This window comes from Podarcis cretensis (genome assembly GCF_951804945.1).
Source record: "Podarcis cretensis genome assembly, chromosome: 6".
NCBI lineage: Eukaryota > Metazoa > Chordata > Lepidosauria > Squamata > Lacertidae > Podarcis > Podarcis cretensis.
The window spans coordinates 78,471,183-78,524,717 of record NC_137175.1 but is presented as its reverse complement, the minus strand read 5'-3'; the positions used below and the strand labels follow the sequence as shown (position 1 = coordinate 78,524,717).

Genomic DNA, 53,535 nt, shown 5'->3' with positions numbered 1-53,535 from the left:
AAAGCTAAGAATTAACAGAAACCATAACCTTTGTAATATCTCCTTGCACACGTTCCCTGCTCTGCCTTATGGTTCTTTGCCTTCAAAAATGGACTTGAACCAGACTACCAATCAGAGGACTTCTCTAAACAGAGCACTGTCTGTTATCGCTCTCATGGAATCACAGGTTTTTAGAGTTGGAAGGGAACACAAGGGTTATCTAGTCAACCCGCTGCAATGCAGGAATCTTTTGTCCAATGTCAGGCTCGAACCCACGACCGAGACTAAGAGTCTCATGTTCGACCAAGTGCGCTATCCCAGTCTCTGTCCTCTAACAGCTCTTTAAATGAAGGATTCTCCTCTGCCGAGAAAAACACATGGCCATGCCAGCCTAGACATCAAGGTTGGGGAACCTTTGGCACTCCAGGTTTTGTTGAACTACAACTCCCATCAGCCAAGGCTATTGACTATGCTGACTGAGGTTGATGGGAGATGTAGTTCTGTAACATCTGGAAGACTGAAGGTTCCCCATCCCAGGTATATACTATTTAACTTCTGTGTGTGTGTGTGTGTGTGTGTGTGTGCGCGCACACACACACACACACACACGCACACGCACACGCACACACATCGGTATGCACCTTACAAGCCATTAGTCAATCATTTTGATGAATTCTCTTCAAACCCATATTAGCTGCAAACATATACAGTGGTACCTTGGGTTAAGAACTTAATTTGTTCTGGAGGTCTGTTCTTAACCTGGAACTGTTCTTAAGCTGAAGCACCACTTTAGCTAATGGGGCCTCCTGCTGCCGCTGCGCCGCCGGAGCACAATTTCTGTTCTCATCCTGTAGCAAATTTCTTAACCCAAGGTAATATTTCTGGGTTAGAGGAGTCTGTAACCTGAAGCATATGTAACCAGAGGTACCACTGTAATATTTACCATGGGGTGGGGTTACTAAAGAAGCAAAAGTGGGAGGGTATGGACACTACAAGAAACCATCCTTCTTTCACACCAACTCTTTGAAGAAAAAGTATAACACATTTCCAATGCTGAGTATTAACCATTCGCCTCTTTGGGAGTTTTGAATGACACCAGGAAGCTGAAAAGATTATTGGGCAGGATTCAACTAAGTCAGTGTTGGGTCTCCAGCTGTTTTTGGAGTACAGTTCCCATCATCCCTGCCCACTGATCCTGATAGCTAGGGATGATGGGAGTTGTGGTCCAAAATCAGCTTGGGAAACACTGAACTATGTTGTTCAAATGGAACGAGGTCCGCCCAAGCAAGGAGACGTTTCCCTTCTCTTCTCCCCACAGGTATGTGCCCCTATATCGGCTCTGGGGAGTTGGAGGAAACCCCAGAACAAGTTATGGGGACGCAGTGGCAGGAGAGGTGGGAGAAGTCCTGCGGTCCTCATTCTGCTCACACATACCCCAATTTAAACGCTCTAATTCCACCCATTGAATTAAATACATTGCAGACGTCACTGACAGCACAATACAGCATTGTATTTCGGTCCCCAGTGTCATCAGCATCATCACCAAAGGAGGTGTTGAAAGGAGGTGTTGGGAGACTGATGGTGCAAGCCTATTTGCTGTGACATCCATGAGACAGCTGGGCGAGGCTTTGGGCATTTAAGGTCTCATGGCTATGTCAGCACCCCTGCGTTGAATACTTCAGTCACTGCAGCCTCTTTCTTTCCCTTTGCTTGACTCAGAGGAACTTATTATTAACTACTATTATACGTTTTATTGCATTAGCTCCTAAGGCCCACATCCTTTTCCACTGGCTGCTGTACATATCAGAGCAATTAGACCGTCCCTGCCCTGCAGAATGGCCGAGCTGGTATGTCACTGCTGTTAGAAGGATGGCCTTTCTTTGAATTCTGATTGTGTATCCTTAGTTGCAGGCCAGCATTCTACAGGCTCCTCTGTGGTCTCAATCCAGTCAAAATTAAAAGTCTTGTTTATTTAAATAGTAGAGGGACAACGACAACTGGCCTTCGGCTGAGAGGTTTTCGCTTTTCCCTTAGTGCACGGGTAGGCAAACTAAGGCCCAGGGGCTGGATCAGGCCCAATCGCCTTCTCAATCCGGCCCGCGGATGGTCCAGGAACCAGCGTGTTTTTACATGAGTAGAATGTGTCCTATTTATTTAAAATGCATCTCTGGGTTATTTCTGGGGCCTGCCTGGTGTTTTTACATGAGGAGAATGTGTGCTTTTATTTAAAATGCATCTCTGGGTTATTTGTGGGGCATAGGAATTCGTTCGTTTCCCCCCCCAAAAAAAAAATAGTCTGGCCTCCCACAAGGTCTGAGGGACAGTGGACCGGCACCCAGCTGGAAAGGTTTGCTGGACCCTGCCTTAGTGGATAGCAGGGGATGGTTAGGCTACTTTATATCTGTTGCAACTTCGTAGCAATGGCACCTGGTAGGATCTAAACATAACGGGGGTCCTCATAAGGCATCTTGAGGAGAAATTCCAGTTCCCAATCTGAGCCTGGCACCACCAGTTTCAGGTTTCCAATGGGATACTGGACACCTTCCACGGCATTTCCCAGCAGGCATGCTAGGGTGGTATGTCTACTGCAGATATTAATAATGTGCAGCATGAAGAAGCTGGATGCATAAAAGCTGGCTCCTTTTGGAATAAAAATTGTCCAGACCCATAATTATTATTTAGAACTTTACTTGCACAACTTTCTTCTCAAAGCAGAACAAAAAAGATCAAAGATACTGCCAAATAATTCTATACATGTAATATCTTGTGCATGTGTAGCACAAGCTCAGCATCTGATAAGAAGAAAAATATCATTTCATTCAAGTACAGTGGTGCCTCGCAAGACGAAAAGAATCTGTTCCGCGAGTCTCTTCGTCTAGCGGTTTTTCATCTTGAGAAGCAAGCCCATTGATGGCTTAGCGGATTAGCACTATTAGCGGTTTAGCAGCTTTTAGCGGCTTTTAGCGGCTTAGCGGATAAGCGGATAAGCGGCTTAGCGGCTTAGGAAAAGGGGGGGAAAGGGGAAAAAACCCGCAGGAACTCGCAAGACATTTTCGTCTTGCGAAGCAAGCCCATAGGAAATTCGTTTTGCAAAGCACCCCCAAAACGGAAAACTCTTTCGTCTAGCGAGTTTTCCGTCTTGCGAGGCATTCGTTTTGCGGGGCACCACTGTAATTCAGTTTGACTTGTAATAATTTGGAAAATTAATTTAAAAAGGGGGGGGGGGATAAAAGATCATTCCAAACAGACCTAGAAGCAAAGGTCTCTCTTCCTACAGTTTCTATTGTTTTTTAGTCGTTTAGTCGTGTTCGACTCTTTGTGACCCCATGGACCAGGGCATGCGAGGCACTCCTGTCTTCCCCTGCCTCCCACAGTTTGGTCAAACTCATGCTGGTAGCTTCGAGAACACTGTCCAACCATCTCGTCCTCTGCCGTCCCCTTCTCCTTGTGCCCTCCATCTTTCCCAACATCAGGGTCTTTTCCAGGGAGTCTTCTCTTCTCATGAGGTGGCCAAGTATTGGAGCCTCAGCTTCAGGATCTGTCCTTCCAGTGAGCTCTCAGGGCTGATTTCCTTAAGAATGGGTAGGTTTGATCTTCTTGCAGTCCATGGGACTCTCAAGAGTCTCCTCCAGCACCATAATTCAAAAGCATCAGTTCTTCGGTGATCAGCAGGAACCAGCAAGCCACTCCAGTATTTCTGCCAAGAAAACTCCATGGACAAAGACAACAGTTTCTATTAGTCTGGAGCTTTTTTCTCTCACTTCAGGAGATTCATTTACACCTCCCTTGGTCTCTCTGTGGCGTTCAGAGAAATACTAACTCACCACAAAATGGAGACCCACAGATTAACATAAGCTTAGAGTGTAATCCTATATCTTTCATGTGATCTAAGTCAGGCACATGACAGAGCAGAGAGCAACAACAGTTAATTGTCAACCCATCCAAGTGCTTAGAGAGCTGTTTTTTTAGCTTCAGTGGAATCTTCCAGTTAAACCCTTTCAGCAAAACACGCAGGCATTCTCCGTTTCAGAGTAAATTAAACAATTAACGGTGTTGGCCTTCAGATCGGAAGCCTTAAAGGTTCGCAGATCTTGACTGGCAACCCCACTAACTTCACCTGTGGAAAACAAACTAACCTGAAGTACAACAACTGTTCTAAGTACTGTGAAAGGAACTCTTGTGATACCTGTTACTCTCGATAGTAGATCAGATGAGATCAACTGAATGCATGCAAGTAAAATTTGAGCAAGGTTTTGGTGACAATTCCATCATCCTGCAACACAGTTCCTTACAGCAGACATAGCAAATATAAGTTGGAGGGATATTATATTACAGATGGCAACTTACCTAAAATGGTACAGATGGAAGTACATGGAGAAAAAAGGATTCTAAAAAAGTAAATACAACAAACTGCATATCACATTAATGACAGTGGCGCAGCTGAACCCCTGTGGGCTGTGGGAACTGAATGTAAGGTGATCTGAACTTTTGAAAATGGATTCAGAACCACATTGAATAAGAACACTTAGCCCAACACATAAGTGCTTATAGTTTTTCCTTTATTTATTCAGTAATGTACTAGTAATGTGGGAGGGATCATTATCCCCTGTAAGGGACCAAACCCACACATTCTGAAACAATATGTGAACCATAACACTTCAAAATCCCCACTTATCTGAATTTTGCGATACAGTTTTGCAACAAATGTTTACAAAAATGCATCTGAATATCTTACTGAAAATAATGTAAAAATGCATTTCTTGGGGGGGAATTGCTTGCAAAAATGTGCGCATTAGTCAAAACCGCATACGAAAATGTGTTTATTAGGAGAAATTCATACTAAAAGGCTGACGAATTTGTATGAGGATTAAAATATATAGCAGGAGATCATTAGGCAGAAATGTGGAGAGCTGAATTTAAGACTGCAAAAATGAAAAACTAAGAGAACCAAGGCTGGCAGATCCATCACTATTCTCAGTTTACTAACACTGAACTGGAACGGAAACTCGAGCTTTCTTACATTCCAAGAAAAGTGTTTCTTACCACATGCCCATCCTTCCTATCTGATAACGATAATGATAGTAATCATCTCTGTGTTGTCAACAGTAAACTAATTGCCTCAGTGTCAAAACAATCTCATGTTCGCATTATTATTATTATTATTATTATTATTATTATTATTGGTCTACTTGCCCTCTCAGGTGGGCACCATTGTGGGCTGGAATTCCCCCAAGCGCCAGCATCTGACGTGGGAGGTCCCAGGGATTGTTTCCTAGGCAGCAAAGGAGGCCTCTGGGCTGAGCTTGCTGCCTGGGTAATTGGTCCCGCCCACTCACCTAATCAGCGAATCGCGAGCCAGCATGGGCCATCAGGGTGAGGGCTTAGCCCACCCCTCCAGTATATGACATAGACATGTGGCTTGCTCTGCAGCCACTTTTTGTTGGATTTCCCGCCATCCCACCCTTTATATCAGGCTTCCTCGGCCCTCCAGATGTTTTGAGGCTACAGTTCCCATCATCCCTGACCACTGGTCCTGCTAGCTAGGAATTATGGGAGTTGTAGGCCAAAAACATGTGGAGGGCCAAGGTTGAGGAAGCCTGCTTTATATATTGCTGTTGCATGTTGTTCTCCCCGCCCTTGCTATGGCGTAGCCGGTCGCCAAATTCGGGCCCAGGCTGGAATATTCCCAGCTGGCAATTTGGCTCCAGCCCTCTGGTTTTCACCTTCCTCATAACAATTGTGACAACTTTGCTGGTTTAGGCATTGAATAGGCATAGTCTTGGTTGGAGGGGAGGTTGTAGCCTCTGCCTGGCCCCTCCAAAAATGGGGTATCCTATTAAAAGGACCTGGGGGAGATGTTAAGAACTTTTGAATGGACGCGTGTTGTGCTGTGTCTGTAGCAGATGAGTTTTTTATGCATGCCTCCTTCTTTATTACAGGAAGAGAACAGTTGGGTTAAATCAAGGTATGAACTGCTGATTGGTGTGAAATGGATGGAAATATGCTCACAGAGTGGAATCGTAGGGGAAACAAGCCTTATTCACTGACATGGAAACACCTATGATTCACAATTCAGTCTTCCATTAGCAGAAGCCCTAAAGGGAAAAGGATATGGCGGATTTAAAATCTTCAGTCACTGCTAGCTAACATCCAATCAATGAGGCACGTTCCAGGGTGTGACTCCCCCCACCAATGGTGTGACACTTGTTCTTCCACCACCACTGCCTTACTAATACTTCCAGACTTCTTTCAGCCTTGGTCCTTTAATCCCCAATTCTCACAACACCCTTTTGAAACCGGAAAGTGACTATTAGTTGTGTTTTACATGTGTGGAAATGTAGCATGTTAGCTATTAGGTGCTCTTGCTATAAACAGATGCAGAAAAGGGCAAGACGGAGCAGGTTTAATTGCTGATTTAAAGGGAACGAGCCAAAAGAGCAATTAGCAGCTAGACATGGATATGTATACCTTTATTTATTCACAATGTAAACACACACTGCATACAAAGCTGGCTAGTATCTGTGTACAATGGCTTTACCACAACTTTATTAGACAATCAGAATTATACTAGGACAAAATTTCATTGTGACCTTCTCCCAGGATGGGAAGAGAATGAGGCAGAAGCAAACATTCCCTGCTTTGTGTTTTTTTGTGACAACCATACTTTTTATGAGATGCATTTTTAAAAAATAAATGCATAAGTAGATAGTTGGCACAAGGGACGCGGGTGGCGCTGTGGGTTAAACCACAGAGCCTAGGACTTGCCGATCAGAAGGTTGGCAGTTCGAATCCCCGCGATGGGGTGAACTCCTGTTGCTCGGTCCCTGCTCCTGCCAACCTAGCAGTTCGAAAGCATGTCAAAGTGCAAGTAGATAAATAGGAACCACTCCGGCGGGAAGGTAAATAGTGTTTCTGTGCGCTGCTTTGGTTCACTAGAAGCAGCTTAGTCATGCTGGCCACATGACCTGGAAGCTGTACGCCAGCTCCCTCAGCCAATAAAGCGAGATGAGCGCCGCAACCCCAGAGTCGGTCACAACTGGACCTAATGGCCAGGGGTCCCTTTACCCTTTACCTAGATAGATGGCACACTTCAGAAGAGGGGTGCTCTGAATTATATGTTCAAGGTATCCTCTCTGTACACAGATTGTGTTTATAACACTACTTCCCATCAGCAGGGAAAGGCATTTTGCACACATTCAAACAATAAGGTCTAAACCATGGAGCTTCCTGGGCTTGCTGATCAGAAGGTTGGCGGTTCGAATCCCACGACAGTGTGAGCTCCTGTTGCTCTGTCCCAGCTTCTGTCAACCTAGCAGTTCAAAAGTACACCAGTGCAAGTAGATAAATAGGTGCTCCTGCAGCAGGAAGGTAAACAGTGTTTCCGTGCTCTCTGGCTTCTGCACGGTGTCCCCTTGCACCAGAAGCTGGCCACATGACCTGGAAAGCTGTCTGTGGTCAAACGCCGGCTCCCTCAGCCTGAAAAGTGAGATGAGTGCTGTACTCCATAGACGTCTTTGACTGGACTTCACCATCCAGGGGTCCTTTACCTTTACCTTTTTTTTACACATTCAAAGCCTGAGGTACCATAATTTTAGAACAAAATTCTGACGACCCTATTTTATCACAATTTAATGATGTGATTATAATTGACGGCTTACTGGCCTTACATGTCACCAGTTGCAATTGTGGTTCACATATACAGTGGTACCTCGGGTTACATACGCTTCAGGTTACATACACTTCAGGTTACAGACTCCGCTAACCCAGAAATAGTGCTTCGGGTTAAGAACTTTGCTTCAGGATGAGAATGGAAATCGTGCTCTGGCGGCGCGGCGGCAGCAGGAGGCCCCATTAGTTAAAGTGGTGCTTCAGGTTAAGAACAGTTTCAGGTTAAGTACAGACCTCCGGAATGAATTAAGTACTTAACCCGATGCCAGGGAACTGCCATCGGAGCCAAGGGTGGTGGTAAGGCTCCCCAATGACGCTGGAGAGGGAACCAGCAAGGAGAGAGGGGGAGCTTCCGCTGGGGAAGGAAATAGACGTGACGCCAGGGAGGAAGGGGAGGCTGAGGGAGCTTCAGAGGGAAGGCTCCGGGACTGTTCCAGTGAGACCAGCGGGGAGAGCACAGGACCTCCCCTTGGGATGCCCACTCTGCGCAGAAAGCTTCCGCGCAGGGAAGCTAGGCGGCGACTTGGTGTCAAAGAACTTTTATGTTGGAGGAAATTCAGGAAACGCCCACTGACGGATTCTGCCAGTGATTGAGACAGTCACGGAATACTGACTGTCCAGCCAGGGGAAAGTTTTAACCAAACTACTCAGCTTGGAGCAGTTTGCGCCTTACGCACAAGCAATCCCAAACCCCATTACACCTGAGGTACCACTGTATAGTTTTAATAGTGCTTGGACATTCATCCCCAATTTTACCACCACCTGAAAGGAAGGAATGTGCTTTGCAATGTATCCAGAATCGGTGTCATTATTTCCCTCTGGCTGTGTGCACACTTGCACATTAGAATTTTCTCCTCTTCTCTTGTCTCCTGCAGTCTCCTATTCACCCTCAAGATCTGCTACAGAGAGTTGGGGGACCCTGCGGAGCAGTTTTCTGGGCCATACAAGGAAAGGAGTGCACAAATGGAACTCTGCTCACACAGCACTGAATACAATCCTTAATTAAAACAACATCAGCCAGGTGGTTGTACATATCCCAAGCTATGATGTATACAATCTGCCATTTTTTGGCAATTTTTGCTTGAATTCACTCTGTAATGCCGAGGAAGAAACATAATATGTGTGTAAATTTTCTATAATCTCTGTTGAACTATCATAAAAAATATGGTTATGCAGAGAAGTGATTGGGGCTGCTATAGTGAAAAATTAAGGGAAAGGGGAAAAAAGAACATGCAGTGGGTTAGAATCCAAACCATTTAAGATTATTGAAGGTATTGTTGTTAAAATACAAGAGATTACATGTGAGTTAACAGGAGTTTCCTCTCATAAACTGAGAATAGACTTTTATGTATGCCTCAGAGGTATTGAGGACGCCTTGTTAATATTTGTGAAATGGGTTGCAGATGGTGCTGCGTAGTCATCAAATGATTATTATTTTGGTTTTGTAGGCTGCCGTGGAGACTTGATGACAGCATCAACCAATTAGCATTGGAAGGCATTGTTTAAAACATCAGTTGCAGGTACAGGTGCTGTGAAGCCATGGGTGGCAGACTGAGGCACGGTGAACTGCAATAAATACAGGGCAGCCAAATGGGATATAAACAGAGCACAACTTTACTGGTTACAGATACTGGCAATGTTTTGGCACAGGCATTGGGTGTGTCTCCTGAATCAACCAACCTGTCAGTTGGGGGATTATTTGGTAGGGTTAACCAAGGTTAAAGACCTATGACCAGCTGAGCTATCTTCCATGACAAGATTGCCCTATGACATACATTAGATCGGGTGGCCCACTGAGATCACCATTTGGGAGGGTATTATGTCCCACTAGCCCCCATCTGGCCACGTGGACAGCACCTCCCATTGGATCCCATTAATGGGATACCCTGATTTCTTGGACTGGAGGGGGCTCTCAATCCCTCCCACCGCCCACCAACCTAATGCCTTATCAGCCACTTGAGTTGACCACCCCCTGCTCACCCACCACCAAACCAGTCACATCTGCAACCAATCTCTAATGCTAATGCTGGTGAAATATTCACCCTATCAGGTCTGTTGTCAAATCTGATACCTGGGTGCTGAATCACCCGGCCCCCGAGTGCCAGCTTTTGGTTCGATTGTCAAAGTGCTCTCACCACCAATGAGATTCTTTTAATGTTCCACTAAAATCTAACCTCCTCTAGGTTAAGTCAATAAGACTGAGCTGTGTCCTCTGGGGCAAGACAAGACTCCCTTCTTCTGCATGACAACCTTTGGCCTGTCCTGGCCCCACATCATCCCTCTTTGTTCTCTTTTCCAAGTTAAACATACCCAGCTCTTTCAACCCAGCACTTAGCCTCAAACAAGGAAGTTGACTTGTTCAAGCGCTGTAACGATGATGCACTACAGGTTAGGTTTCTTGGAATCTTACCAGTCTATCAAATTGATTGCATACTGCAGCAGTTTTGGGATCTCACTTGATCATTAACATTGTTGACTCTTCCCCCACAGTACATTATTATAATTCCCTGTTTCCAGATGCGGCGTAACAATTCAACTTTGCAGACAAATTGCAGCAGCATTTGCCCTTGTCGCTTCTGCATAAACATTCATTGCTGCCGTTTGGTCTATGGGCTCATTACAAACAAAGGAGATGTTAACAGTTTGATTATCAGACGAGTCACACCTTAATGAGGGGCTGGTCCAGATTTGCTGCTGATACAGGTCTAAATGACATCCTTTCCAAAGCAAAACAAAGCCATCGTGAAGCGAAGTGGTTGTTTTTGATCTGCGTTCTTCCGGGGAACCCTGGCCATCAGTAGCACATGATGTGGGGGATGGAATGGCAAGTACTCATGGGCGGTAGTAGATAAATTCAATATGAATTCAATAAGTAAGGCAGTAGTAAGGTTGATGTGGTGCAAATAAACAGGTGGAGCCAGTCCTGGACTCCCACTGGTGTGTTTGCACCATGCCAACCTTGCCGCCACCTTTCCCCTTCCCCTCTACTTCCTGGTAAGCAGCAGCGACACAGCAAACCAGAGGTCCTGTGAACAACGATGCATGATGCCGGGACTTCCTGGAAGTGTCTCAAAGATTCTTCCATGAGAAGATCAGTAATGGTGGTGGAGAAGCTTTCCTAAAATACGTCTTTCCTGCTGCCGCAGAGTATATTCTCCAACGTTTCACAGATGAAAATGGAGACACTCTTGCGTTAGGGCCTCTTGAACTATGGCAGTGCCGATGTCAAGGGCAAGATTCACATTTGTGAATCTTTCCTGGCATTCTAGACCAGGGGTCAGTAAACTTTTTCAGCAGGGGGCCGGTCCACTGTCCCTCAGACCTTGTGGGGGGCCGGACTATGTTTTTTTGGGGGAAATGAACAAATTCCTGTGCCCCACAAATAACCCAGAGATGCATTGTAAATAAAAGGACATGTTCTACTCATGTAAAAACACGCTGATTCCTGGACCGTCCACAGGCCAGATTTAGAAGGCGATTGGGCCAGATCCAGCCCCTGGGCCTTAGTTTGCCTACCCATTTTCTAGACCCATTCAGGGAAACCTACAAGTGTCTAGGAGTTGCCAGCCATTGTGAAAAGAGAGAAAGAATACAAAATCTTGCGAGGAATGGGCCTATATGAGGCTCCATGTCACATAGCTCAGACTCAGTTCAGCCAGCCAGGCAGCAGAACATGTCTCACTACATCTCATCATCTGGAAATGGACACACCTTTGTGCACTTCTAACATCTCTATCATCACATCAACTTGTATTACGGTTTGAAAAACCTCCACCCCTTCACCACAGATCATTAAAGGCTCTTCACGGCCTGCTATATTAATTTGCTTGGAACAGCCTTCTTCAATAGTTTGACTAGCATGGTGTGTTAGTAAACAGACTCTCTGACTCTCTCTCTCTCTCTCTCTCTCTCTCTCTGTGTGTGTGTGTGTGTGTGTGTAAAATGTTTAACCAAAGGAACAATGAATTGTGAGCCCATGTGCTAACCCCCCGCCCCGGGAGCCAGCCTGAAATAAGGAGACACAACAACCATGTTATGGTAGTGATGGCCAAACTTGGCCCTCCAGCAGTTTTGGGACTACAATTCCCATCATCCCTGACCACCGGTCCTGTTAGCTAGGGATGATGGGAGTTGTAGTCCCAAAACTGCTGGAGGGCCAAGTTTGGCCATCACTGATGTATGGGATAAAATTAGGCCACAACTTTGTCGATTTCAGATGTAGGAAACCTTGGCTTAGGCATTGGACGGCAACCCTCTCAGCCCCGGTTGGGTCTGAGGATGCGCAGGGCAGACAGGTGTTGTGAGGGGGACTGTAAAATGAGAATTTACACAGCTTCCCCCCCACACTTCACCTGAAGTAGGGAGTTTGACATTACGCTGCCGCTCAGGGCCAGTGACTCCCACAATCAACCCTTTTATGGGCCCTGCAAACGCCGCCTCATGGGGGCACATAATAATGCTACCCCCAAGACTATAGGAGACAGTTCAAGACCTAAAACCTCCAAAGTTGTGACAATTGCTACAGGGAAGGCAAAACCTGTAGAAAACCTGGGAAACAGCAACCACCATGGACTGTAGCAACACCTGTGAACCTGGGAAGGAAAAGATAACCTGAAAGAAAACCATGTTAAAGTTAGAGGGTGGGGTGGTTGGGTGACGCTCCGAAGACTGACTGGAGAGACGGTCAGCTGGAACCCACAGTACCTGACCCTCACTCCGCCCCCCAACCAGCAGTCGATTGGTTAACTGGGGAGGGGGCAGAGCAATCGCCAGCAAGCGAGGGGGTGTCACCCAGGAACAGGAAACCCATGCCGGGTTGCAAACCCTGCCCACCACTTTTTCTGGGTGAGGGGTAATTGTGTGCTTGCTCAGAAGTGTGACATATGCATAGCTTTTCCTAAAACAGGAGACTAAGTGGTCCTTCAGCTTCAAATGAGTTGTCGTGTTCCTGCTGTGTCTAAGACATTGCGTTTGTTCTTAGCACCATTTCTGCTTTGCCTCATCCGGTAAGTGGGTACTGAGATTGCAATTGATGACACTTTAGGAAAGCTCGAAACTCTGCACTGATCTAAAACCGCAGACCAATGAATGTCTGCTTGCACACTCGCACAGACAACTCACCAATGCAATTGCCATGATTTGCCCTTCAAATGTTGTTGGAGTCAGACCACCACCATCCCAGCCATCAGGGATGGTGAGAGTTGTAGTCCAACAACAGCTAAAATGCTGCATTTTTTTCCTACACCTGACCTATGGTATACCCAGAGTAATCTTCACGTTGTGAGTCAAGGGGTGTTAAAACTCCCCTGGTTTACTGCAAGAGAACACTGCATTTTTTACCACCCTTGTTTCTTATACCTTTTTCACTTCCATCAGCACTAAGAGTAGATGGCCATTTTCAGCCTGTGTCTTCTATTTTAAATATGGGCTGCCATAATCCATATTAGCTAAATTACATTGTGTGTAGACTAAGGAGTTGTAATCCAAACAGAAAGGGAAATTAGTTTATTCTTTTCCAGTCGTTGTGTAATGTAGTGAAAAGACATGACAACAACGCAACCACAGAAATGCTAAAAGCAATAAACAACGCTATCATTTCCTCCTCCTTCCACAGGTTAGAACCAGAAATGGAAGACAAAGTTTATTGCAAGACATGCATTAGGGTGATTAAAGATACACACACAGAGAGAGAGAGAGAGAGAGAGAGAGAGAGAGAGACAGACAGACAGACAGACAGACAGACAGACAGACAGACAGACAGATATATAATGTAGAGAAGGAGCAATTTGCAGAGGGGTAGCCATGATGATGATGATGATTCACCATAAGGTTGCAGGGCATGTTCAAAGCAATATTAAAAACAATCAAAACAATCAAGAGAATAGCATGGATCCTAAAAACATATATCTCAGGTATCAAACGCAGGGTGAAGAGGTGTGTCTTCAGCATATGACAGAAGATATACAATGAAAATGTCAGAGGAACCTCTGCCAAAATCAAGGCCAAAGAGAGAAACAACAGTTTGGCTCATGGAAGAGACTGAGACCCAGGAGAAGGCCAGAAGGAGGAGGGAGATTATTTTTGCTGACTTCCCTTTTGCCCTGCACCACTTCTCACACTATTCCAGAAGCGCCCCCCCCCCCCACATTCTGGAACAGCTTTTTAGGGGCACAGGGGATGCAGGGAGAAGGTTGGATCCAGGAATATCCCTCCTTCCTGCAAGAACCTCCCCAGAGAACTCCTGGGAACCCCTTGATCCAAGCCAACATGCCATATCTGAAATACAGCCATTGCATCTCCTTCGCCTGGGAAGACACAGGAATACATCTACAAACATGGTCTTTTTAGAAGCAGCTGTAAAGGACCCCTGACCATTAGGTCCAGTCATGGCCGACTCTGGGGTTGCAACGCTCATCTCTCTTTACTGGCCGAGGGAGCCGGCTTACAGCTTCCGGGTCATGTGGCCAGCATGACTAAGCCGCTTCTGGCGAACCAGAGCAGCGCACGGAAATGCCGTTTACCTTCCCGCCGGAGTGGTACCTATTTATCTACTTGCACTTTGACATGCTTTCGAACTGCTAGGTTGGCAGGAGCAGGGACCGAGCAACGGGAGCTCAGCCCCTTGCGGGGATTCTAACCACCGACCTTCTGATCGGCAAGTCCTAGGCTCTGTGGTTTAACCCACAGTGCCACCCGTGTCCCTTAGAAGCAGCTGTAGACAACCTCAATCGGTCTTCTAAAAGGAAAGTTCAACTTTCCATGGGCTTGAAAGGTACCAGACACTTGCAAGGGTTCTACCCACACCAACCCACACAGATTAACACAAAATGCTGACAGCTGGAGAGCTGCACACAGGCAAGCAGTGGAGTGAAGACTGTGTGTTTCAACATATCCTGTTTTGCATTGATTCATTATCAACGCCCTGCAATTATTTATAGGAGTAGATCTCCTGTTCCCTGAAGGGCATTCGCTCCTCCTTGTACTTCACAGATGGTGACACTGTTTTGAGTCAAAAAGGAAGTTTGGCCTTTCTTCGGGCTACCCAGCCAGCCGAAGAGTTCAGGGAGTTGCATTCCAATCCTACAGTGTGTAAGATTCTCCCAAACATTCAGAGAAATCCTCCGCCTTGTACCTCTACTCCAAAAATATGAGCAACTCTGGAGGTACTTTCCATTCAGAAACACACACACACACACACACACACACACACACACACACACTGCATTTGCTTGTAAAATATGCACTTCTCTGATGAAGAATGAGGTTTCTTTTAACTGAAAAGTGGACTAATTTAAATCTTCATTACTGATAAGTAAAGCTAGGCAATAACTGGGGAAAAACATAATTAGGTGAATTGATATGGATGGAAGTGGCACAAAACTCTAAATGTTTTTTCAAAACCACCTTGGCAATGAATGAGGACTGTTCCAAAAATTACTTAGAAATGGGTATGACTATGAATTACAATTAAGGTTCTCATTTTTTTGGTGTATTGTCATTAATGTCATACCAATTTTAGTGCTGAAATGTGGGTTCAGCCACTGATTTCCCTCTAACTTGCATCGTGGAGAGGGGAAAGGACTATGAAATTGACAGGATGTTAAATTGACAGGTTCCGTTATGAGATCTGGGTGACTAAAAAGTAGCTGTTTGATTCTGAACTGACCCTGATTGAGCTCAGGTGCATTTGTGACGCTTTCTGCCTAAAACTACAACGAATGATTCCCCGCCTTCACCTCCAGAACCTTCCAGATGTTGCCAGACTCTGGTTCTCATCTGTGTGGCTAATGAATGGAGAGGGATGAATTGCAGCCATGGAGGAAAGCACAGTGGGTCCCCCTGATGGAGAAAAACATCATTGCCAACTTTAGCCCAGTTGCAAATAATGTCTGTGTTTGGAACCATTTATAACCGCATGGCTAAAAATGGAACCGGGGAGCCCAAAATGTCAACAGCTTTAACCCAGCTAAGCCAACAATTAGATGATTGCTCTGAATATCTAAGTATTTTTCAACTGACGCGTCGTGAGATGCATGTGAGACACCCAATGACGGAGCAATATTGCTGAGGCATCTGTATCCGCACTCACAAAGGCGAGGAAATAAACACATAGCCTACCAATTATTTTACTGACACTTGTACCATAATCACACCTCAAGTAGAATCAGGACAATTGCTTCAAAGGCTGCATACGCACAGTATTATTTCCAAGTACATCCTTCCTCCAAAGGAATTATGGACATGGTAGCTTATCCCACACAGAGTTACAAACTACAGTGCCCAGAAAAATGTGCTTCGATGTGCTTTAAAAGTATAGTGATATACAGCCAAAGTGGCTAACAATCTCCTTTCCCTTCCTCCCCAACAACAAACACTCTGTGAGGTGAGTGAGGCTGAGAGACTTCAGAGAAGTGTGACTAGCCCCAGGTCACCCAGCAGCTGCATGTGGAGAAGCAGAGACGCGAACCCGGTTCCCCAGATTACGAGTCTATCGCTCTTAACCACTACACCACACTGGCTTATTCCCAAGCAAATGTGTTGAGAATCGCAGCAACAGAAGCAAGCCACATTTTTTTCTTTTAAGCATAATAGTGGTGCTATGATTTAGGTGAGCTTACAGTGCGAAACAGCATGCGCTCAGGCTATTTCTGCTTTTTTAAAGAAGAAAAGAAATTCAGGGCTGTCAAACTGGATCATATTTGTTTGTTGCTCTAATGTATCAGCAGTGTAGCAGCAGCTGTCATTCATGGAGTGGTGGGGGACAGAAGATAACTGAGCTCCACAAAGGAGGACAACCTATCCCAAGCTGTAGGATTATTAAGTACTAAGTCTAAAAATTGTCTGGCTGCACCACTCTGTTCTGCTTTTTAGGGAAGCTCTCTTTCACATCTTCAGAAGAAACCGTGACTGAGAAAGGACAGTGAGTGTTGAAAAATCTGTCCCAGGGAGGTGGTTTCAGCGAATGAGATACCTATGACACAGGTAGGGATGGGCTAATATGTCAAATTCGGTTTCTCATTTTCCCAGTCTTGAGTTCAGTTCTCCACAATTCTACCTCAGTCAGTGATTTTTTTACATTAAAAAAATCCTCAAGAAAATTAATCGGTGTTTCTTCCTTATACATGCAATTCTGTGTGTAATTTTTCCAAACATACCTATTGTTGCAAAGCCGTATCCACTAATATAATGCTTTTATATGTCATTTTCAGAAAGATGTGCATTTATATCCTCTGCGTTTGGGGACAATTACTTGGCTGGAGAAGCCCCTTGCAAAATTCGGAGAAGCACAAATTTGAAAGGATGGCTGTGTCTCAGGGGGCATATTGTTGCAGAAAGCACGACTTCGGTAATTTCAGCATTAAATGGGAACTGGGTGGAATTTGTCCCCCATCCCTAGAGGCAGGTATCAAATCTGGTTGTGATATGCAAGCCTGAGAGTTAAACAGAACTTTTCCTCAGGCTGGCTGGACAAAAGTGGCTGCTTGTCATGTATAACAAGAATGCAGTTGGTTGCAAGCACCGTAAAGCTTTACCTTTTGCTTTCATCCAGACTGGCAGGATTGGTTCACGAGCGTTTTCAGACATTATTTACTGCATTGGCACGCAGGTGATTATAGCTTATAGCTGTGGCCCAGGGAGGACCCAAAGACTTGGAGGACTCTGGCACGACATCACAATTCGCTGCCAAGTATAGAATGTGTGTTGGCAAGCTCTGCTATAAAGATTTATTGCCACGAGGCTGAGAAAGCTGGGGAACCAACAAGTGGAGAAAGCCATTTGAAGGTTATGCTCCTCTCCCAAAATATGCCTTAGATGCTGTCTGCCACAACCACACAAAATGCTAGTGGAAAGGGCCTTCGGGTGTTAGGAATTCAGTTTGAAGGAGAAGACCAAACTGGTTTGGATTTTGAAATTTGGAACTACTACGTGCCTAGAAACCTCATTTTATGGACTCCTTGGCAGGTTTTGAATAAACATTCATAAACTTTTTATTGATAATAACCAGCTAAATAGTTTGAGGATCTATACAACTTTGTAACATGCAGAAAACAGCATTCTTAGAGAAACCAAAGACTGGAACTGAGGGAAGTCAGGGGGTGGGTGGGTTTTGTGTGGGAGGAGGGGAGGGAGGAAAAATGGGGGGGGGGACAAGGATGATATGTTTTTGGATAATATGTCTTGTTATAAAAATAAAAAATAAAATAATAAAAATAAAAAAGAAACCTCATTTTAGGCATCAAACAGGGGAAACTGCTGCTGCATTCATAGATACCATAGAATCATAGAGTTGGATGGGACCCTGAGGATCATCTAGTCCAACCCCCTGCTAAGCAGGAATATGCAGCTGTCCCATACGGGGATCGAACCAGCAACCTTGGCATTATCAGCATCATGCTCTAACAAACCGAACTATCCAGGCTATAAGTTCCTGCTTGTTAGTAACGTGACTTAAATAATGCAGAGTCAGGGGTGTCTTACCCATAGAGGCTAGTGGCATGGGGTGCCAGGGCGCCAAGTTCTGGAGGGCACCAGGGAAGAGAGGGAGGTCTCCCAGCATCAGCTCACCGCCCGGAGCCTCCGTCAGCCATGGCCATCACGGCACAAAGTGGCCAGCTGAGCCAGGAGGTGCCACGTCTAGCTTCCACCCCTTCCCCGCCAGAGAAGCCACCCTCCAGCTGCTGCCCGCCTCCTCCAGCCCTGCCGGCAGCGCCATCCTCCCTAAAAAAAGATGGACAACACTGGGAAATGGGGGAGGTGTTTGGCGTTGGAGGGACCTTTGCGCCATGGTCCTGTGTGGAGTCCAGAGAGAAAAGCCTTGATAATGCTTGATAATGCTTAACTGAGGAAAATAGATATAAGCAGTGCAATTCTGAGGAGAAAGGAAGAGGAAATATTTGCCTTTCTTTACTTCTGACCTTGTATGTGGAAGGTGGGCATTCAACGAAACATACGGAATAAAAACTCTCTCAGACTTACACAGCCAGTCAAGGCACATGCAATGTCTGTCAACATCATGCTATTCTGTCTAGTTGCTAAGGAGCACCTCCACCCACCCATCCCTTCTTCACTAACAGAGTTAACCCTTGAGTTGCAAAGATAATGATCTCTGCTGTGCAGTTCTGGCACTGCTTGCAAGCTTCCCATAGGCATCTGGTTGGCCCCTGTGAGAACAGGATTCTGGGCTAGAAGAGCCATTGGCCTGATCCATATGTTCTTAGTGGTGAAATCAATGAAGGCAGAAAGGGAATGACAAATCATTCCTGACCTTGGGGTTCTTCCACGTGCAGAGCAATCATGAAGGCAAACTAGAAGGGAATCAGAAGTGGGTGGAGAAGGAAGAGAGATATTGCTAGATACAGAGGCCTGGGTGGAGTGCAGAGACAGGGAGGAATAGACGATCAAATTAGGTCACTCTGTAGGCAGGGTGGCGGTACACCTCTGCTTAAAAGCAAGGACTAGCTTCACTTAAGCGTGCCTTCCAAATCTCTAATGCCTATATTTTATTCCTCTTCTTGTAAAGCCCCAAGCCTTCATCCTGGTACCATGGCAACTTTAACCAACTCTTGACGATGCCAGTTGGTTTACTATCTCAAGTTGTAATTGTAGTGGATGCATCAGTTTAATTGTTACTTTGTGGGCATCGTGTGTGATTGTATACAATGGAAAGAGAGAGACATGCCTCCAGAGAAGCCTCGTTCCCAGGCTGCTCTCCATCTCGGGTAGTGATGTGTTGTTGTTTTTTTAAAGTTGCAATTTGAACATCCCCATCATCTCAGAATAGCTTCGTTGTGCTTCTATAGGCCTGGTTCACACACAACATTAAAAACAGACAGTGCTTTAATACACACGAGCATAGTGCTGATACACATAATTATTTCTATCTGTGGTTTAATACAATGCTTGAACTTTGAGGGGTTAACATCCACTTTCAAATAACTCCATCTCCTTGTTCTGCTGCCCATTATTGCAGTCATTTATGTGCCTCCATCCAGGAAGTTATTTTCTTTAGGATGTTGCTTGCTTGTGGACTGCAGGGCATACAGTTATGTGACTGACAGGATGTGACTGAGGTGTGCTTCCAGTGATAATATAAATAAGGCCCCAGAGCAGGGGTGGGAAACTGGATCCAGTCAGCAGGCCCGGATCCTAATTTCCCCATGCCTCATGGGCCAAGTTAACCCACCTGCCAGTCACTTGATGGCACACTGGTGCTAGGTGACTTGTTTTAATCTTCTGGAGTGTGCAGCACTTTGAAACATCAGCAAACAGCTGGTGGTCTGCAAGGACTGGTTGTTGGGGCTGCACAAGGCACTATGGGGAGGCCTTTCCAGGTGCCCCTTTTTGGCCTAGTCATGTTTTTACCTGTCCCACCCCTGGTTGCTCCCGAGGGCCCCACCACTGTCCTAAAGTTTTAAGATTCGTGACAACTACATGCACTTAGTACAAGCACTAAGTACAGTGGTACCTCAGGTTAAGAACTTAATTCGTTCAGGAGGTCCGTTCTTAACCTGAAATTGTTCGTAACCTAAGGTACCACTTTAGCTAATGGAGCCTCCCACTGCTGCCATGCCGCCACCGCGCAATTTCTGTTCTCATCCTGAAGCAAAGTTCTTAACCCGAGGTACTATTTCTGGGTTAGCGGAGTCTGTAACCTGAACCTATAACCCAAGGTACCACTGTATATTATTCAGAATCAATTCATGTCTGGTCTTCTTTCTAAATAATGTATTGGAGACTGCATTCATTGTGGGAAGAAGGCTCAACGATGGCTGGGAACAGGTGCCAGTCTTTGCCTCAGGCCCTTCTTCCTGGACATATTTTGGCTAACATAGATGTCTGCAAGGAGAAGGCCAATGTATGGACCAATGGACCATTTCAAATGATGTTCATCAGTCATTGCGGCTGAGCTGCCATACCTGCAGAGGACAAAAGCACCGTAGGGGTGGGGCTTAAAGCTTACTGGGAGGGAGAAGGGCGAGGTTGATTTGGTGCAAAGGCACCAGCAGAACCAACCCGACACACCCAAGAGTGTGTTTGCACGGCACAGATTTCTCTGCCACCTCTCCCTCCAGGTAAGTCATGGAGGTGCCACCGCCTTGCTGACCACTAGTAGGAGGAAAGCTGCCACTGAGCAATAGCAGCTTAAAAACAAACAAACTTAAGTTTTTTAAAAGTCTTCTTAGCTGCTGTGGCTGACCACAGCAGTGGGGGTGAAGGTGGCTGTGCTGCTGCTGCTGCTGCAGCAAAGTGTCTGGGAAATTGCAGTCAAATCTAGCTATGCATGAAGGGGTTAAGATTCCTAGACTCAACTAGGTCATGCCCCCCTCTTTTCTGATGAGGGAGTGAAGCCTTCTCTTCCTGTTCCCTCTCTCCCCATGCCACATACCACACCAGGGAGGACATGTCTAAGCAAGCTCCAAGCTCAGAGCACGTTTTTCGAAGCGATTTCTCTGTATTTTCTACCAAAGAGTATTCTGCCTGTGTGCTCTTTGCTGCTGCTTCGATAAATGCACAAATCAGACCTTTGGGGCATTTTGTAAGTAAAGTATTTTAAACTTACTTAGCAGCAGTGCTTTTTTTCTAGGGGGGACACAGGGGTATGCATACCCATAAACATTTTGTGAATCTAAGTTTGGCCTCATTGAGGGGCAGTATTTCAATTTGAGTAGGAAAATGAGAGTACCCCTTAAGATTTTTTTAGAAAAAAAGCACTGCTGAGCAGTGTGTGGTCTGTTCATTGAGGGGGGTGTTAAAAGAGGGGAGCGCTGGATGCAACTAAACAGGACAAAAGGGTCTAACAACCTATATTCCTAAAGCTATACTGCTGTTTGACTGGGGGCTCTCTCCTGCTGGAGGGCTAGTTTATCTTGTGTTTTGAACCCAGGCACCCAGATGATTCTCATGTTATTTACCCCATACATGTGTGTCACAGGGACTCATATTTCCCTTCCACAAAGCGAAGGCTTGGCAGTGGGGGGCCTATCTGCCAGACTATGCCAAGTCTGGCACCGGCCCTTTGCTTCTGTTCCTGGAGAGAATTCTTAACCATTAGTTCTTGGTTCTTCTCTTTGCCTTTTCTGTTCTGCGATTAGTAGGATTCCCCCAACATACGTAGGTAGGCCAAGACAGTTCCTACACACCATGACATCAAGCGTTACTCTAGCACTTAGCCAATAGCCCTTAAATTTCTATGGCTGGTACCCAGAAAATGCTATGTTCCAAAATGCTAACTCAGCCATACTTTCTTGGCACATGTAGTCACTTCGGTTGTCAATGCAATTCCACTGGTCTCTCCTCCTAAGAATTCTCTTGCCACAACCATCAACACCATGTTTGGAAAGGGTATGAGCTTTAGAGTGCAATGGGGTTATATTATACTTGCAGCTGCAAAGCCCAGCTTGCTGCGGTGACGCTGGTCAGGGACTATTGGCACCGCCAATGGGGAGCAGTGTCCTCTAGTGTCCCTGATCTGCAACTGCAGGCACACAGCTCAGGGAAGGAAGAGAAGAGATGTCTTCATAATCAACCCCACACCCCTTTTGCTTTGAAGAAGGAAACCTGCTCCTTCTTCCAATGCAATTGGGGCAGTTCTGTTTGGACACGTTGAACGGCTGTTCCCTGCAACCCTCAGGTTTGGTTTGCAGTTAAGGTTGCCAGCTCTGCGGGTAAAATATTCTCACTGGGGTGAAGGAGGACAGCAGAGAAACCAGGGAGTGGTGGACTAGCTTATCAGGATGTGCAGATTCTGCAAGGCTTCTGTGCAAAATGAGGGGAAGATACTCCCTGGAGCTCCTTTGAGAGGAGGCATGGATAGAAATGTAATCAATAAAAATAAAGACTTGAGCATTTTAAGGAAAAAGTTGTTTTTATTTCACTTCACGACTCCTGATTTTGACTTGTGAAAACACGAACATTTCTGTTCTGCAGCGTGAGGTGTCAGGGAGGTGTCTTGCAGACGGGTAATTTTGCAATGTATTTGAACTTTGAGAAATTCCAGTTGCTCTCGTGACTATTGAATTATATCCTTCCTCTCCAGACCGGTTTTCTGTTTCAACACTTTATTGCTAAAACACATAAATACAACCATGTCATTCTGTAGTTATTTCATTTAAAGTTGTTATTATTATTATTAATATTATTATTATTATTATTTAAGAAGGATTCTTAAAAAGAAAAAGGAAAAAAAGACAACCTACATATCCCTTATTGCTGAAATTCTTTCCTGGTAACATTTTACTAACAATCCAACTTTCTTTGTATGGAATGACACAGCTAATGACCTAATCTTGAGATCATTTATGTGAACCAAGGCCTCAGTTCTAACTGTTGTTGGCATCTGTCTGTCTCGGGAGACAATGCTAAATACTTCCATCTCATATTAAGAGCAATGGGCAAAAGACAAGTTGCCTATCTACATGCCAGTTCATTTAAATTTGACATTATACATCAGTTGCTTGAGGAGCTGAACAGTGTGAATTTGTTTATCACGAGCATAATGTGGTTATTGTTTATTGGAATTGTCAAGGTAAAATGAAAACGTTGCCACCTACAATCACATTTGGGACACCATTTACTATGAGGCATATTCTTAGGTTAAGTGAAAGTTTGTTCACTTTCTGGAGCCTCAAGTGGTGTGTAACAAATTTAAGTCTCGTGCATATAATCTTCTGGTGCCCCTTCCTTTATATGGTTCCCTTGGGTTTGGGAAAGCTTCCCTGGGATCGCACAGAAAATCCATCAAATGCAACCCATAATACAAATGTCTCTGCAATATTCAAAGAGTAGGTATAAAAGACTATCATACTTTGAGATTTATCTTTGTATAATAACTGATATTTACCACTCAGCATCTGTTTCTGTTGTTGGAAGAAGTATCTATCCCCTGAGAGAGAGAAATACAAAATCAGAAATTACTTTGCCAAGTGTGAATTATGTAAGTTCACCCTTAAATGTGCATGAAATTGAATTTCTCTCATACACGTAGTTCTTACGGCTTTGTCCATACAAGACTACAAGCATATATACAAGTCATCCCTTGCATTGTCAAACTGATCTCCCTCCTCTGCTTGTTTCCTCTAATCCCCTTCCCTTCTGTGTGTCTTGTATTATTATTATTATTATTATTATTATTAAAATTTGTATACCGCCTTTCATCCGAAGATCCCAGGATGGTTCAGAACAGAAAATTAGGTTAGCAAGCCTGAGAACAAGCCTTGCATTTGTTTGTTTGCTACTGAAGTGGGCCACTTTGGCAGACAATGTTTGTTAGAAAAGCAGGATAAAGATATAAGAAAACAAACAACAACTGATGAACACTCTTGGATTGCCTTGAAGAAGTAACAGGACCGAGGTGCTAACTGACTCTCATCATTTGCTTCTGAAATTGGCCTTTAAGGAAAACTTGGTTGCTGACAAGGGCATTAGAGGGACAGAATCATATATATATAACTTTGTCAGGTAGCAAATCATAATAAAACTTAAGAGAAATGGAACATACCGGAGGACAAGCGTTGGGGTTGCCTTGATATTGTGAGCCACCCTAAAGAAGACAAACAGAGTGGGGAGGGGAGGAAAACACATTAAAATAGTTCTTGTCAGTTGAATTTCAGAAATCTAGTGTTCAGAATCTTTTGGGGGCACTCAAAATAAGGGGAGATTATTTTGGCTCACAGGAATTTAAAAGGAAATTTATAAATGTGTGGAAGCCCAGGGCACAAACAGCTGAAATGTTTTCTTGCACGAGCAAACTCCCTTGAAAGGAATGGGAGATGTGCAACAGTGCAATGGAGTTTGTGAAGGAGAACTTTCTAGTGAGCTGATGTCCTATGTTGTCTCAGCACCAATGGATTTTTTCTGATCATGCATTATATTCTGATCCAAATGAAAATGTCTAAAGATCTGCACGCCATCTGTTTCTGGCATAGGTCCCCTGTGCCCTTCCAGTATTCTGTCAGCACATTTGCTGCCATGTTTTGCATTTGTGCACTTCCTTATGGGAATTTTCAGATCCTTTCTCCCAGTTAAAGTGCCTGAAAATCAGTGCATCATCCATTCATCATACACTGGGAAGAAACAGCTAAAGGAAACAACCCCTACCTGGCCATAGGTGCTTTGTGAAGAAGAAGACGATGAATAAGATGATGATGATGATGATGATGATGATGATGATGACGGCGGTGATGCTTGGCCCTTTAAGCAGCACAAAATCAATAATCACACACAAATGCTACCATCTTCTCTTATTTGAGTGGAAAATGCACGATAATTTCTATGACGGAGGTAGAGTTGCAAATGCTGTTGGCTGCTCAAGAGATTGCTTGTTTGAAATTCTAAATAATGCACCACGCTATTTCTGCATATTCTATTTCGTGGCCTTTCCCCAAAACTCTGGGGAATTTGCCACACCAAAATGTGTTTGGGCTTCTTCTCTTCTTAGATTCCGATCACTTGAGCAGCTTTCAACTTGCTTCCCCAATGTTTATTGCTGTCTAGAGGGACACTATTGTGCAACAGCATAGCAAGAACAGTGGGGAAAGAGGGAACCCAGAACATTTATACTGTACCATGAAAAGCTGTAGGATTTCAGCAGGACATGCACCAAATGGAAACAAAACAGCATGTTTGCTCCCAAAACATTGGCAGGTGTGAACAGTATTCAAAGCAGAATCATTTAAAGCTAACCCAATACCATCAGTTGCAAAAAGCATCATGAATGCTTTCATCCATTATATTTGCATTTAGTTAGACCCCAAAACTAGATGTTCCATTGACAAATGTCCTTTACGTGAATAGAATGGAAATCTTACCTGGTTGCAGGGATTGCTGTCATATGTAATCCCCTGTTTAAAATGAATGTTTATTCTTGTTATTGTTAGGTTTGCATTTTTTAACACAATTATCTTTTTTTTTTAGTTTCTTAAAGTCCTGGATCATGGATCTGAGCACATCTGTACTTAAAACCAGCACCACTATGTATGCAGACACATGACTAGAGTGCCCTTCATTCTCATTCTCTCTCTCTCTCTCTCTCTCTCTCTCTCTCTCTCTCACACACACACACACACACACAGAGATGCAAAAACACAAGCACCCACCCTTTTCCCCTTCTCTCTCTCTTGCCTTAGAAAGCAGAGAGAGAAAGTATTTCAGTGATACATTCAATATACAGTGGTACTTTGGTTTTTGAACATCTCAGAAGTCTAACGCTTTGGTTTTCAAACACTGAAAACCCAGAAGCAAATGCTTCCATTTCCGAAAGCACCTCGGAAGTCGAACACTTCCACTGAGGTTTTTTTTTCATTTTCTCTATTAACTTTGCAGACCGCCCTTTGCACCTTGGTTTTCAAATGTTTTGGAACTTGAACAGTCCTCTGGAACGGATTACGTCTGAAAACCGAGGTACCACTGTATATGAAACATATGGCAAGAACTGCACTCATTCTCATATTGGTGACACGTAGACAAAGCCTCAAAGGGGATGTTGCCATGCCAGGATAAAGGTTAAGATAATAGCACTTCTTTCCATGGAAAAGCAATTCTACACCAGCATTGGTCCAAGAATAATTTATATCTAAAGATCTGCTGTGTGCAAATATTTGTATATTACCAATTCTAGTACTGTTTGCTATCAGAAGTAACAAGGAATTGCAGAGCTTCCCTATTGTATACTTTACGTTTTGCTCACATCTTCTCTTTCTCAACAAATTGTTCTATTGTAAGACAACCGATACTGAGATTGCTTCCAAAATATTGTCAAATAAAAGAATATACCTTGCCACAGGGACTGCCACCGGTTGAATAAGATCCACCCTGCTTTAAAAACAAAGAAATAAAAAAATGTACTATTGCCTTCAGAGTAATATATTTTCTACACACATTCCCTCCATTTGTGTTTTGTTTGCTGTTGTTTTCTTGCAGTCTATAATTGTTTTAACACTCCTTCCCATAATTTTTTTTATTTAAAAAAAATCACTTCAAAACAATAAAATACTGCCACCATTCACATGTTAGGCCTGAGATAAAGCGACTGGTCTGGAGTCACACAGCCAGCATCTTGGGCTAAGCAAGGGTATTAAATCAGATTTCACAGCTCTGAGTCCAAAACTGTTTAAACCACTACACAACCTGGATAGCTCAGTTGGTTAGAGCATGGTGCTGATAATGCCAAGGTTGCAAGTTCGATCCCTGTGTGGGACAGCTACGTATTCCTGCACTGCAGGGAGTTGGACTAGATAATCCTCAGGGTTCCTTCCAACTGTACAATTGTATGATTTCACATGCATATATACCTGTTTGCCAGAGGAGCTGCTGCCCTGTGAGCTTGAAGACTGGCCCTGTGAAGAAAAGCAGGCAATGACCATTAAGGATCTTGTGGAGGAGGGCTAGCACAGGCCAATTTCTTTGCCCAATCCCTACAAAGCCAGGGTTGGCAAAGCAGCTTACATTGAGCAGTTCGCCTGTCCTTATTATACAGCCACCACCAGCAGCTCATTCTGATGTCCAGGGAGAAAAATTTACCAAGAGCCCAGAATGGACAATCCTGGTGGCTCCTTGGAAGACACTTTCCCCATAAATTTCAGGAGACATAGAGTATCTCCATGCTGTTAACTTTTCCTTCCTTCCGATATCATTGTTGCTGAGCTACAATTGCTGTGTTGTACAGCTTGCGTCCTTTGCCCCCTCCCCAATAGACTCTACTCTCTACCAAGGAACCACCACCTCCACTTCTTCTCTAGAAGGAGGCCTACAAGGTCATCCAACCATCTTAAGGACTCCAGTCCAGATTTGTAAGGGGTTTTCTCCTTAGCTTTTTCTTCTCCCAAAGATATCCTACAAGGCAGCAGAGCTTTAGGATCAGAGTTTTCTTTCTCCCAGATGGGCTACCTTCCCAGGTTAATGAGCCCCATCTGCTCCTCACATTTGATATGAAGTATATATGTGTTTGCATGTACCTGTATGCCAACAGAGCTACCGCCCTGTGATCCTGAAGGCTGACCCCCCTGTGAAGAAAAACAAGACATCAACCTTGCTGCTGTGAGTTAATATTTTTGAGATAAAGTCAATGTTAAGTTGTGGGTGAACATATCAGACGACACAGCGATTCTTCAAACAGCTCTTGTTTATTCACAGGCCAGGACAGAACTGAACTGAAGGGCTCAGTCAGCCTGCTTATATAGAGCTCCAGTACCACGTTACTGTAACAAGTTTCTAAAACTATCCAATCACTGAACGTCACTTTCGATCCTTCATTTGCATAACTATCTACAGTATCCCCCTGCTGGCCCAGGGTGAGAACTTCAGTACATAACAGTCAACATTTGCTATAAAGTGTATAATATATAAGTATATACCTGTATGCTAACAGAGCTACCGCCCTGTGATCCTGAAGGCCGACCCCCCTGTGAAGAAAAACAAGACATCAACCTTGCTGCTGTGAGTTAACATTTTTGAGATAAAGTCGACATTTGCTATAAAGTGTATAATATATAAGTATATACCTGTATGCTAACAGAGCTACCGCCCTGTGATCCTGAAGGCTGACCCTCCTGTGAAGAAAAACAAGACATCAGCCGCACTATTGTTAGTCATTCTTTTTGCCTTCCCTTCAAATGTGGCCCTCAGAAGGTTGGGCTACATTAAAATCCAGCCCTCTGCATGAAAGATCCTTGCTTTAAAGAGGTACCTAGCACACACAAAAACCCTGTCCCTATGTGACTGAAATCTGGCAGCACTGATATCTTCAGAAGGAGTTACTCAGCTTAAAAGGTTCATACAAGTCTGATGAAAACTGAAGCATTTATTTTCCTTCTCATAGGCGATGGATCAGTCAACCAAGGTTCAGAAAACAAGGTAAGGCAACCCTCCACCAAGGATCCGTGAGGAAGTACAATTTCAGTACATGCCACCAAGCTAACACTACCCAGCAGGTGCCAAGGGTTGTGTGTGTGTATTTTCTTTGCATAACCCTAATAGTTACCTGGATGGTAACACGGACAGTTTCTGATGAGCCACCCTGAGGTTTCAAACCCTGTAGAGAAAGAATGATGAGGGTTATTGAAGCTGCTTTCCTATAAAAATCGCACACAAAATTATTATTCCAGTTCAGGTCACACAACTCTATCCTGTCTTAGAGGACATACCAGCCAGGAAGCTAGGATCTTAGTGTCTCTCCAACAAGAACAGAACATCAACAGGAAATTCCAGACTTAACCCAGATACAACTGAGATCAGTGTCACTTAGGGATTGTCTACACTTCCACTGCAGTCCTAACCATGCCTACTCAGAAGTAAACGCCTCTGAATTTGATGAGGCTTGTTCCCTGGAAAGCAGGGTGCTTTACCTGAGAGTTAATCCCACCAAATTAAATGGGACTCTGCTCTACAGAATTGCACTGTGGAAGGACTTTATTATTGGGTACACAAAGAACCACTGTTGGCACCTGCTATAGAAGGGAAGACCCAATTCATTTGGGGGCATTAGCAGCCTTCTGCTTGCTTGTCCCTATTAGCCATACTATTGCCAACCAATCTAAGAGTGGCATTATCAGGAAAGTAGCCAACATTTAAATAGAACGGTGAATGTGTATATCTATATACCTGTGTGCCGCCGAAGGAGCTGGTACTCTGCGAGTTTGAAAGCTGGTTCTGTTATAAAGAAAAACAGACATCAACAAGGCTATTCTTGACCAAAATTTTTGGCAGTTGAATTTTATTTCGGAAAAGCAAGCAACATTTTATATAAACCTTACTACTATATAATGAAAACAGATGTCCTTGATTAAAAAGGCCAATCCAAAATGGAAACATTTACTTTAGAGTAGATATCGGAGAGAAATTCACAAAAGTTCGCATTTAAAGGCAAATTTATCAAATTCACATTTTCCTGAACAGAAGGAGAACCAAAACACAGCTGTGTTTCAAAATCTGTAATTAACCAAATTTTGAAATGCAGTTCTCTAACCCAACAGTGTTTGCGTGGACAGGCGGAGTCCCCAGATCCCGAGTGGTCCCCCCCGTCATGTGGAATAACGACTCTAGACAACGTGCTATGGGATTAAATTGGCCACAACTTTATTAAATTTCAAATGTGGGTAGACCTTGGCTCAGGCATTGGGCGTTCTCCCTCCCCAGTCCCCAGCCGGGGACCTAGGGAGCATCAGGGTTATCCAGTGTGTGTGGGGGGGGGGGATAGGCTGGCTCTGGAGAACATATATTCAAGCAGAGATAGCCGCCCCCGTTACGCCGCCGCAGGGGAGAGCAATGACGACCTTTCGGCGTACGGCCAAAGCCTCCCTTCAAAAACCCCTTTAACGGGGAACCCTGGTATCGCCGCCGCAAAGAGGAAGATGGACTAAAGGATTCCGCCCAAGGCCTGATACCACCAAAGTTGTGACGTTTTGCTACAGGAAAGGCGAAACCTGCCAATGCAGGGAAATTCCTTTCCGGCCCTTTAACAGCGACCTTATCGTAGCAGCGCCCGCAGGTTAACCTGCAAAACCTATGAAGAAAAGTTAACCTGCAAAAGAAGACATTAACTGAGGGTGGGTAGGGTGGGAGAAGCTCTGGAGCCAAGTGAGGATTACCAGGTAAGATCCACCCTCTATTGTGTGGGCAGGTAATCCCTCCCCCTACCTGGCCTGGTTTCCCTGGCAACGCTTCCCCCAGGTGGGATTGGACAACTCACTGGGGTAGGCGGGGACCTCCAGGTATCCCACCTGAGGGAAGGCAAAGCCTATGCTGATGGGGCCACTCCAGATCCAGGGCTGCACGCGTCCACGCAAAGGGCGCCCCCCGTTTTAAGTGGGGAGCGGTCATTACAAAAATGCATATATGACGAGAGTATGCATAAATATGAAAATATTTTACAAAATATATAATATATAAAAATGTATTGGGGAAAATGTATTTGTTAAAACATGTACATTAGTCAAAAGTGCATATGAAAATGTGTTTCTGAGGAGAAATTGGCTCTAAAATTCTGATGAATTTTCAAGAGGAATTAAAAAGAAGATAAATTGCAATTTGCTGCAGAAATGTGGAGAACTAAATTTAAGGTGGGGAAAATGATCAAATAAGAGGATCAAAATTGAAAGCTCTTTCCATCCCTATTTCAGAGTTTATTTAAGAAATGGGGGGGGGGAGCAAAACAAGGATACAATATTTATTAATGTATTTAAAACTATGAACACCATCCAGTCAAATCCAAGGTAATGTGGAATGGAGGTGCTTACCTGATTACAAATCTTGACGTTATAGGCGGGTGAAGTCTGTAAAAGAGGAAAGGAATTACTTCATTGAGAAACAGGTTGTCTGAACACAACCTTTAAGACATCAAAACAATAAATGTTTCTAGATCCTGTGCGGATTCGAAAGCTCCAATTTGTGGGCTCTGGAGGTGGTATGTTGCCACCACAAATATGCTGCTGCTACTCTAGAGGTGGGGAGTGAATTTGCCACAATCCCCCTTCCCTGTAAAATGGCCTGAAGTGGATTGTCCCCGGGGAGGATAGGGGGTTGGTACATATATTGCCATCATGACTAGTAGCCAGTAATAACCTTTCCCTCCATTTCCCACCATTAAACCCCATTTTGGTAACCATCGCACCATCTGTGGCAACTTCCATAGTTTGACTATGTGCTCTATGAAGGAGCGTTTCCTTTTGCCTGTTCTAAACCTTCTTAGGATGACAGTCTTTTATCAGGTTTTTTTTTAAAAAAAAAAATCCAGGCCACTGCATAAGCACACCACATAGGGGGAAAAATAGTAATGTTATAATAAAACATAAATATAAACAAGTTATGGTGGAGACGAATCACTCACCTTATCACAAGCCAGACTACCTTTCCCACCCTGTGAAAACCAAATCAAGAAATCAGGGAGCTGGCTGCTTATGTGCCTGTTTCAATGTAACATACTTCACATTTATAGTATATTCCTATTTCTCCTCTTCAACACATTGGCTAATAGATGTAGCCAAAAACTGCGCCCCCCTTTTCAACCCAACCACCCCCATTGCATTTTGGTGAAGCTTCTGTTTTAAGACACAGAAGTAAAACAGAAATAAGTTTAAAACCAGGACTGGCTTACTACAATGCCCATAACTGGGAAACTTTATTTCCCCCATGCCAAATTTCCTTTGTCACTGAACAATAGTTACCTCCTGTACGGTAATACGAACAGTTTCCGATGAACCACCTTGAGGTCTGGGACCCTGTAGAGAAAGAATGATGAGGGTGGGACGAGTTAGAAAGGGGTTGTTGTTAAAAAAAATTAAAATGATACACAGAGTGACTTCCAAGTAGTAAAATCATCCAAATTACAGTCAAATATGAAAACTTAAAAGAAATCATGCAGCGACTGTGGCGCTGTACAATTACCCTGTAAACGAGCTTCACCAAAAAAACAACAAAACTGTTTGCCCATCATCACAGAAAGGAGTTGATAAGATCAAAAGGAGAAATTTACATTTCATAAAACAGCGTTGTCAATAACACAAACACAGCAGCACTGGGACGGGATGAAGAAAGTCTTCTTACCTGGGAATAGATTATTCCACCAGCGTTAGCAATTTTCTGAAAGAAAATTGGAACCATTTAATTTGGCTATGATGCAGCTAGTGGAAAAGTCAGTAAAGCATATGAGCAAGTAATCTGAACCCTTGTCTACTCCTGGTCATCTATAGCCGTGGTTTTTAAACTGTGTTGCAGAGAACCTTAGCGAAGGAAGCTAGATGAGAATCTGCTAAGAGAGCTCCAAGTTCCTTGCAGTAGATCGGCAAGGATCCCCACTCCCGGTTGTTTTTAAAAAGTAATCATGAAAATGCTTTCTATTCTTCTTCATTAGGTTGCCAATATGAAGGATGGTGGAAAGCTGGGCGGGGGAACCAGGAGCTGGATTTTTCTGTGACAGGATCATGAGTATCGTTCTGCTATTAAAAACAAACTTCTGGGCATGTAATCAGAGGCCAAGCATAAGAAGCTGCCTTATACTGAGGCAATCCATTGGTCCATCAGGCCCGGACTGGCAGCAGCTTTCCAGGGTTTCCAGCCTTAGCTGGAGTTGTTTGGGAGTGAAACTGGGACCTTCGGCATGATTGTAGGTTCGAGCCCCACGTTGGGCAAAAGATTCCTGCATTTCAGGGGGTCATACTAGATGACGCTTGGGGTCCCTCCCAACTCTACAGTTCTACAATTCTATGATCCAAAGCCTCCCCCTGCTCCGGATCCTGAATCTTCCCAGGAGCAGGAGGACATTATAGATTTGGAACAGTGGTTTGCAGAGGGGCCTAGTTCAGAAGGCAGAAGCTGGGAAATACTGAATGGGGAACAGCTAGGAGAAGAAACACTGGAAGAGAGAGGGTTATCAGATTCACAGTCTCTGGACAGCATTCCTTCTCTCAGCACAAAGTCGAGAAGAGCTCAGAAAGTGGCAGAACAGAAAGCACAGAGGGTAAAAGCTCAGATTACAAGACATAGGAGTGATGTAGATAAATAGGGATGGAAGGGGGGGTGATCCTTAATTATGAGCGCCAACATGTCTAGGAGATATGTTCCTTGTTCTCTCGCTGTGATTATTAAAGTTTCTAACTGGTAAGAAGACCCCTTTTCGTCTGTTCTGCTTATCTACTGCCGCGGGGGGAGGAAGGCAATTCCCTGAACAGGCACTATTTTGCACCACAGCCACAAGGGTGTGTTGGGTGTGTTCCAGATGGCACTTACAGCCCATTCAGAGCAATGGCGATGCCTCATAGACTTGTCCAGCAACCTGCAGGAACTCCAGGAACCTAAAACACTTCCCCAAAACTTCTGCATTCGTGCAGAAGTTCCCTCAGCAGGCAAGTCTTTACGGAAATGATTCCTTGAAGCTGGAAAAGTTTGTAAGCTCCTGTCCACAGAAACCACTCACAACACAGAAAATGACTACAGAGGTAAGGGACTTTTCCAGAGAAACTGGATACTTATAGAGCTCATCTCAGCTGATGAAAAGGAAGCAGAGGGTTACACAGTTAGATTGGGTTGGGAGGTAGGCAGCATAAGATTTGCTCTCATACAAATATCTGTTCAAATGAGATGTTTTGCTTACCGATGGATAAGTAGAATCACGCTATTAGGAAATGGAAAAGCAAAGAGACACAATGGTGTTATTCACTTGCAAAAGGGTTCTTTACAGAAAAGATCAAGGATGAAAAATTAAACGAAAGCATAACATGCAACCTCATTATAGGTTCCTTTTATTGTGCCAACTCTGTAGAAACAACTTGATCCCAAGCACTTAATCATCCTGCTGCCTGTGACCGATGTCCCTACTATCTGTCCTTAACATGTTTCCCCCCCTTCAGTTTTAAGTAGGAATGGGAGAGAAATTAGATATAGTTTTAATTTTATTGAAGGAGTACCTAATTATACTTCTGGAACTAATATGCAAACTGAGACACAGCTATCCTTTAAAATGTGCAAGTCTCCGAATTTTGCAATGCAGTTCAGCCAATGTGTACAACAATGCAAATATTAGGGCGGAAGAGTACATAAAAATGGATGTGAAAGTAGCATACAAAATGCATTGTATTAGGGAAAACAGCTTCAAAAATATGTATTAGGGGGAAACTGCATGCAAAAAAAAGTGTTTGTTTTTAATACTTCACATGAAAATCCTGATCAATTTTGATGGGGATTTCTTTATTTGAAAAATTACAAACTGGTGTGGAAATGCAAAGAACTGAATTGAAATATGAGAAACTGAGAGAAATGGAAATGGACAGATTCATTCATCCGTAGATCTGATCCCAAAAGTAAGCTCGCTTGGAAAAAAATGTTCAGGGTAGGAGTGAGTCAGGAGAGTCAAACAGCAGATGGGGAAAGTTGTTCAACTCTCTTTCTCCACACACCCGTTTTGCTCAGCACAGCTGAGTATAAACTACGAAAGGAGAACCAGGTGTAGCCAACCAGGTGTCACGAGCCTCAAACTGCCATGAGCTAATATGACTAATGGTCAGGGATGCTGGGAGTTGTAGTCCTATAACATCTGGGGAGCCCCAGGGGTCCCCACCAGTAGCTTCATGGACCCTAACTTCTACTAGGTCAGGGCTCAGTGTGATCTGTGATACACAGTTCTGTTTTGAGATCGTTTTCAATCCAGTTTTTTAAAGGTTACCTTAACTGAACATTATTTGCATTTTTATTGTAACCTGCTTAGAGATTTTAATTACATTAAATGGTACAATTTAAATCAATCAAACGAACAAATGCAGCACAGAATAGTGTTTACCTCAGGTGGGAAAGGTTTGCTGTCTGGGTAGGTCACAACCTGTTAATGAGAAAAAAGTAGGGTATTTTTTAATTAAGTGTTGGTGGTTTACCCTGCTTTTTGAACAAAGAAACAAAAAAGGTCTTCAAAATACTCAGAAAGAGAGGAGATGTAGCACTGCAGATTCACGTTCTATATACTAATAGCATACAGCTAGGAAGTTCAGTAAATAATCTCCCCTCCTATTTCCCAGTTTTAATTTTCTTGCAAGATCTGCCATTTCCCCCAAAAGAAGGTATTTTGTGGGTAATGACAGCCCTTTGCTATTACCAATGTTAAGAGCACAAAGAGGTCCTTTTGTAGATTCCAAGAGGCTAAAACGGATGGACACACAATCTCTTAAAGAAAAGACTACTGTAACCGATTCCCTCACAGCAAAACATGTATAAAACTTTGGCTTGCTGAAGCAAGGATCAATCAATGTTTGCCAGCATTTAAATTTTTATTGGAAAGGAAGGAAAAAAATCACCTACATACCTTTACTTTGCTGGTGGAAACCGACTGTAAGATATAGAATATAAACGTTAGTTAAAATCGCTTGAAATACCATGCATCAACTCATCAACAAAGCAGTTTTGCACCTAGATCTTGAGCATGGTTTGCTCCCTGTCAAGATCGCAACTCAGCACACATCTACCTTTTTGAAGATGTAAATTGAGTCATTAAACTTTGGAGAAAGTTTATACTTGTAAAATAAATAATAATGTGGAAAGCGTTCTTACCTGGCCATATGAAGACTGACTGCCGGAAGCAGCTGCATTCTGTAAACAAACCAAAACTCCCTTAATTTCCTGAATGGTATAATTTAACCAGAGGCATACTTTGGGAAAGAAAATGATAAGCTCTGTAACTGGATGCTTAGTGGAGGAAGGCTGGCCCAGGAGCTAAATTTATTAGGGCAGCCTTTAGAATTCAAGAAAATGTAGTAATAAGGCTAAAATTCAGTGTAAATCCTAGGAATTCTGGATAGCAGACCACCCTGTTGGACTGGTAAGAAATGAGAACCACTTCAAGCGGCCTTTCGGCTAAAAGGGAGAGCCTACCCTTGATATAGGGTCATGGGTGGCACTGTGGGTTAAACCACAGAGCCTAGGGCTTGCCTATCAGAAGGTTGGCGGTTCGAATCCCCACGATGGGGTAAGCTCCCATTGCTCGGTCCCTGCTCCTGCCTACCTAGCAATTCGAAAGCACATCAAAGTGCAAGTAGATAAATAGGTATCGCTCCGGCGGGAAGGTAAAAAGCGTTTCTGTGCGCTGCTCTGGTTTGCCAGAAGTGGCTTAGTCATGCTGGCCACATGACCTGGAAGTTGTACGCCGGCTCCCTCGGCCAATAAAGCAAGATGAGCGTCGCAACCCCAGAGTCATCCGTGACTGGACCTAATGGTCAGGGGTCCCTTTACCTTTACCTTTACCCTTGATATACAGACAATACTGAGTGAAATTGACCAATAGGCTGACATAGTATATGGCAGCTTTCCCTGCATTGTTGAGCAGGGAACAGGAATAAAACACAAAAGAAAGAGGCATACTAGTACTTACATCTCTGCAGCCAAATTTGTTGTACACGCCTGCAACTCCTCCCTGTGAGCAAAAGAAAAGCCAGTTGTCTATTTTTTTGTTGGTCAGCAGGCACGTCAGTGCACATGGATATGGTACAATTGTGACTATATCATTCAGATGGATAGATCAAACTGGATAGATCAAATCACACAGAGAGGGGCAGGGCCGGATTTAGGTTTGATGAGGCCCTCAGCTACTGAAGGCAATAGGGCCCTTTATATGTCCAGTTGTCCTTTGTCAACAACAAATTGTCACTGTTTTCTGTGTTGAATATATGCTATGTGGTAATTTATGGACCTAATAGGTCCATACACAACACAAAACACTGTTGCTGTATGTAGGTTTTATTTTATTTGTTTTTTATCTTATATTTTGGAAATGTATATCCAAGCTTTTTTCCTTTAATTATTTTTTTGGGGTCCCCAAGAGAGTGGGGCCCTAAGCTATAGCTTGTTTAGCTTATACATAAATCCAGCACTGGTGAGGGGCAGCTATAGAATGGGATAATCTCTTATTTTGCAGTAACACACTTCACCGCATCCTCGAGCACAACTTGTGTTATGCAACATTTACACTGGGACAAAATTCTAGAATCAAGAGGACAGAGTGTATACTTACCCCACCACAGCCGCTTCCACTGCTGCTTCCTTCTTTGACCACTATGACCTGGAAAGAAAAAATGATGCCAGTCATTTCTGAGCCTAATTTTTTTTGGGGGGGGGGGGACTGCAGCCTATTACACAGTACAGTGGTACACCGAGTTACAAATACCTCAGGTTACAAACACTTCAGGTTACAAACTCCGCTAACCTGGAAGAGTTACCTTGATTTGAGAACTTTACCTCAGGATGAGAACAGAAATTGCATGGCGGCGGCATGGCGGCAGTGGGAGGCCCCATTAGCAAAAGTGGTACCTCAGGTTAAGAACAGTTTCAGGTTAAGAATGGACCTCTGGAACGAATTACCGTATTTTTCACTCTATAAGACGCACCTTTTCCCTCCTAAAAAGTAAGGGGAAATGTGTGTGCGTCTTATGGAGCAAATGCAGTCTGTACAGCTATCCCAGAAGCCAGAACAGCAAGAGGGATCACTGCGCAGCCTGCATTCGCCCCATAAGACGCAGCAATCCCTCTTGCTGTTCTGGCTTCTGGGATTCAAAATATTTTTGTTCTTGTTTTCCTCCTCCAAAAAATAGGTGCGTCTTATGGTCTGGTGCATCTTATAGAGCGAAAAATACGGTAAGTTCGTAACTAGAGGTACCACTGTATACAAAACTTTGAAGCATTCACTGGCTTAACTGCTGTGTGGAAGCTCCCAACAGATGCACTTTTTGTGGACTTACTGTTGCTCATGTATGCAAGTTTCTCCCAGTGTCCACATGGCGTCGACCTCATCAAAGTGCAATTCCACAATTCCCCACCCCTACGTCCAGCGTTTAATTTTGATTTGCTGTTTCCACTGTACTTTTTTCTGTTAACTTATCAGATTCCCTGCAGAAATGGCAAATCTGGTTTAAATGGGGAAATACTATGGGGAAGGCATTTTGATGAGAATTTATTTCATGTGGATTGTGCAAAAAACCTCCATGCACGAGCAGCACCAATGATGTTAGGAGAAGCAACACAGTACTGCTCCTTCGTAAAATTGTCCCCTCCCAAGGACTGCTTGGATTGGAACAGCTGTGATGGGACTAACATTACTTGTGGCTACTGTGTAGTTTGTAGTGAGGTGTAACATGTAGTTTGGATCTATCAAGTCCTGAGAAGAAACAAAAAATTAATGGCAAGGAAAAAACAGCAATTACCTTGGCTTCACTGCCACTGCTCTGCGATGATCCTTGTGTACTCTGAAAATTAATCAGGAATTTAAGATTATGATGAGGGAATAAATGAGGGATTATGACGAGGGAATAAATGCAACCCAAACCTTTAATATTTAAAGATCAAAAAAGGAAAAAAACAATTATTTCATTATAAACAGAGCTGCTCTGAAATTCATTTCAGTGGACCCTTTGACTGCGCTCGAATGCAGCACAGGTTGATTTAATTTTTAAGACATGGAAGAAGAGTTAAAAAGCCTCTGTGGAATCTTTGGCAAGTGATCTGTTTGGGCAGGCACCAAGAACAAAAAGTGAAAGAAGTGAAAATTCCTCTCTCTGTTATTTGGGTCAAAACAGGAAGAGAGAAAATGGGAGAAAATGGAGGAGTGTGCTTTTGGGGGTAAAGTCAAACTGTTGGAGGGTTACAGCTGTAGAGAACAATACGGGAGAGACATGTTTCATTGCATCTAGGGCAGATGAAGGCGTCCAGCTGTACTGATGCAGATACACCAGGAACACAGACAGAAGACACACTAATAAGGACTGGATAATTTTATGCAGAAGAATGAGCCTGACACTTCAAACTTACCCGAATAAAAAACCTGTCTGCAGCGTTTATGTGCAGAAGGATTCTTTAAAAATTTAAGACAAATGTGTATATAATTGTCGTGTCCTGTAGGGGAATAAGGACCTTTTAAGGAAATAATGCTTACCTTGACACAACCACCACTGCTTGACTGTACTGCTCCAGCCTGAGAAAAAATAAGATAGTTCAAGTTTTGTTTTGTTTTGTTTTTTAAAGAACTTTGGGTTCTATACAACGCTGCTGTGGCGTTCGTAAGGAACCCTCAGTCTTCTCACAGACTATTGACCCATACACCACTAATCCGCTGCCACCAACCAGGTCCTCCCCGGTAAATCCCAGTCAGGTTCTCAAGTTAACAAAGAAGAGTGTAATTTATTGCAGACACAAACAATCTTTAACTGCATTCCAAACGTTGTTACTCTTTACCTTCTTAGTCTTATTTTATCCTGTCTTTATCTCTTCTACCTCCCCTCACACAAGAACCCACTGCACTAACTGTCTCTCTATTGCCAACTGCCTGCCAACTGCTTTTCCAATTGCCTTTCCCAACCAACCCACCCACTAAAACCAACCAACTAATCACTCAAACATTGGGCTAAGCCCTTTTATAAACAGGTAGGCTCCGCCTCCGGCTTTCCTATTGGTCTACATTTTAACCCTTTTTCTTCCCCCTGTACAGACATTTTCTAAACGAATGGGCAAACGCCACATCTGCTCTTCCAGTTATGCAGCAGACTCTTGTTTACGCAATGAAACACCCCACATCTCTCCTTGTAGCCTCCCGCAGGCTAGTCTAGGGGAGTGCTACTCCCCATTTCAGTATCTGTTGCCTGAGGCATTTGTCTCATTTTGCCTAATGGTAGGGCCGGCCCAGGGGTAATATTAAAAGGGACTTGGTGCCTTCCTTATGCATTTCAAGTACTATAGCGCTCACAGCAGTGAAATGAAGCAGTGTTCTCAGCCCACTCATTTTACTTAACCAGTCAAACTGCATTATAGCCTTCTGCCAAGTACAAATATGTCTCTTTCCCAGTATAACTGGGTGAACTTGTTCATACCAGGTAAAGAAAAGAGTCGATTAACTCAAGCAGAGTGGGCCGTTCTAAACATTTCAGGAGTGCAATCCAGGTGCATGCTGTTCTGTTTTATGAAATGGTACTGGTTGGCATCTGTCTGTCTCCAGAGACAAAGGAGGATGAAGGAGTGTGCCTTTGGGGGTGAGGTCAAGCTGTTGGATGGTTGCAGCTCCTGATGTGGCTGTATAGACCAATGCGGGAGAGACAAGTTTTGTTGCAGCTGGGGCAGATGAAGGTGTCCAGTTGTGCTACTGCACACCTGTTGGGCGTACCCCAGTTATGGAATAGTCTTCCCAGAGAGTTTCGCCTTGAGCCACCCTTTTTAGCCCTTTCTGTTTATCCAAATGTTTTAAATAACTTACATAGCTGGATCTCTCAGTTTTTAAATTTGTGCTTCAACTTTGGGGTTGTGGAGAGTTTTGTTTTCTTGTTGCTTTTCCTTAAACGGTAAGATTTTATTTTGCCTTGTATTCCCATTGTGTTTATACTTATTTAGGGTAAACCACACAGAGAACTTTATATTATGGGTGAGCTTACAGACACAGTAAATATATAAGCACGCAATTAAAAAGATCTTGACAGTGAGGGAAACACTGAGGAATCTTTTTTAAAAAAGGTTCTTACCTCGCCACAGTTGACATTCACAGTCAGAATGGACTGAAAAGAAAAGAGATACCGCTTTGTAAAATAGGGACTGTACCTAATAAAATGTTGCAAAGCTGTGAAGGAATACCTGGTGGTTCTGTAAGGGTGCATCTGCTTACAACAATTCCACCATGTTATTAGCCCTTCATTTTAGCAGCATTTGAAATCTGCAGCATCAATTGATGGTTCTTCATGCATCACCAGCCACTTGCCAACCCGGACAATCGCCCACCAATGGGAAACAAACTAGTACTGCAATCACTAGCTAACTGCTGGCTAGTGGAGTAGGAATACCATCACCACAGGGGTGCCAGAGAAGATAGCATTCCTGTTATATGCTCCATTATTGTTTATTGTGGCACCTCGGTGGTGAGGACACACATATCCCATCATTTTTAGTTTATCTTTTTCTAAATCTTAAATTTGGTTTGCCACCTTTCCACATACATTTGCAATTAAGGGGGAAAAACTTGTGTGCACATTTGTTTTCATTTTCCTGTGTTTTTCTCCTAACATACACAGTTTTGATTTCTGCAAGCAGACTGATAAACATTCTCGTGTGCACTTTTCAATTACGTACAAATTTCTGCTTGCATTCTTCGGTTGGAGGACTGCATCAGAGAAATAAGAACTTTAGAAGAATACTGTGTTTTAGTTTGCATATTGGTTTGGCAAGTGCAACTTTTGTAGGCTTACATTTAAGTGCGAACTGTTATGTACTGAAGTTCTCACCCTGGGCCAGCAGGGGGATATTGTAGATAGTTATGCAAATAAGGGATCGAAAGTGACATTCTGTGATTGGATAGTTTTAGAAAATTGTTAGTTACATTGTACTGGAGCTCTATATAAGAACCCTTCAGTTCAGTTCTGTCCTGGCCTGTGAATAAACAAGAGCTGTTTGAAGAATCGTTGTGTCGTCTGATATGTTCACCCACAACTTAACATGAACTGATTTAATTTTGTGGTCCCCCCCCCTGCATCTCTGCTCCATGGTATATGTAATACCTGCCACCTGAGAGCAGGGGCAAACTGGGTGCTTGAAATCACTCAAAATAAAGGTTCTTAAGATCCTATAAATAATGTTACCAGTTCTTAGAATCTAGTCATCTTATACTGTTCCAATAAAATAAGTGCTAGAAAAACAATAAAATTTGACTTTTGTTACTGCCTGTTCCAGTGTTGCAGCCTCAGCAGAAATTCTGACAGACTGGCATCTGATTCTGAATAAATGAGTCCCTTCTAAAGGGTCTCCTCCATTTCTTAAGTTACTGGAGTGATGTGGCAAGAAGCAGCCATACAGAAGATACAACCATGCTGCTAAAGGAACATAATGGTGGGTCATGTTCACAACATTCATGATCAAGTGTTTGAAAAACATGCACTTGTTCTGTTCAGCTGAATTATGCCCCTCCTTTGGTTTGTAATAAGTATTTCACAAATACCTTCCTCCTGCTCTTTTCTGTGGCATTTTCTATTCTGGAGTCCGGCGTCGCCTCAGAATCAACAGGTATCTCATTGTCATAAACTGCCTCAGTGTCACCAAGGAGGGTGTTGAAATCAAAATCATCATCGTACTCCTCAGAATCATCAGTAATATCAGAAACCGTTGATGCCACAGAATCATTGGCTAGGTCTGAGCTATTGGCTGCCATTGAAACATTGATGGGTTTGGAATCACTGATGGGTTTGGAAGCGTTGATGGGTTTGGAATCATTGATGGGTTTGGAAATATTAGCCACTTCTGAAAATCTGGGTGAGAGAGTTTTGCTATGAACGCCAACCCAATAGGTATCATAATCTTGAAGAAAAGTAGCCCTGAGAGGGGAGAAAAAACACCAAGAAATCATCACTATTTCTAGTGTGGAGACTTTTCTCTAATGAGCTATATAATATCGTATATATTATACATAAGATTTTTTCACAGGGGAATTTGCATTATACTTTTCAGTCCAGAATTATCTATTTCCCCAGCTACTCTGGGTGGGTTACAGCATATATAAAAACATAGCAATACATCACTATGTATTAGTCTGAGGTCCAGCACCAAGGGCCTTCTGGCGGTTCCCTCACTGCGAGATGTGAGGTTACAGGCAGAGGGCCTTCTCTGTAGTGGCGCCCGCCCTGTGGAACGCCCTCCCATCAGATGTCAAGAAAATAAACAACTATCTAACTTTTAGAAGACATCTGAAGGCAGCCCTTCCTTTAGGGAAGTTTTTAATGTTTGATTCTATTTTAAATATTTTGTTGGGAGCTGCCCAGAGTGGCTGGGGAAACCCAGCCAGATGGGCAGGGTATAAATAAAATTAATAATAATAATAATAATAATAATAATAATAAAAATAATAATAAAAAAACCATTAAAAACTTCCTGATACAGGGCCGCCTTCAGATGTCTTCTAAAAGTTATGTAGTTATTTATCTCCTTGACATCTAAAGGGAAAGCATTCCACAAGGAAGGTGCCACTACCACGAAGGTCATGCACCTGCCTGCATAAACATTTGTGAAATATATCACCACACATGCAACCTTGATATATTTTGTTGCTTTTTCAAAGAAGAAGTCCCTCGATAAATATTGCATAGCAAGAAATCCACAACTTACATAAGGCGAATCTTATTCGTACCCTGAGGAGCAACCCAAGTAGTTGTGACTTTGCGTTTTACGCTGGGACTCGTGTGACTTACTGCTGAATTCTGAAAGGAGAAGGCAAATGAAACAGAATCAAGACACACAAGTAAAAACAAAAACAAACAAACACAGCTCAAAAACAATATTTGAGGTAAATTGTTCCTCATGCTATAGTTGAAATGAGATCACTAATTAAGGCTGCAGTCCTATAGCTACTTACCCGAGATTGGGAATCACCCCACTGAACTCAACAGGACTTATTTCTGAGCCGATGTGTGTAGAATTGTGTTCTAAAAGTGCAGTCCTATCCATGTCTATTCAAAAGTAGGTCCCATTAAGTTCAATGGGACTTACTCCCAGGAAAGCACTGGTACAGGATTACAGCCTACGCTACTCTTACAGTTGAATGACCTTTCGACAGCATTTAAATCTGAAAACATGAAATTGATTTTCATACTTTGCAATTCGGCCTCTAGTGTTGATATTAACTCAAAGTTTCATAAAATTTTGGCCGTGAGTATTTATCTATTTAAGAAGGCGTTTCCAGAATGTTCCCTAATTGCAAGCCACCTGTAGGATAGGACCAGGTAAAGGTAAAGGTAAAGGTACCCCTGCCCGTACGGGCCAGTCTTGCCAGACTCTGGGGTTGTGCGCCCATCTCACTTAAGAGGCCAGGGGCCAGCGCTGTCCGGAGACACTTCCGGGTCACGTGGCCAGCGTGACATCGCTGCTCTGGCAAGCCAGAGCCGCACACGGAAACGCCGTTTACCTTCCCGCTGGTAAGCGGTCCTTATTTATCTACTTGCACCCGGAGGTGCTTTCGAACTGCTAGGTTGGCAGGCGCTGGGACCGAGCAGCGGGAGCGCACCCCGCCGCAGGGATTCGAACCGCCGACCTTTCGATCGGCAAGTCCTAGGCGCTGAGGCTTTAACCCACAGCGCCACCTGGTACTGACCACTAAATGTCAGGTGCCAGCAAACATTGACTGCTATCGCATTTCAGCTACCAGATACCATCAAAACCAATGTATGCACAATGCCACCATTAAATATCAAATATGTGCTGGATATTCAGTTTTCAAGAATATTTGCCATTATAATTCACACAGGAACATTTTGAGAAGCAAATTTATCCCAGCTCTATAAACACTTGTGTCCTTGCCAGATGCCCCGGCGGAAAACTGCCTTGCCTATCACAAATAGTTTGGTTATGAAAAAGGAGGAAGACGGATACCGTATTTTTCCATCTATAATATGCCCCATGTATAAGACCCCCCCCCTATTTTGGGGGACTCAGTTTTAAGAAAATAAGGGGAGATGGCCCAAAGTTGTTCAGCCTGTCCGCCCAGTCAGCTGTGGGCAGGAAACAGCCCCTAGATTGCTCCCCGCTCGCTGTGGCATTGGGGGAAGCCACGCTCCAGCCAACCAAATGGATGGTGGCGCCCCACTTCTCCCTGCCCCCCATGCCACTATCCGTGAATTGGACGACCCCAGTTTTTTTGACATGATTTTTGAGTCAAAAAAACTTCATCCAATACACAGAAAAATACGGTACATCTTCTGTATTTTTAAAGAAAAGGAAGAAACAGAGCAATGATACATTTTGTTATGAGGCTAATGAATATCACTCTGGCACCATCAAGAAAGCAATTTCTCATGTTAAATGAACACATACCGTCATGTTGGCACATGGGTAGCCTTGCGTATTTGGATCCCTGATGCGAAACATGCCAACGGGAACATTGCCATCAATTTCCCGAGCCTGTACCATAAATGCTGTGAATCCAGCAGACGACGTTCCTTCTAGAGTCACTGGGGGGAACCAACAGATAAATTTAATATAATGACTTTTAACAGAGTTAAACTACGCAACAGAATTTCCCCCTTTGATCGCTTGGGTCTTTCATTTTTGCAGAGCAGGTTTGTCTCGGTCAGAAACTATACTGGCTAAGTGATTGCAGCATTTAGAAAGCCAGGATGATTTACATCCATGGCAGTGAATAGCAATCGCCTCTGAATAGCTTCAGGAATCAGATATGTTCTCATCACCAGTGTGTCTTCTGTGAGTTCATTACATTAAAGAAACACCGCTCTCATGAACAGGCCACATGCATCAACATTTATTTCCATTTCCATTTCAAGTTTGAGTTGAAATACCCAGGAAGAAGCTCAGATTCTCTGCTCAGTAACTCCTGTATTTTTTCTAGACTCCACCACAGAATCCTGAAATATATTTTGCTACATAACCTAACTTCAAAGAACAAAACAGTACAATAATCTAGCTGTAAAGGTAAAGTGTGAATTTTGATGAATGGCTGTTTTGGTTCTTGCGTTGTTCTGGAAGTGCAAGTCAAGTCATTTTATTATGGTCAATGACCAGTACAATTTTTTTAAAAAAACGCCAATTACAAAATTTAAAAGCTCAAGGCAAGGTAAAATAATATAAAATCGCATATACATAAAAGAGCAGTTCTGGAAGTACAAATTTGGTAGTTTTGCTTTTTTTTAATGAACTGAATCACATTTCTCCACCATCCCTACTCTGATCCACAATGTTAGCATGTTATGTAATGTACCTTGTATTTCATTTCCTGGATCGTATCTATCAAATGATACAGAGACGACATAAGGTGGAGTAGATGTCTGTGGTCCTCCTCCACAATTCGGCAACATGGAGAAACAATCTATTGAAACATCTTTATATGGAAATCCAAGGGCCTTGGGCAGGAAGACAGCACATAAAATGATCACGAAGGAATAATACTTCTCCATCTGAAGAAAGAGAATAAAGCTATTTATAAGAAGGTGGAGGAACCATGGCTGACACCAATGTACAAAGAACATTTAATTCAGTTAAATATTAATGGTAATAAGAGTATGCATCTTTGTTATATTCAGTTATTTGCTTAATTATGATTATATTAGTAAAAGTAATGTTATTATGGACGTAGCACTTTTGATAAACAAACCTTACCTATTCAAACTGGACCTTGCTTGCGTATTTAGTATGTGAAAAAGCTCAATAGTATTTCTGTATTACAAGAGGGAGACCCAAGGACAAGAGGAACGAGTCAGTATCTTTTGTCGTCAGTTGCTCAAACCCTCAAAAACCCAAAGTACAGTGCTGTTTCGGCTTACTGGACCTCACCAACTTTGTTAACCCAAACTAAGTTTCACCAGATAATGTGTGAGCTCTAGTATATATCTCCCACTTTTAAAGACCTGAGAATCCAAAGAGGCTGGCTTGCCCAAAAGGGCCTCATGGTCCAAATAGAGTAGCATAGCAGACCAAGAATGGCATGCTGTGTGCATAAGTTCAGCTCTATGGATCTTGGTTAAGTTTCAGCAATAATAGTATATATAGTTAAAGTTATGCATTGTTATCATTTAATCCCATGTTGCTAATCTTCCCCCCACAGTCATATGAAGCCCATATTCAATGAATTAAGAAACAGTTGACTTTTACTGAACTTGCCAGCCTGACAGAACTAATCAACACAATAGTTTATTAAGGCAACCTATTACCACAGAGGTGGTTTATAAAAAGGTAAAGGTACCCCTGCCCGTACGGGCCAGTCTTGACAGACTCTGGGGTTGTGCGCCCATCTCACTTAAGAGGCCAGGGGCCAGCGCTGTCCGGAGACACTTCCGGGTCACGTGGCCAGCGTGACATCGCTGCTCTGGCGAGCCAGAGCCGCACACGGAAACGCCGTTTACCTTTATAGTTCTGGTTTAAATGCCAGAGGGCATTATATCTTGTAGTTGCCACAGAATAAGGGTGTCACACGTGCTCCTTTAAAACAGGGAGGTGGGGAATCTTTGAAATATTAGGGAATTAAGCTAGTGTCTGTAAGAAATATGCAGACATCTTCTTTGAAACTCTTTTCTTTAAATAAACAGCTGCTTGGGACATGTTAGCTGGCAAAATCCACGAGGCAATCCGAAAGAAACTTTAGACTGCTAGGTTGAATTGCTGAAGGGCACTCCCATCTGTAATTACCTAATTATGGGGTGCTGTTCTGAAGGGAAGCAGGTGGGGCTAATTCCTCTTGAGAATTAACCCTCTAATGCCTTAAGGAAACAGTTGAGGAAATAGTTCTCTGTCTGGAAAGAAAACTTTGGAACTGGACCCAACCAAAGAGGGTAGGGGGAAGCAGTAGAAAGAATGATGGAAAGTCACAACCCCACCAGGAATTTAAAGCACATTGCTTCCCCCAGAGAATCATGGGAATTGTGGTTTACCCCTCAGAGCACTACAATTCCCAGCATTCTTAACATTTCACACATGGGAGTAGCAAGGATTTTTGTTAGGGGGCAGGCCTTTTGTTAGGGGGGGCAGAACCTCAATTTGCTATGTATTTTTATTGATTGGGGGGCAGCTGCCCCTCCTTGTCCTCACCCTTTGCTACACCCATGATTTCCCAGGATCCTTTGGTGGATGGGAGAGCAATGCTCTTTAAATGTAAGTTGTGGGTGTAGCTGGTGGAATGAAACATGTTTGTGTCTGTTCTTCATTTAGCTACTTAGGTAGCAAACTGTTCATTCACATTTTCATCTTCAGTCGTATATTGTTGGCTGGGTTTATTTAGTTTACAGCATGTTATGGTTTAAGAAAAATATATATGAAAATGTTATATAGATGGCATCTAACACCTGGTAGATTAGCTAAAATGTACAAATTAAAATCGAGTAGGTGTTGAAAATATAAAGAGAATAAAGGTAACTTTTTCCATATGTGGTGGACCTGTAGTAAGATAAAAGCTTACTGGGAAATGATACATAATGAATTGAAAAAGAGTTTTAAGAGAGCTTTTGTAAAAAAACAAAAACAAAAAACACCCCAGAAGCTTTTCTTTTAGGCATTATGGGATTGGAGTTACCTAAGCACCATAAAATTTTATCTATGTATGCAACCACTGCTGCAAGAATGGTATTTGCCCAAAGATGGAAAGAGGAAGACATTCAAAAGAAGAATGGCTACAGAAACTAATGGAAAATGCAGAAATGGCCAAATTTACTGGAAAAATAAGAAATCAAGATAACAAAGTCTTTAAGGGGAAATGGAAATCATTTATTGAATATTTTCAAATTCATCGCAAACAAATTAAGACATTAGCAGGATTAATGTAAAAACGTGCAATTTTTTTTAAAAAAAGAGAGAAATGGATGGAAATAAAATATAAAATAGATTTAAATTGAGATATGTAGGAAAATAGAGTAAATATAAGAAACCACAGAAAGAGGGAGAGTGAAGTCGAAATATGATATGTAAAGATGATTCTGTTTGAAATGTTTCTCATAAATGAAAAATATAAATAAGAATAATAAATATTTAGTTTCATTCTTGCTGCAAAGGAGGGCTGGCCATGTGTTGTGTTTCCTAAAAATGTATCAAAAATTGCTCAGGAATTCTCAGAGGTCATATAAGAGAAGGCAGGAGGAAGTTCGTTGGATATCCACGAGTCACCTGACTTCCTAGGTAAAAGAGTTCTACTAACACCTGTAATTGCAACTCCTGTGAGCTGTCATGGCAATATAGTGAGTAAGTAATCGGTATTCCCAGTTTAAACCCTGAGTTAGAGCTCTTTTGAAACCATTTTCATCTGACTCATAAAGCTGATATACTTGATTCTGTTCTAATTATAGTGCACCCAAATGCACTTTAAAAACAGGAGTTAGTGCTTCTGTTTCTCTTAGGTAGCGAGTCTGTCTCCCCACACTAATTGTCACACTACTAATGACACACAACACACACACACAATATATGTGTAGTTGCATGGCTGATTCAGTTCTCAGACTTGAGACTCTCCTCAGGTTTCAGGTGGGCACTTTGTTTATTTACATTTATTCAGTTAGACAAACATTCATCCATTAACTTATTATTATTAAAAGTGCCCAGCAACTCCTTTTTATTATTGCAAATGTTGCTCTGGCGAATGGACAGGGGGAGGCATTTTGTAACAACACAGTGACCAATCCAATCTGTGCTATTCACTGACAGCTTTGGCAGCGAACTAACAGAACCAGTTCCAATTAAATTCAGTCCCAGGCACAAAATTGTTGGTCCAACATGAAACCGAACGTTCTTCCAAAGTGTTTTGCTACTCAAATTAGTCTGTGTGCACCCATCGATACTCTGACTCCATTGCATTCAAATTAGCCGGTCTGGAAAAACTGGTAAACAGGAATGCTGCTTAAGATACTCAATAGATTTACATGCTCTGGCTTGTCACCAAATAAATGACAGACTCTGGGGGAAATCTTCTTGATCTTTCATTTCTGACTGGGAGCAGACTAGCTGTAAGTTATGTGGCTGCTTGGAAGCAGGGATTAAGCTGGGCAAAAATGGTGAAATCTTACAAAACACTCTGTTATACCCTCCAACGTTTCTTTTTTAAACTGGAGATATCAGGAATTGAACCTGAAACCTTCTGTATGGAGAGCATGGATGGCACCCAACTAATGTGCTATCACCACAAGGAACTTGCCCTGTTCTCTCCCTGCTCATGCTCCTCCTCATCCCCATATCTGCTCTAGAGGGCTGAGGGAACCTCCAGAACTGTTTTAGGGGTGTGTGCAGGGGCGGAGAGGCATAACGTCCTGTTGCACAAGCAGAATTCCCTGAGCTGAAGGAACAAGTTAGCTGGGTACCACCCTGTGTGTTCAGCCACTGAACTGTGGTCTTTCCAGACATGTCACAACAGCTCTCCAATGGGCACCTTGAATCACACTCGCACAACCACATCCCACACAACAGCAGGACATGTTCCCAAAATCCTTGCATTAAAGATTCAACAAATGCAAAATACAGTGGTACCTCAGGTTAAGTACTTAATTCGTTCTGGAGGTCCGTTCTTAACCTGAAACTGTTCTTAACCTGAAGCACCACTTTAGCTAATGGGGCCTCCTGCTGCCGCCGCGCTGCTGGAGCCCGATTTCTGTTCTTATCCTGAAGCAAAGTTCTTAACCTGAAGCACTATTTCTGGGTTAGTGAACTGTGTAACCTGAAGCGTATGTAACCTGAAGCATATGTAACCCGAGGTACCACTGTATATTGAACACATACACGAAATGGACCCCAAGCAGTGAAAACTCATTCTTACATCTCAAGTACAGTGGTACCTCGGTTCTCAAACGTCTCCGTTGATGAACGTTTCAGAACCCGAAAGGTGAAAACCCGGAAGCAAATGCTTCCGTTTTCAAACGCACTTTGAAAGTTGAACGGCTTCCACTGTGTGTTTTTCAATTTTCTCAATTGAATTTGCAGGCAGCCCTTTGCGCCTCGGTTTTCGAACGTTTCAGAACTTGAACAGTCTTCCAGAATGGATTACATTCAAGAAATGAGGTACCACTGTACCAGATACAGAGCCAGATATGTGGCTCTGATTCCTGCCATCTCAGCCTATCAGCACAGGCAAAGGTGGAAGGCCAGAAGAAGGGATGGGAAGTATTGCTTATCATGAGACCTTTTGCTGACTTTGACGCAAGCCAGCCAATGCTGGAAAGGCACTGGGACTTTTGACATAGGGCCAGATATATTGCTCCGTATTTTTCGCTCTATAAGACGCACCAGACCATAAGACGCACCCAGTTTTTGGAGGAGGAAAACAAGAAAAAAAATATTCTGAATCTCAGAAGCCAGAACAGCAAGAGGGATCGCTGCGCAGTGAAAGCAGCAATCCCTCTTGCTGTTCTGGCTTCTGGGATAGCTGCGCAGCCTGCATTCGCTCCATAAGACGCACACACATTTCCCCTTACTTTTTAGGAGGGAAAAAGTGAGTCTTATAGAGCAAAAAATACAGTATTCTCTACCACAGTGTGGAGTCCAATTCCAATGACCCTGTTGGAGATCAAGGCAGCCTTTTCCCTAGGATATTTAAGACCATCACTCAGGTAGGAGATCTTGATCTCTGACAGCAATCCCACTACCGTTGCTATGCTCCCAATGACTCCAGAGGAGAGGCAATGCATATCCACCCAACAGCACCAAGACTAGTGCAGAGATAGAGTTTGGGAATTGACCTCACACTCCATGACTTACTGCTTAGACCCTCCCCATGAGGAAATACCTTCAGTGAAGTGGAGGCACGAGTATTCAGTGCAGCTAGTATGATAGTTCTTTGGAGGAAGTGGGGTCAAGGGAGTCTTGGCAGCCAGGAAGAGAGGCCCAGTGTATAGACTAGCCGCTGCCGAATCACTCTAAACATTGACCCGTCTTATTCACAGTCCTCCTGTGGGACAGGGAGCGGTCAACTCAGAGGTTGTGCTTTGGGCAGCAGCTCGCTTCAACCCTTGCTTTGGGCTCAAACGATTGACAAACTTGCACATCGGTGTTCAGTAGGATCCTTCATCTTGCAGGGGATCTCACATGTCTTCTGGCCTGAATTGCCTCGGTAGAACTCTCAACAGGCATTTCCGGGCCCAATATGAAACGTATACTTTGGACGATCCCACTTTCTTCCAGATGCATGAAGGAGGGGCCCACAATGAACGCACCCGAACAGGTCTGTGGGCCTGTTTCTCGGTCACAGCAACAACCCACTCTTTTTTTCAGCTGGTTGGACTAGGCTAGCAATGTTGTGCAAGGAAATCCAAATGCAAATTCAGATTGAGAAAGAAATGTGTATATTTACCACCCGAGAACTTGCGCAACTCGGAGTGAAAATAAAGAGCAATTTCGTTGAAGTAAAGTAATTGCCTGCATTCTTCAGATACATGGAGACAATTCCTGCTTAAGGCCATTGAATTTTATGTAGGAAGTGGAGGCATTAAGATTTATCTTCCTTCAATGAACTGTATGTTTCCATAGTCTATCTTCCTTCAATGAACTGTATGTTTCCATACTCTTTCTCTTGCTGTTAACAGAATGTATGCCCAATTGCCCATCAATCTTCACATTTATCTTGGCTTGACTTCATAGGACTGTATACACCATAAACCTGCATTATCTGCATTAACTTTTCTCAGCTACCAAGTTCATAGGTAAGTGTATTTGATCCTCAACATCTTGGTTTAACCCCTCAGTTAATAGTAACAACAAATACCTTAAACATGCACTCAGTTATGTCACTTTTCCATCCCAAACTTTACTTTCTGAATAAAATACAACCCAAACAAGCCAGTTTGGTTCCACCTGTCAGGGTTCAATATCAAAGCCTGGCTTTATTCTCCAGTTTAAAACATTTCAGCCAAGACATTCCATTAAGTACAATTCAGTGTCTATGAAAATCAATGGTACAAGGGGAAACTGTTTAGAATTCCAGCAACCTACCTTAATAATTCTGTTTCTGGTCAGCCTTAGTACTTGTGGCTCTGTCCTGCCAACTTGTAGTGTAGGACTCTGAGAGCAATGTAACAAATAGCAGGGAAGAACTGGGTGGCTCAACCTGTCGCAAGGCAGAGGATGGAGAACAGCCCATTAATGACACCTTAGCCTCCACCTCAGAAATTACCACATGGCAAATGAAATCATCTATGGCAGTAGTCATTCTTTCCCTGAACTTGAAGATACTTTCCTTTCTTCTTTGATCTGCAAAGGTTGATATTTAAAATAGCTTGAACTGCATTTGCTGCTTAAAGTTGTAACAGTTTGGCAAATCAAGGCTTCAGCTTTGTTGTGTTGTTTTCAACTTCCCAAAGTCTTTCTCCTCACAGTGGGGAAATAGAGCAAACCTGTACCCCAAAACTGACAACTTTAAAGCTGTTTCTATTTTAGCTGTAAGCCACCTTGAGTCCCTGGCAGGGAAAAAGGCAGGATGTGAATAAATACAACATTTACTACTAATCTGTGCCATTTTGTGTCAGGTGTTACAAGGAAGAGACATCACGGGAACCATCGTATTTTTTGCTCTATAACATGCACCAGACCATAAGATGCACCTAGTTTTAGGAGGAGGGAAACAAGAAAAAAATATTCTGAATCTCAGAAGCCAGAACAGCAAGAGGGATTGCTGCGCAGCGAAAGCAGCGATCCCTCTTGCTGTTCTGGCTTCTGGGATAGCTGCGCAGCCTGCATTCACTCCATAAGACACACACACATTTCCCCTTGCTTTTTAGGAGGGAAAAAGTGAGTCTTATAGAGCAAAAAATATGGTGATCTACATCTCTTCCAATGTCTGGTTTGACCCTAATTCTCACATTTTACTCAAGTGCTGTTGTTGGGGGGTTTTATGTATCCACAATCCACTCATACTTTTGGGGTTGTGCACAGGTGTAAATCATGTGGCCGTTACAAAATAGCTTTGCAGTGTATGGTTATTTTGAGCTTGTG

The 53,535-nt window shown here is 43.3% G+C and overlaps 2 protein-coding genes across 2 annotated transcripts; both read right to left on the bottom strand.

Annotated features, from left to right (window-relative positions):
* Positions 1 to 22,494: 22,494 nt before the first annotated feature.
* LOC307219213 (uncharacterized protein) lies at positions 22,495 to 36,596 on the bottom strand (the record flags this gene model as incomplete). Its single annotated transcript, XM_079982213.1, has 22 exons — positions 22,495 to 22,712; positions 23,489 to 23,530; positions 24,146 to 24,187; positions 24,745 to 24,837; positions 25,455 to 25,487; positions 26,419 to 26,460; positions 26,937 to 26,981; positions 27,600 to 27,647; positions 27,999 to 28,046; positions 28,146 to 28,193; positions 28,625 to 28,675; positions 29,245 to 29,292; positions 30,879 to 30,914; positions 31,469 to 31,498; positions 31,806 to 31,859; positions 32,185 to 32,220; positions 33,731 to 33,751; positions 34,913 to 34,951; positions 35,429 to 35,452; positions 35,674 to 35,712; positions 36,491 to 36,532; positions 36,585 to 36,596. 21 exons carry the CDS (start codon positions 36,594 to 36,596, stop codon positions 23,492 to 23,494), a joined length of 870 nt encoding a protein of 289 aa, XP_079838339.1. The 3' UTR covers positions 22,495 to 22,712; positions 23,489 to 23,491.
* Positions 36,597 to 37,054: 458 nt separating this feature from the next.
* Positions 37,055 to 52,693, bottom strand: LOC307218798 (uncharacterized protein). The gene is made up of 9 exons (XM_079981670.1): positions 52,537 to 52,693; positions 45,842 to 46,037; positions 44,941 to 45,077; positions 43,240 to 43,331; positions 42,080 to 42,452; positions 40,617 to 40,649; positions 39,044 to 39,082; positions 38,316 to 38,357; positions 37,055 to 37,177 (listed from the first exon to the last, which is right to left on the bottom strand). Exons 2-9 carry the CDS (start codon positions 46,035 to 46,037, stop codon positions 37,070 to 37,072), a joined length of 1,020 nt encoding a protein of 339 aa, XP_079837796.1. The 5' UTR covers positions 52,537 to 52,693; the 3' UTR covers positions 37,055 to 37,069.
* Between the last annotated feature and the right edge of the window lie 842 nt (positions 52,694 to 53,535).

Bases quoted from the DNA above. Each gene is read 5' to 3' on its own strand.
- LOC307218798 (XM_079981670.1), bottom strand. From the start codon at position 46,037: ATGGAGAAGTATTATTCCTTCGTGATCATTTTATGTGCTGTCTTCCTG. The intron at 45,078-45,841 runs GTACATTACATA...GGTTCCCCCCAG, and splicing joins TCCAGGAAATGAAATACAAG to TGACTCTAGAAGGAACGTCG. The intron at 39,083-40,616 runs GTAAGAACCTTT...ATTTTTTCTCAG, and splicing joins TGAATGTCAACTGTGGCGAG to GCTGGAGCAGTACAGTCAAG.